The sequence below is a fragment of the Mesoplodon densirostris genome, chromosome 3, assembly GCF_025265405.1.
Source record: "Mesoplodon densirostris isolate mMesDen1 chromosome 3, mMesDen1 primary haplotype, whole genome shotgun sequence".
Taxonomy (NCBI): Eukaryota; Metazoa; Chordata; class Mammalia; order Artiodactyla; family Ziphiidae; genus Mesoplodon; species Mesoplodon densirostris.
In genome coordinates this window covers 753,040-820,905 of record NC_082663.1, presented here as the reverse complement: position 1 = coordinate 820,905, position 67,866 = coordinate 753,040, and the positions used below count along the sequence as shown (strand labels likewise).

The 67,866-nt window shown below is 63.4% G+C and overlaps 1 protein-coding gene across 2 annotated transcripts; it reads left to right on the top strand.

Moving 5' to 3' along the window:
* Positions 1 to 23,456: 23,456 nt before the first annotated feature.
* SLC12A7 (solute carrier family 12 member 7) lies at positions 23,457 to 64,162 on the top strand. 2 transcript variants are annotated; one of them, XM_060091565.1, is made up of 25 exons: positions 23,457 to 23,580; positions 38,082 to 38,176; positions 38,453 to 38,575; positions 41,200 to 41,346; positions 42,558 to 42,612; positions 43,586 to 43,716; positions 43,949 to 44,190; positions 44,817 to 45,028; positions 45,546 to 45,713; positions 47,234 to 47,332; positions 47,904 to 47,961; positions 48,272 to 48,446; positions 49,089 to 49,207; positions 49,453 to 49,551; positions 49,861 to 49,980; positions 50,766 to 50,870; positions 51,311 to 51,479; positions 56,144 to 56,339; positions 56,578 to 56,747; positions 57,090 to 57,221; positions 57,846 to 57,953; positions 59,025 to 59,203; positions 59,760 to 59,774; positions 62,803 to 62,936; positions 64,071 to 64,162. In XM_060091565.1, the coding sequence occupies exons 1-25, from the start codon at positions 23,457 to 23,459 to the stop codon at positions 64,160 to 64,162; spliced, it is 3,267 nt and encodes a 1,088-aa protein (XP_059947548.1). The 2 variants fall into 2 exon arrangements, with proteins under 2 accessions (XP_059947548.1, XP_059947547.1); XM_060091564.1 differs by lacking the exon at positions 59,760 to 59,774.
* Positions 64,163 to 67,866: the final 3,704 nt, after the last annotated feature.

Sequence of the window (67,866 nt, the reverse complement as noted above, 5' to 3'; positions counted from 1 at the left end):
GGGCGTCCCATCAGGCGCCTCCCCCCACCCCCCCCGGATGCCCGGGGTCTCTGCAGACTGGCCCCTGTTAGCTCCAGGGCTGCCCTCAGCAGGCGGCACAGAGCAGAGTCCCCCCTCCCTCTCCCGCTGGCGGTCCCCAACCACAGACAGGGCCGGCGGCCAGATATCCGGTCGAAGGAAGGGCGGGTGCTGGGCGCTGGGCACTCGGGGGCTCTTGGCCTCTGGGTCCTTTCTCGCAGCCTCAGCGGTTGTCGGTCCTCTGCCCAGCGATGGGGAGGCGCTGCTGCTCGCTCGGGGCGCAGTGAGCCTTCCTGCTCAGAATCGGCCTGGGGGGCTCCGGTCCCAGCTTCGTGCCCTGGAGGGGCCTGTGCGCCACACACGAGGTGAGACCCAGCAGGCGGGCGGTGCCCTGGGTTGACTTGTGTGCTGTGTCTTGACCTCGGGCAGGGAGCGTGCATGCATGCGTGCACACGTGTGTCTATGTGCTCCTGCGTCTCTGCGTGCACGAGTGTCCATGTGTGCACGTGTGTGTGTGGCGGCAAGGCCCCTGCGAGGGGCTCAGAGCCCACTGGTCCAGGCAGCCTTCCCCTCCCGCCATCCAGCCGCCCTCCGACCTCTGTGGGGCAGGCCGGTCCTTCCGGGCGGCCTCTGAGTGAGGCAGGTGTGTGGCGCCGGCCTCCCCGCCTCCCTGCATCGAGCTCAGGGAGCTGGCGGGGCCCTCGGGTGGGAGAGCGGGGCGGGACCCAAGAAGAGTTGGGGAGGTTCACGCTCACACGGCCCAGAGCATCTCTGGCTTTTGGGGAAGGGATGCTTGGGGTTCCACAGCTCCGTGGGCGGGCTCACCTCCGGGGCTGTGGGGACGGCCGCCCTCCAGGGGGGCTGCTGGGGGTGCTGGAGGCTCCTGGGGCAGGCGGGGCACACACCGGGCCTCCCTCGGGGGAACTGGCATCTCCTGATGCACAGGACCGTGCCCTCCTCGGCCCCTGCTGGCCTCCCCCAGCGCTCAGGACCCGGCACCCATGCTGCGGTGGGAACGGGTGGGTAAAGTCCGTTTTCTTCTCTGGTTGTCCAGCTGCGTTTGTCTGCTCTGAGCTCCACACACGCTGCCCGGAGAGTGGGGGCCACCAGGAGAGTGGGGGGTGTGTGGAGGGATGGGCCCCGTGGGGTGGCACCACATGGCCAGTGGTCCGGGGCGGGTCAGCGGGCAGCTCACTGCCAGGTTTTCTGGGCAGTAAGTTCAGCCTGGGGGAGGGGTGCAGAGAGAGAGACAGAGACAGACAGATGCAGACGGAGAAGGAGGGGGTTGGGGAGAAGCGGGGAGAGCACACTTTCTTCCTCCGTTAGGAAGGTCACCCGGGTTTGCAGCCTTGGGCCGCTCCGGCCCGGGGAGCGTGTAGGGACCGGTCAATCCAGGTCTGTGTGGGGTGGCCCCGTCCACCAGGAGGGTGGCCGGCCCCGCAGGGCCCAGAGACTGAGCAACGTGACTGTGGCCGAGTGTGGCTGGGGTGAGGCTCGGCCCCGAGGCCCTGGGACCACGACAGAGGCCGTGCCCAGCTCCCGGGTCTGCAGGGAGTGGCCATCATTCCAGGTGGTGACCACAGCCCTTGACCCCTGAGCGCTTCTGACTCGCCTCACGGGATGGGACTTGGGTCTCCGAGTTACAGCGGCTTCGACACAGTGAACGTTCGTGTCTCTCTCACTGCGCGGCACTGGAGGCCATGCTGGCATGCGTTCATTCATTCATTCCCGTGAGCCCCGTACCCCGGGCGGAGGTGCCCTACAGAACGTCTGTGCTGTCCCTACGGCGGCCACTGGCCACAGGTGCCCGTTGACCGCTTGCAATGCAGCCAGTGCAACCCAGGAGCTGGATTTAACTTTTTAAATTTTTAATTAATTTAAATTTAAGCTTAACTGACCACGTGTACTTAGCAGCTGCTGAGTCGGACAGTCCAGGAGCTGGGGACACAGCAAAGGAGAAAACAGAACCCCGGGACCTCGGGGCTTCCTTCCAGGAGATGACAGGTGGTGGACCAGGGGCAGCTGTGCTGTGACACCGTGACGACCGTGCTGCGGACCGGCTTGTGTCCCCAACATTCTTCTATCGGAGCCCTGACCCCCAGGACCTCAGAATGTGACTGTCTTTGGAGACGGGCCTTTAAACAGGCAGTTAAGGTAGATGAGGCCACTAGAGTGGCCCACGTCGCACCTGTCCCTACAAGAAGAAGAGCTCAGGACACAGACGCGCACAGAGGGACGACCACACGAGGACACAGGTGCTCGTTACGCGTGAGCGGGTCACAGCCTCCGTCCCCGTCAGGCGGGCCTGTATCGGCTCAGCCTCCTCGCCGACCCTGCCCTGAGCCCCCAGTCGGCCCCCCGCCCCCGCCGGCCCCCCCGCCCCCCGCCTCCCCCGGGCCAGGCTCCTGTTCTCGCTGCCTGGAAACCCGAGCGCTCCTCCCCGCTGGATTAGACTGAGCAGAGCAGGCGGTACCGTGCTCACGAGCAAAGCCCGTGCCAGGCACACTGGGCAGCCGCTGAGCCCTCGTCCCCTGTTACCAAAGGCCACCTCCGTGGGCGGGGCGGGAGGAGCCGTGAAGCCAGCAGGTGAGGCCAGCGGCCCACCTCCATCCCGCCCACCTCTGTCCGCCGGTCTGGGGTGTTAGAGAGCCGAGGGCACCAGACACAGATGTGCCCCATGTTCAGAGAGCGGTCAGCGTGTGCCCCTGGGACCTCAGGGGCCCCCGGGCCACAGCACAGGTGGAGCCGGCCACCGCCAGGCTGCCTGCACCGCACAGGCCACGGGTCCCCTACCTGGGTAGGGGCTGTGGGTCCTGAGCGCCTGGTGCTCCCCCGAGCAGATGGCACAAGGCGAGACCCCTGCCTCCCGTGGACAAGGTCCCTGTGGTGGCCTGCAGGGCGTGGGCACCTGCCCCACTGCACGCCCTCTGCGGGGTCCCGACCTTCAAATCCGCCTGGTCCTCGCCGCCCTGCAGGGTTTCGCCGTCCGATACGCGTAGTGCCTGCAGGTCCTCACGGCACCCCTGACGAGAGGAGTGTTGCCACGGGTCTGCTGAGGGTGGCTGCCTCAGGGCGCTCACCGCTGCAGGGAAGCCCCGATCACCTCGGTCTGAAACGCTGGGCTGGAGGTGTCTGTGCCCGCTGCCTGCGATGAATTGAGACGAGGATGTGCCAGGGGCCGCAGCGCGGCTGTGGCCAGAGGTCTTAGCTGCTCACTTCCCGGGCCTGGTGGCCGGAAGCGTGGGCATTCAGGGGGTCCTGGAAACGCGCTTTAAGGGCAGATTGTGAGGGCCTCAGAACGCGGGGGGCTGGGACGACGCGGGGGGCGCTCATGGATGCACGTAAGACGAGCAGACCTGCCGTGGGGGACTCAGGTCGTGGATGTGGAGTCTGGCTGCCCAGGGGTCCAGCGAGGCCTCTCCGCCCATCTGGGACCACGTGTCAGAGCAGCTTTGTCTGCTGGGCGGGCCAGGCCTCACTGTCCCAAGTCTCTGCTGGGCTGTGCCCCCCACGGTGGGGGGGCGGGGGCTCAGGGCACTCGCTGCCTTCTGCACTGCCCACCCTGCGTGCACGGCCCTCGGCCCCTGCTCTGGGCATGTGTGTGGGACCCGGTTCTGAGGCTATTAGTGGGCCGAATGGTGATCCCAAAAGATGTGTCCTTTGCCCTGACCCCTGGTTCCTGTGATGGAACTTTACTGGGAAAAGGGTGTTTGCAGATGTGATTAAGGGTCTGGAGATGAGGTCGTCCTGGGTTACCCGAGGGCCCTGAATCCAAGACACGTGTCCTTAAGAGACACAGAGGGGAAGAGACAGGCCCACAGAAGAGAGGCCACGTAAAGATGGAGGCAGAGGCTGGAGGGACGCGGCCACGAGCTCAGGACCAGCTGGAGCCTCAGAAGCTGGACGAGGCAGGAAGGACCCTCCCCCAGAGCCTCCGGAGGGAGCGGCCTGCAACACCTCACCATCAGACTTCCAGCCCCAGAGCGGGGAGCGGACGTTTCTGAGTGAAGCCGCCGGCTCATGGCTCCGGGTCACGGCAGCTGCAGGACCCGCACACGGGCTCTTGAGTGGTGCCGACGGGGGCACCCCGTCGTGGGTTTGCCTGAGGTGTCTCTGGAGCTCCCTGGGCCCTGGGGAGGGGTGGGTGCAGGGGGACCAGGCCCAATGCCTGCGCCCGCCTCGCCAGGCTGTCGAGGGCATCCCTGTCGTGTGGCATCGTCGTGGCCGCCATCCAGGGGTCTAGGTGTGCTGCTGCTCTGGGCACCTGGTTTGGCCTGGGGGCAGCCCACCGTCTGCATCTACAGAGCTGGACGGGGGGCCAGGGGGCAGCAGACCCCAGCCTGGACCCGCAGCCCGTCCTGGAGCGCCCACCCCGCAGCCCAGGAGCCCTGCACGTCCTCCCCGAGAACCACGGACCCGCCTTCCCTGGGGCTCACGGGGCTTCCTGAGGCGGCCCCGGTGTTACCCCAAAACTGGGTCCGCCTCCTGGTGGGTGTTGAGCCAAAAGGCACAGCCAAGCCAGAGAGCGGGAGAGGAAGGGTGTGTTAGTACCTGCGGCAAGTAAGGAGAGCACCCGGGATCTTCCCCAGAGTGGCGTCTCCCCAAAAAGCAAGACTGGGGACGTTCTAAGTGAACGGCACGTGCATATCCAGGAAGGGGCTTGAGCAGAGGAGAGATCAGCACAGAACTGGGGCGGGTGGACAGAGTCCGGGCTTTAGGTGACTGAAGTCGGGAGGGTCAGCATCATCATGCTGCCCTCCCGCTTGGGGGGGTGGGGCCTAGTTCCTGCGGCGCCGCTCAGAGCCTGGATCGGACTGCGGTGTAGGTCCCTCGAGGAGGAACTGGGGATGAACGGAACCGGCGCTCCTTGAACTCCTGTTTCTTGACTGCTCTGCCTTTGTTCCTACGTCCCCTCACTTCCCTGAAGATCACTGATTACCGAGACCTGTCCAAGGGCAAGCGCTGTGGCCAGGCTTCAGTGGCAAAGTGGCTTAGGCCAAAAAACGGCTTCTCTGAGGTCAAGGAAGCCGTGCCTGGTTCTCTGCCTTCAGGGACTCCCATACTGTCTGCTTTACACCAGGAGGAGGGGGCTGGACCCTGCTCCCAAGAGGCCCGGGAACCAGTGGGAGGGGATCGTCATGTCCTGGAGCCGGCGGGCTGGACAGTGAGATAGCGGGGCTGAGGGGTGACCCGAGGGGCTCACGGAGGCTGCGACCTGGCGCGTGGCGGAGCGCCACCCCCAACCGGTGCGCTTCAGCCTCCCCACCCCCAGTGCCACTCGGTGACCCGAAGCCTTCAACGCAGCCCTGCAGGAGGGACCCCCACCGACTCCCCGTGGCCAAAGCCCCTCCCACGCAGACCCTTGTTCAGACCCAGGGGCCCATCTCCGGCACCTCGGCCACGCGCCCCTCACGGTGTCCACGGGGACACGGCACTGAGCACAGGCCGCGAGCATTCTCGCATCAGCTGCTGGTTTGCGGGGACAGAGGTGTCCCCTCGAATTCAGCGGGGCCGCGTCCATCCCCGGGCCACCGGTGTCCTGTCACAGCGGTGACCGCGGGCTGCGTGAAGTTCGCTCACATTTGGCAACAGACTCACTTTGCCCGGAAGCTGGTCGTGACCCGGAACCTGGGGGGCGAGTGTCTCACCCGCCCGCCGCTGCGGCGGCACAGGGGCGGCTCCAGGGTGGCCAGTGATGAGGTCAGGAGCAGACGCGACAACGGTCCTGGGGATGCGGGCGGCGCTGCCCCAGGCTGAGGCCACCGCAGCGTCCTCGGGCGTGGAGCGCGTGCGTGAGAGGAGCTGGGTGAGGACCTGCAGGTGCCAGTGCCCAAGCGGGAGGTGGTGTCTGGGTGGGGCAGTGGGTGCCTGGTTCTCACTCACTTTTATTTGAAGGCAAAGGGTGCTCGTAGGGCTTGCTGATGGCAGTCTCACCACTTGTGGTGGTGCCGACTGGCGCCTCTCATGGGTGACACGATGTTCGTGGGCGAGCCCTCCCCACCGGAAGGCCCCCGAATCAGTGCAACCCACCGGGGGGAGCGGCCCCGCCGCAAGCAGCTTCCAGTCCTCGGAGGGGCCCTGCATTGTCCAGGTAAAGCCTGGTTGACCCCGGGGGGCACTTCACTGGCTTCAGAGGCTGGGAGGGTGTGGGGCCCGGCAGAGGCCACTGAAGGCCCAAGGGGGCCGGGCAGGACTGGGTGGCCCGAGCACAGGGGGTGAGAGTGGCAGGAGGACCTCGGACTGGCTGAGGCCCCAGAGCTGCCCAGCACTGTGGGGTTGCCCCATGGAGGACAGTGCCGTGGTTTCTCCTGGAGCGGCATCTGCCCGGGCTTCATAAGCTTCAACCTGGTGATTATCCCCAGCCTAAAGGCAGGTCGCGAAGTGGGGGTGGGAAATGTCCCTGGTCTCAGAAACGGGGCCAGGGGGATGGATTGCCTACCGTGTGCGAGGCCTGATCTGGCTGCCGGGGGCACAGCTCATGTCGGTGCCCGGCCGTCTCCCTGCTCCGTCCTGACTGTGGGTTCTGATGATGCTCTGGAGTGAGAAGGGGGGCCTCAGCTGCAAGGGCCACTTCCAGGAAGATGTGTCCTAGGCTGCCAAGTGCAAAGGCCCTGGGGCAGTGCCGGCTCCAGGATGGGGCTGTGGGTGTGACTGAAGACCTCCTGCTGAGCTTGCAGGGTGAGGGGGTGGCCCCGCCTATCACTTCTTTGGCAGAAAACCCCAGGCGGGTGACGGGGGAGAGCGTCCCAGCCGAGAGCGGCACAGGTGCCCTGCCAGGGCACGTGGCCCAGGGAGGCCGAGGGGGGCTAGAAGGGGGCGTCCCACAAGGTTGGTGAGGGGAGCACTGACCCTCTGTGGTTGGTCCTGAGCTGGGAGAAGACAATACTGACCGGTCCTGACCATCGGGGCCCATCGCTGCTGAGGCTGCGGTTTGGCTTCTGGGCTGGTGGCTGCAGAGGCCGTGGGCCAAGGAACCGTGGTCACCTGTGGCCTGGCTGCTGGGCACTCGGTGTCTCCGGGGCAGGTGACGGGGCTGCGTGCGGAGCGGGACTCGAACGTTTCGGTTGTTGGCACGGTTTTAGGTTTCCGAGGGGAACACGTGGCCCCAGCTGTGTGGGGTGGACAGCCCTGCAGTGGAGGCAGAGTGAGCTCAAGGGGGGACCCAGGGGAGATGGAACCTCGTGATGACCAAGGGAGAGTTGCCAGCCGGGTGGTGGGACTCGAGAGGCACTTAGTCCGGAGCAAAGTCCCTGCGGCTGCAGGCACCCGGGCGTGACTGGAAGGGTGAGGCCTGGGCCTGGGGACGCAGGTGTCGGCCTCCGCGGCAGACCCGCCATACAGCAAGCGAGGGAGCCAGGCCTGCCGGCAGCTCGGAGAATTCGCACCCCCACCCGTGAGCTGGCCAGGCGGCCCGTGTCGACCGCTTTCTCTTTCACTCTCTGGGCCTTGATCGCCTCTCTCCCAGGTTCCTGGCCTCCTTGCGATAGGAGGGTGCGATTCTGTTCCGAGGAAAAGTCCCCATGGATGCTGAGTCATGATTCACCCGCGGCGTAACCACCAGAGCAGCTCGGTCCCCAGACAGGCCCCTGGGAGGGCGTGAGGAGCTGCTTTCACCCGGCCAGGCGTGGTCACAGCCCCGGTCACAGCTGCGGGCACGGCTGCAGTCACGGCCACGGTCCTACAATCCCAGTCACACAGCCAGGCCCTCGGCGTCTCGCGGAGGCCTGCGGGTCTGGAGAGGGATTCTTCCTTTTCCCCCGCGGGTTGGCCAAGGTCGTGGAAACACACCCCAGACACAGATGCCCTTTGCCCTCGTCCTCCCTCCAGTCCTGGGGCTGGGCAGGGCAGGCACTGGAGGCCGTCCAGCCCTGCTGGTGCCCATTCTGTTGTCCAGACCCCGCTGTTCCTCTCTCCAGGCCTCCCTCCCGGCCGCCCCCGGCTCACCACTGCCCCAGGGGTCCCACACCTGCCCCAGGGGCACAGCCCCACACCCTGATGTCCAGCTGTGACGCTTGGCCTGCCTTCCCCACCCCCTCAAGGACCCACTCATCTCCTGGCCCTGGGCAGCAGTGCGTGTCCAGCAGGGGCCAGGAAGGACCCCCGCGGTGAGCGGGAGGCCAGGCCAGGCCAGTGCTCGCACTCCTGTCGAGCACATTCACGTTGCTGTGCAGCCAGCACCATCATCCTCTCCAGAACTTTCTCGTCTTCCTACACCGACACTGTGCGCCCGTTAAACACTGACTCCCCCGGCCCCTCCCCCTCCCCCGGCCCCACCGTCCTCCTCTGTCTCCAGGAATCTGCCTCCTCTGGGTCCCTTACGTGAGTGGGATCCTACAGGATCTGTCCTTTTGTGACCGGTGTATCTCACTGAGCGTCACGTCCTCAAGGTCCGTCCATGCTGGAAGCCTGGGTCGGGATTTCCTTCCTTTCTAAGGCTGGATAATGCTCCGCTGTGTGAATGGACCGCCTCGTGTTTACCCTTCATCTGCTGATGGACACTCGGGCGCCTCCACCTCTTGGCTATTGTGAATGTGCTGCTGTGAACACGGGGGGACGCACATCTCCTCGAGACCCTGCTTTCAGTTCTTTTGGATCGGTGCCCAGGAGTGGAATTGCTGGGCCACACGGTAGCTTTATGCTTCATTTTTGGAGGAAGCTCCGTTCCGTTTTCCACGGCGGCTGCACCACTTCATGTTCCCTCCGAGAGTGAACGAGGGCCCCCGTTTCTCAACATCCTCGCCTGTTAGTCTGTTTGCTCGATAATAGCCACCCTAACGGGTGCTGAGGTTTTCTCACACGCTGGGAACGTGTGCTGCCCCGGATCCGGGAGCTGGGGCCGCCTGGGGACCAGCGCTGTGTTCGCTCAGAGCAGCGGCACCGGCACTTTCGACTGGCTCTGGCGGGCTGTCCCGAGAACCGCCGCGGTGCCCGGCCGAGCCGCTCCGCCTGCTGCGCACGCGCACCTGAAGTGGGGGCGGGGGGAGCACTGCCTCCGCCTGCCTGTCACGGGGTCGCTGCCTCGTGGTCTGGACGTAGCTCGGCTCACCTGGGGTACCCGGGGAGGTGACTAGAGTGGCAGCCGAGCCCCCAGTCTCTGACTTCTTTGCGGAAGCCTGACGGTCCAGTCGGAAGCAAGAGCCTCTCCAGGAGGCCCTTCGAGCCTCCTGCCCGCCCCCGCTCTCTGGGGGATGCCACTGTGTAGACACGGGTCAGCGATGGCCCCCGGCGCGGCCAGGTCTGGTGCCGGGGCTTCCTGTCTGTGCTCTGTTCCCAGGAGGCACTTACCGGGAGGCCCCCCGACCCCCGGCCCCCAACCCCGGCTGCAAGGTCCCGTCCCTTATGAAAGAGATGAAGATACCTGGCCTGTGGGTTCCCCTGGGTGAGAGGAGCTCCGCCTCCCCCATGCCAGGCTGGGCCGTGTCCCCTCCCAGCCCCCTCCCCTGTCGCCCCTGGTGGCCCTCGTCCTCTGCCTCCCCCCGCCCCGGCGGCCTGGAAGCCCAGGGTTCTCCACCGGTGCCCGTCCAGGTGTGTCCGAGCCTGCAGGTTCAGGGACGGGCGGAAGCCTCTCCCCTTCCTCCTGCTGTCAATGCAAGGGCCCCGGGCAGAAGTCTGGGCAGGCTTCAGGGGGTGGGCGCCCCGAGCCGAGCCCCTCCCTCCCTCACTGCGGGCCAACCTCCGCTCTCCTGCCCCGTGAAATGTCCCCTGACGCCACAGAGGTCCCCAGGCCGGCGCTCACTGAGGGGGCACCTCCTCGCGGCCAGCCTCCCCCGGGGGCCCCGCGGGTCTCCTGGCGGGAGCAAGTGCCGTGGCCTCTGGAGGGTCCTGGAGCTGCCACAGCGGGCCACCCTGATGGGGCAGCAACAGGTCACTGGACTAGCCTCGTGTAGACCAAACAGGTGCAGTTTCCAGTGATCTTCACCCTACTTTCTGAACCACATCCAGAAATAAAGTCCTGGAGTTGACATCAAAGGCTTCCTGAGCTTTTGAACTTTCCTTTTCAGGGGAAAATAGCATCGGGTGCCCTGGACTGCCCTGGCGTGGACGTCCCTCCCACGTGGGCTGACCCCCGCCTGCAGGCTCGCGGCCCAGGAGTCGGGTGACAGGGCGCAGCACAGATTCCCAGCCTCTGACGACAGCCAGACGTCTTCTCCTTCTGAATCACCTGGTTTCGGGGCAGAGGAATAATGCAGCGCCGTGGAAGCGGGGCTGTCTGGCATCTGTGAATGTAATCCCAGCCGGGATCTTTTATTTCCTTCCAATTTAATCATGTCAGTTACACCCCACCAGAGTCAGGCTGTAACTTTCCCCTAAGACAATGACTCCTGGGTGCTCTCATGTTTATTCCGTGGCAGTTTCGGAGGCCCTGGCCTGGCCCTGGATCGAGGCCAGTGGCATTTGGGGTGGAGGCGGCCAATGCCGGCTGGGCACCTGGAGGCCACCCCCTCCCCACCGCTGGGGACCCTGGAGGTGAATCCATAATGTCTTCTTACTATCCGTATCAAATTCCTAAAACTACTGCAACAAATGATCCAAACTGGTAGCTTAAAGCAATACAAATGTGCCCTCGCACAGTCTGGAAGCTACGAGTCCTAAATCAAGGTGTGCGCTCCCTCCAGAGGCTCTGGGAGGACCTTTCCTGCCTGGTCCAGCTCCCAGGGCTCCAGGTGTCTCTGGCTTGTGGCTGCATCTCTCTGCCCTCTGCCTCTGTTGACGCTTGACCTCCTGCCCTGTATCTCTCCTCTGGTGTCTTCAAATCTCTCTTACAGCCACCAATTGTGCTGGATTAGGGCCACCCTAACCCCTACCACCTAACCTTAACTCACTTGCCTCTTCAATGACCCTATTCCCAATATGGCCAAGTTCACAGCTGTTGGGTATTAGGGCATCAGCGCACCTTTGGGGGACCCAGTTGGACCCACCACACTGCCTTTGTCATTTTCGCAGGCTCTGCCGTGCTGACCACTTTTTCTCACACGTTTTGCTAGGCTGTATTTTCATCATCATTTAATTCAAAATATTATCTGCCTTCAACTGTGGCTTCTTCTCCAGCACATGCGTTTCTTGGAATGAGTTGCTGAGCTGCAGGCACCTGGGGGTCCCCATTACTTCTCAGGCTGATTTCCTGTCTCTGGGGTCCAAGATGCGGCTGTGTTATTTCACTCTTTGAAATCAGTTGAGATTTGCTCTGTGGCGCAGACCATGATCCGTTTTGCTTACTGTTTTAGTGAATTTGGGGAGAGTGAGAGTCTGTGGTTGGTGGGTGCGTGTTCTGGAATCTGTCAGTTAGGTCCGTCTTTTTACCTGCGTGGTTCAAATCTTTATCTCTACAGCTTTGGGAGTTTTCCTGGTCCACTTGCCCTATCGTTAGAGAGGCACCTCAGGCTCTCTGTCGGAGTGAAGTGTCTCCTCCTTTCCTCTGTCACCCTGCCGTGTGGGGCTCTGTCACGAGTGCAGGGGTCGGGGCCCCCCTCTCACTGTGTCTCCCTCCACCGCCTTCTTTGGTGTCAAGTATGTATTCTTTACTCTTGTGTTGTCTGCCGTTAGCTGGTTGGTCACACGTCCTCCTGTTCTCGGTGGTGCTGCCCTCTGCTTGTTCAGGGAAATTAGCACTTTCCACACAGCCCAGGACCCCAGGACTCCCCCCACCTCGTGGGTGCCATTCTTGTGTTTAACCCACCGACGTATTTAAGGTTTTGCGCGTTTAAACACTTACCCCATAGCCGCTGCCGGCTTCTGCAGTCCACGTTCTGGCCCATTTCCCTATGTTCTTATGCTTCGGTTATTCTGTGTTTCTGTGCTTCTGTTGAGAACCTTATTCTAGCTGCCTTCAGCTTGGGAAGAACTCTCTGAGGTTTTGCTTGTCTGGAGATGTCTTTATTTTTGCCTTCCTTTTTTCAAATTGAAGTATAGTTGATTTACAATGTTGTGTTAGTTTCAGGTGTACAGCTCACCCACATGTGAACACACACACACACACATACGTATTTTCTTTTTCAGATTCTTTTCCCTTGTAGGTTATTACAAAATACTGAGTATAGTTCCCTGTGCTGTACAGTAGGTCCTTGTCATTTATCTATTTGATATGTAGTAGTGAGTACATGTTCAATCCCAAACTCCTAATTTATCCCTCCCTCACTTCCCCTTTGGTAACCGTAAGTTTGTTTTCTATGTCTGGGGGTCTGTTTCTGCTTTGTAAGTAAGTTCATTTGTATCTTTTTTTTAAGATTCCACATATAAGCAATAGCATATGGTATTTTTCTTTCTCTGACTTCAGTTAGTATGACAATCTCTAGGTCCATCCATGTTGCTGCAGATGGCATTATTTCACTCTTTTTTATGGCTGAGTAGTATTCCATTGTGTATACGTGCCACATCTCCTTTATCCACTCCTCTGTCGACAGACACTTAGGCTGCTTCCATGTCCTGGCCACTGTAATTAGTGCTGCAGGGAACATTGGGGAGCAGACATCTTTCTTTTTCAACTACCACATTTGCTGGCGTGGGCACCTGGTGGGCAGCCGCTTTCCTTGGGCACCTTAAACACTCTTCCTGTCCCCTCTGGCCTTGTCCCTCTCTGACTGCCTCCCAAGCTGAAGTTGCACGTCTTTCCTGGTTTTGCTTTTTTTGATGTGCATCCCCACTCTCCTCGGGAGCCAAGTGTAGCAGTTAGACGGTCTCATCCCTGATTTTACTTTTCCTCTGTGCTCAGCACTCCTTTGTGTCACAGAGTTTGGCCCCTGGACTTTGTCTCTGGGAGGATCGGGCTCTTGCCTTGGGCACAGATTGACTTGGCAGATTCTGAGTGACCTTGGCCTTCAGTGGCAATCAGAGCTTATTTTGAAAATGTATTTTTAACTCATTGCCCTGAGAAAATAGAAATTAGTGGCTTGCAGTATTTACACACAAAAAGCTGTTCTCTGTAAGTGCAGGATGTAAGTTACTCTTACTAGCACAGCCCTCTCTGCTCTCCCGTGATTCAGGCCAAGTATTTAAGGTTTCAGTGAGGTGAACTGAGAGATAGTATCTAACTCAGAAACGGTTAATCAAACTTACTTGCTTTCTCCATGACCTGGCTACTGTAAATAGAGCTGCAATGAACACTGTGGTACATGACTCTTTTTGAATTATGGTTTTCTCAGGGTATATGCCCAGTAGTGAGATTGCTGGGTCGTATGGTAGTTCTATTTTTACTTTTTAAGGAACCTCCTTACTGTTCTCCATAGTGGTTGTATCAATTTACATTCCCACCAACAGTGCAAGAGGGTTCCCTTTTCTCCACACCCTCTCCAGCATTTGTTGTTTGTAGATTTTTTGACGATGGCCATTCTGACCGGTGTGAGGTGATACCTCATTGTAGTTTTGATTTGCATTTCTGTAATAATTAGTGATGTTGAGCATCTTTTCATGTGCCTCTTGACCGTCTGTATGTCTTCTTTGGTGAAATGTCTATTTAGGTCTTCTGCCCATTTTTTAACTGGATTGTTTGTTTTTTTGGTATTGAGCTCCATGAGCTGTTTGTATATTTTGGAGATTAATCCTTTGTCTGTTGTTTCACTTGCAAATATTTTCTCCCATTCTGAGGGTTGTCTTTTTATCTTGTTTATGGTTTCCTTTGCTGTCCATCAGCAGATGAATGGATAAAGAAGATGCGGCACATATATACAATGGAGTATTACTCAGCCATAAAAAGAAACGAAATTGAGTTATTTGTAGTGAGGTGGATGGACCTAGAGTCTGTCATACAGAGTGAAGTAAGTCAGAAAGAGAAAAACAAATACTGTATGCTAACACATATATATGGAATCTAAAAGAAAAAAAAGTGGACTGATGAACCTAGTTGCAGGGCAGGAATAAACAGGTAGACATAGACAATGGACTTGAAGACAGGGGGTGGGAGGGAAAGCAGGGGCAAAGTGAGAGTGGCATGGACATATATACACAACCGAATGTAAAATAGATAGCTAGTGGGAAGCAGCCGCATAGCACAGGGAGATCAGCTCGGTGCTCTGTGACCACCTAGAGGGGTGGGATAGGGAGGGTGGGAAGGAGACGCAAGAGGGAGGGGATATGGGGACATGTGTATGCATATGGCTGATTCGCTTTGTTGTGCAACAGAAACTAACACAGTGTTGTGAAGCAATTATACTCCAACAAAGATCTATTTTTTTTTAAAAAAGGACATACTTCCCTTCTCTCTCTCTCTTCATGGAGCAGAAGAAAGCCAAGAAAAGGAGGTGGGTTTGGTTCAGCTTGCCAAGCAGATTTGAAGTTTCAAGCCTGGGGTGGCGGCTCAGCCTGCTTGGGAAACGTTTGGCAGAATCGGCTGCCCCCAGGTCTGTGTGTCCGCGGCCCCCAGACACGCACACGTGCATCCCTCAGAGGCTCGTGTGCGGCGGTCTCAGCCCAGAGCCATGCGGGGCCCCAGCCTGTGGGCGGCAGGTCCTCTCCCTGGGCCTCAGGACCGTTGGTGTGACCTTGGGACAGGTCCCGGTCACTTTATCTGTGCTGTGGGTAATAATAGGATAGAAATCGCTGCCCTGGGCGCTGGAGGGTGACCCGCTTATCTCTGGGCTTCAGCAGCTGTTTAATTTAAAAGATTGTAAAGTATTTTTGTCTCAGTGAGTCTGGCACATGCCACCAAATGTAGCAGGTCCAGGGAAGCATACAGCAGAGGGTCAGCGCCTTCCCCTCCAGCCGTGGAGATGCCGCCTGTCTCCTCCCACCTGTCTCCTCCCGGGGCCGGGGGGTGGGGTGTGTGTGTGTGCATACGTGTGCACCTCTGTGTGATTCCTGACACAAAGGGGAACCTAGTTCAGATGCTCGTGATTCTTACTTAGATCCATAACCTGGACAGTGTCCCCCACCACTCTATACAGGGGAAAGCATGTACTAAAGCAAATAGTCAAGAGGTGGAAGCAACCCAGGTGTCCGTCGATGGATGATGGACAAACACAATGTGGTCCATTCAGACCACGGACTATGATTCACCCTTCAAAGGAAGGACCTTCTGACACAAGCTGCAATGGGAAGGACCTTGAGGACTCTGCTGAGCTGGTCGGGAAGGGACGGGCACCGTGCATGTCCCCTGTATAAGGACAGGAGGAATGAGGTCCATAGAGACGGAGACCAGGGTGACGGGTCCCTGGGGCCGGGGAGGGGGCGGGGAGTTAGGGTTTAATGAGTTTCGGTTTTACAAGATGAAAAAGTCCCAGAGATGGAGGCGGTGGTGGCCGCACATCCACGTGGTGAAAAGTTAAACTGAGGCCCAGAGCTCACGTGAGCGAGCACGGATCCGAATCTGGCAGTGTTTGTGGGGGCCCCCCCGCTAGGAATGGGGGGCTTTTGTGGAGACGGCAGGGCGACTTGATGGGCCTCCGCCTGGGTGTGGCCTCCTTGGGGAGCCCCCGCTCTATGATGGTGGCTCTGCGTGACGGGGCCTCTCGCGCTTCCTGCTCTGACTCTGGCTGGGCTTCTGTTGGACGTTTAGGCCACCAAGGCACCAGAGTGACCGCACGTAGTGGCCTCCTTGATTTATTATGGTGGCCAGCGTGAGTGTTCTGATGCCACTGGGCTGCTCACTCAATTACAGCTAAAATGGTTAACTTTATGTTATGGGTATTTTACCACAATTAAACAACATTCATTTTTTTAAAAAGGGAAAGAAAAGCTGAAAGGAGTAGACGGTTTGATGCGTTTCTGAGCCTGCTGTTAAAGGCAGGCCTGGCAGCACCCGTGGCCTGGGCCACAGCCCGAGGTCCCCGCTGACCTAAGGTGACACTCGGTGGGTTTGAGGCTGTGCCCCAAAACCTCAGCTGGCCCTCGCCAGGCCTGCGAGGGGGTCAGAGGTGGACACTGTGTCTGCCCGGTGACGGACTCCAGGCTGAGCCAGTGACCCAGCGGCCACCCCCCATGGGGGCTCGGGGAGAGGGGCAGCGACGTGGCTGCTGGTCCCGAGAGACAGAGTAGGGACGCTGGGACCAGAGGGGCCAGGACAGCGCAGCCCCACCCAGGCCACAGGGCTGCAGTGCCCAACGCCCAGCCTTCCTGAGACCCCTCGAGAGCTTGCAGGAGTGGGGTGCAAGGCGGTGGCCCAGCCCAGGACTACCGTGGGGACCCAGAGGGTGTCCCCCGCTGAGCTCAGTGAGCCCAGAAAGGGTGGGAAATAGCGGAGGCTGAGGCTGGGGCTGGGGAGGCAGGGGTCTCACCTCTGAGAGAGCACCTGGCCTGCTTCCTGGCCCACCAGGCAGGCCAGTCCCCTGAGGAGGCTTAGAGGCCCTACTCAGCTGCCCCCGGGTTGGGAGTCTGGGGCACAGACCCCCAGGTGACCAGCGAGATGCCTCGAGTAGATGCTGGCCAGAGGAAGGCAGACGTCCTCCCAGCCCCGGCGTCTTCCGTTTTCCCCATCCACGCAGCACCCAGCACTGCCGGCGGCCTCCTGTCCAGCCCCCATGCCACAGCCCGTCTGGGGAGATGCCTGCAGTCTGCTCCCCTTGGGCCTGGGGCCCAAGCTGGCACCACAGGGCCCCCCCACGCCGCTGCCCCCTCCATCCGCCTGCTGGCCGGGGCCTCCTTCCCCCATGCCCACTCCTCGTGCCCTGTGCTTGGTCCACCTCCGTCCTCCAGCCTGGGGACTCGCCTCCCAGACCAGATGGACCTGCTGGTCCACACTGTGTGTCTAGCCTCAGCTGCAGTGCTGGGGGATGGAGCGTTGAGCTGATGAAGGAACTGGTCAGTGAAGGAGCCCACGCTTCCCCCAAAGCCTTGTGACCCCTACCCTCTCACGGCCCCCGTCAGGGACACCACTGCCCCGGCCCCACCCAGGCTGCGTGTGCACGTAGCTGTCCTTCCCTAGGAGAGCTTGCACTGGCTCCCGAGGACACCCGTGGATGTGGGCCAGGCGAGGTCCCGACGACAGCGGGCTCACGTCCAGGAAAGGCACAGCCCCATCCCAGCCCCCATAGGCTGTGTGACATCTAGCAAGTCACACAGCCTCTCTGGGCCCCACAGAACGGGTGTCTTTATTGTGCCCGCGGCCGGTTGTCTTTTTCTTTCTCCATGATTAGTTGAGTTCACCCGCACGAAGAGTCAGAGCAGTCCCTGACTCAGGGAGCACCAGGGACAAGCCCTGCGGGGGGCCTGGGGGCCCTTGGGGCCTGGACGCCTGCCTCCACCCTCCCCAGGAGGCTGTGAGCTACCTGAGGGGAACAGGCGCTGTGTTCTGACTGTTTTGGTGAACTCGGCACCCGCCCCCATCAGGGCCTCCTGCCGGCTGGGCTAAGCAGACCGTTGTCTGGGGACCGAGGCACCTCTGATGGGGGTGTGCCAGCCAGACGGGGCTCCGATGCCGGGCAGACGGCTTTGTGATTGAACAGGTGTTTGCTGGCTGCTCTTTCCTCGTTGACAGAAGGTCGGGACAGAAGCTGCCAGGAAGATGAGGGATGCGGACCTGCCGTGGTTCAGGGGTGCGGTGACAGCCCTCCAGGAGGGTGGCAGCCGCGTTCTTCCCTGCGAGTTGCAGACGGGGCTGGATGCCGCGGGTCAGTTTGAGCCTGACTCTGACTCAGAACACGCCTCGGAGCCCTTCTGTCTTTCTCCTGTGAGGGATGCACTCACCGTTCTGTGCCCTGAGCATTCTGTGCCCAGGGATGCCCGCGCAGCCCCATCCAGGTCAGAGCGGGGCCTGGTCTGCACTCCAGGTGCGCCTGCCTGCCTGGGAGCTGCCGTTCTGGCGCTTGGCCGTGCGCTGGTCGTCCGGCCCTGGAGCGCCTGGTGGGCAGGGCGGTGCAGCCTCCTCTCGTCCCATGGCCGCGCGCATCCCACCCGATGCACACGCCCTCCCGTTTGCCTGTCGCTGTTGATGGGCATGTGCGTTGTTCACAGCCGGGCCGACCCAGTGGTGCTGCTGGGACCGTCTTGGGTGTCCCTGGTGCACACACTTTGCCGGGTGGTGACGGAGCCCATGTTACATGCGCGGCGTGTCAGGAAGTCCCCATGGCCTGCCCTGGCCCGCAGTGGGCCTTGCTGCAGTGGTGGGTGGACCCCGTCCCTGGAGGAGCTGCCTCACCTCCACTGTGGAGTCCACGCCCCCCCTTCTTTTCTCAGTGGTCCTTATACAGTCCGGGCCGGCCTGGGTCGGTAACACAGCTGGCAGCTGCCTTGGGCTCTGGGACCCACTTTACTGCCCCTGATGGCGTCTTTGAGGAGCCGTGGCTGATGCTACTGAAGACCACTTAGTTTCCTTTCATGGAGTGTTCCAGGCCACGAGGGAGTCCCCAGCCATCACTTCTGTGTACTTCTGTGTTTTGCAGCCCTGACTTCAGGCTGTGTTCCTGCAGGCCTCAGGCCTCCCCGATGGCCTCACGGGATGGCCAAACTAGGGCCCGCCCCACAGTGTGCCCTGGGAGCCTGCCAGGTGGCCAGGTTCACTGCAGCCCCAGAGAGACCCACGGCAGTCTGAAGGGTGAAAGGGGAGCCTGGCCACCACATCAGCAGAAAGGTCCCAAGTCGACACCAGTGCCACGTAGTGGAACCTGACGGCTTTTAGTGGGACCGCAAGGCTGGGAGCCACCTGTACGTGTGCCAGGCTGAGGTGGACAGGAGTTTGGAGGGAAGACAGAGCAGCAAAGGGGAGCCATCGGGCCTGAAGGCAGGTCAGAAGCACTAGGGCTTGACGCTGGATGCTGCTATCCCCCCAGCCCCTGCCCCGTCCTGGCACAGGAAGCCAGGGCCAGCCATGCTGCCCATCCTGGACCTCCCTGGGGAAGTCCAGAGTGGGTGGCTGTGTCCCTGCCCTGCACCCTGAGATGTGGCCTCCTGGGGAAGGGTGGGAGGACCCCTGCCGGCGCCCTGAGCCATCTCGGGCCTGGGGGTGTGTGGCAGGGGAGCCCAGGGGGCTGTGGGCTGGCACAGAGATGGCAGGGTGGGTGAGACATGCGGCCTGGACCCCTGATGCCCTGAGAGTCCCGGCTGTTCCTGAGGCTGGGACTGGCTGCCGGGGCCCTGGCGCACTTGACCATGGGTGAGACGGGCAGCGTGATAGCTGTATGTGGACAGGAGCGGACGGGAGACGGTTTCACATGCGCGCATTGCCCAGCAGAGGCATGCGTCTGCTCCCAGAGTTTCCATGGAGCTGACGGTCCTCGGGGGTTCTGGGGAGCACTGTGGGGTGCTGGCGAGGGCCCTGGGCGTCTGGGCTCCGGCTGTGGCCCCCAGGACAGGGCTGGGGAAGGGGGCGGTGGTGACCATGGGTCTGGCCTTTGCGTCCCGGATCCCAGTTGCTTGAAGAACGCTGTGTTGACAGTGGTGCTTCCTTCAGCGTCACTGGTGAGACTTCCAATGTCCTGCGAATCAGAGAACGAATTCTTTAAGCTCGCCTAGAGCGTCTTCGCCTCCAGCATGTATGTTCTCAGGTGAGGAGGAGCCTTTGTACTTCCCCAGGTTGAATTTTCACACACCAGACTTTGGTTTCACAAAAATGGGTCAGGGCCCTCCTTGCTGGACCAGCTATAAAATGCAGCTCCACCCTGTTCCGGACCGTCCACCAGGCGGAAAGGTCTGGCAACGGGGAGCCACCACTTCCTTGAGAATTAAAACAATAGGGGCTCTGATCACCGAGGCTGGGGGGTTCCCGGGAGCCGGGCCTGCCTCTCTCCCTGCCCCCCCACAACTGATCGGACCCCGACTCTCTTCCCTGTAAACCAGGCCGAGGCTCGCCAGCTGCCCAGGCGCACCGGGAAGAACCCCCAGAAATGGTCGGCGTCTTTGGGGTTTCAGCTCAGTTCATTCTGAGTGCGGTTGTCTGGGGTCAGCCTGTAGCCGGCGACTCACCCAAGCCCTCTCTGGCCTGTCCTGGGCCATGTCCCACCTCCTCCCAGACCCACTCTCACTTTGCTGGTGGGAAGACCCCAGTCTCCAGCAGGAGACTCCCCGAGACCAGTCATGCCCAGAGCAGCCTTCTTTGGCCCTGGTTGGTGACTGAGCTTGTCCGGTTGTCTGAACATTGCACGGGGTGACTGTCGAAAGTCCTGCTGGGCCTGGCCGGTCCGCTCGCCGTTTTGCTTAGCTGGGCTGCTTTCCTTCCCTGCGGTTTTTGGAAAGCTCTTTGCAAAATCCTCAGGTTACAGGGAAAGCTTTCTCAGGGTGGGGGCTTCTCTCTTTTGTCAAGGGGCTCTGGGTCCTTCTGGTGGAACTCGGGCAAAACCAGCTTCCCCGGGCTGTGCCCCCCACCCCACCCCATCCCTCCATCCCCTACCCCACCCCCATCCCCCTACCCCACCCCATCCCCATCCCCCAACACCTACCCCACCCCTATCCCTCCCATCCCCCCACCCCCATCCCCCATCCCCCTACCCCACCCCATCCCTATCCCCCTACCCCACCCCACCCTCCTACCCCACCCCATCCCCCATCCCCCAACACCTACCCCACCCCCTACCCCACCCATCCCCCCACCCCATCCCCCCATCCCCGTACCTCACCCCCATGAGGCCCCGAACAGCCTATTGGGGTCTCCCAGAGGGTGGGCCTTATGACTGGATCCCTGCCCTCTAGTGCTCAGGCCCTGAGCTTTCTGACCTGTGTGTTCTTTTCATGTCACTTCCTTTCCTCCGCCCAGCAAGGTCTCTGGGGCGGGGGGTGTGTGCTGGTGGGGGTCCCACCTGCACATCTTCAGATGCCACCCAACAGGGACTTTTCGGGGAGGTGCTGCCCGCTCCTGTGTGCTCACCCCGATCCCGCAGGCGGAGGGGCAGGGTAGGCGGGCCTGGGGCATCCTGGCACCAAGAGTGGGCCACCCAGCCACCAGGCACATGACATCCTGAGCTGGGGACAGGCCGAGCGGGGCCAGCTGGTGGCAGGAGGATAGGAGGGTGTGGAGACCGAGTTTCAAGATATGGCTGTGCGTCACTTAAAAGCAAGGAACTTCTGTTTGTTTGTTTTAATCGAAGTCTAGTTGATTTACAAACTTGTGTGAACTTCAGGTGTACAGCAAGGTGATTCAGTTACACATACCTATATTTTTTTTCAGATTCTTTTGAGTATACTTCCTTGTGCTATACAGTAGGTCCTTGTCGTTTATCTATTTTACGTGTAGTGAAACAAGGAACTTTATTTACCTAGAATTATAAAATTATTTTATTTTGAAAAATTCCAAACCTACAGAAAAGCGCAAGAATGGTGCGAGGACACGCACTCGCCCGGGTGATGTCCTTGACATCTGCCCTTGCCGTCCCACCCACCCCTTCAGCCCTTTCACCTGCTGAGGGCTGGGTTTCGTTTGCTTCTCAGGTGACAGTGACGTGATTCATTCATTGTTCTGCAGAACCCAGGGCCACTTAGGTCCTGGGCAGGCGGCCTGGCCGCAGGGCTTCTGCGTGGGTGGGCCTTGGGTCAGCACAGCTGGAGCCCGGGGTGGGGGTCCTGGACTTGGGGCCACAGAGCGGGTCACCGTGGGGAGCTGGATGCAGGGTCGCCTACAAAGGCTTCTGCAAGCTCAGTACTGACCACCACCCCAAGTTACTGTCACCTCTGGGGGCCAGTGAGCCCCGAGGGCAGGGGGGCTGCCAGCCTCCCCACAGACCGGGGGTCTCAGCTCCGTCCAGCTGTGCTGGTGACCACGGGAGCTCATCAGCAAGTCCAGCCCCTTCATTTTACAGATGAGGAGACTGAGGCCAGAGGCCAAGGGTCGTCGGCAGGGGTTGGGGGGGCATCTTCTTTCCTGTGCAGAGCCTGTGTTTGGTCCTCCGACTTTGCCGCCCAAGGTTCAGCTGCAGACTCATCTTTCCAGGCTGGGACATGCTGTCCGGGAGGGTGTGCAGGGGCCGGGGTCGCGTGCGCAGAGGGCCCCAGGTCCAGGGAAGAGGCCACAGCCCACCTCTGCGCCACCACATGGGGGGCAGACATGGGGTCCTTGTGGGCGACGTCAGGGAGAGGATCTGTGCTCCGCCCACCCCCTTCAGCGCCACATCTGTTGCCGTGTTGCCGGGTGGCACCCCCATCTTCCCCTCGGAGCTGGTCCCTCCCCGGAAGGACGTCTGGAAGTGCTCCTGTCCTTTGGGGGCGGCCCTTACCCACCTTCCACGCTGCCGGCCTGGATAGCCGCCGACAGCACCCAGCACCATCGCAGCCCTGATCTCGAACCTCTGACGCTGCTGCTCCTTCCACGGGCCTGCAGATCTGCCCTCGGTGCAAGGTGGGCCGTGACCGTGGCCCAGGCCAAGGGCACCCCTGCCTCAGGAGGCTGCTGCTGCTGCTGGGTGGGGCTGTTGACAGGGGAGCATTTCTGCCAGGAACCCGGGACAGAGGTGGGAGCCTGGGCCACCCTGCCTGCTTCTCGGGTTTTGGTTTTCTGTGGTTTGGTTGTTGATGAGAACACAGTGCAGGGGAATGCAGATCCCCGTGATCCCTGCCCAGAGACACGCATGGGCCTCCCCTGCCTTCAGGCCCATAGACACTCACATGCACTTTCAAACAGGATCAGAGCGTCTGATTATTCTGCTACAGTAGGTCGTGACCATTTTTGCCCACACCACCTATATTTCTGCCTTATTTTTGTAAAACTGTTTTGGGGTGATTCATTGCACCTAAATGCTACAACTTTTTGGACTAATTTCTCTTTGATGGACATTTGGACACAGATTTCCTGTGTCTTTAAGAAACTACCAGGTGATGGCAGGTTACAAGGCAGGGGGCATCCTGGTGAGTGCCTGGCTTGGGTCTGGAGTCCCACCTTGTGCCTTCCCTGCTCTAGCCTGCAAGCTTCCCTTCCCGGGGCCTCCCCAGACAGAACCTCGTGGGGTGGGGGCAGGGGAGGTCTCCCCCGAGCCAGCAGGGATGGGCTTGGGGTCCCCGGTGGGCGGGGTCCTGTCGCAGAGCCCTGGTGACTTGTGGCTTCGCGGTTGTGTCCGTTGTGGACCCGGCGCCCTGCTAACCGTGGCTCCCTTCAGCTGGAAGCGCTTCCCTAAACGAAGCGCCCGGTGAGCCTCAGTCAGGCAAGGGGGAGGGGAGGGGAGACCAGATCTCGGCCGGGGTGGACAGTCCCACTCTCGGGGTGAGGGGGACAGTGAGGGCGGAGGGGGGTACAGTTGCGGGCAGGGGGATGGCCATGCGGGCGGGGGCAAGGGGGACAGACCGGCAGAGGCCTGCTTGGGGCAGCGGGGGAGCAGGCTGTGCTGGAACCGAAAGTCAGCCGCTGGGGGCGGGGCGGCACTGGGGGTCGGGGGCGCGGGCAGCGCCCGGGCGCAGGCTGGGGGCGGGTCCTCAGCGGAAGGAGCCCCGCCCCCGCCCACGGAGCGCAAACTTTTCCAGGGCTCGCGGGGAAGCCAGGTGCGGTCACGTGGGGCGGGGCGGGGCGGGGGCGGACCGCGCTGACCCCGCCCCTGCGCCCTAGTCCGGCCTCGTCGGCGGGAGCGAGCGGAGTGGCCGGGGCGCCAAGGCGAGCCATGCCCACCAACTTCACCGTGGTGCCTGTGGAGGCGCGGGCGGACGGCGGCCAGGATGAGGGTCCCGAGCAGACCGAGGCGCCGGGCCCCCCCGAGGGCGGTGAGCCCAACTGCCCGAGCCCGGGTGAGCGCGGCCGCACCTGCCCGCGGGACAAAGGCGGAGGCCGGGCTGCGCGGGGCTGGCGGCCGGTGGGAAGGAGAGGGGAGGGGAGGGAGGGGAGGGAGGAGGGGGCGGCCCTGGAGGGAGGGGGTGGAGGTGGGAGGAGGGGGAGGGGAGGGGAGGGAGGCCGCGGCGGAAGGGGTGGCATGGGTGGCAGGGAGGAGAGGGCGACCCGGGCCCGGGACGTTGCCCGAGGAAGGGGTATGGGGCTGCTCTCCGCTCCCCCTCCCCCTGATTCCCGGCCCGCGCCTTCCTCTCACTCCTCACTAGTTTCCACCCTTTCCCTGCTTCTGTGGTTCCCGTCTCACCGCCCCCCACTCCTGCCTGCCGAGCCCCCTCTCCAGGCTTAGTGGTGGAGGCGCTGGGCGAGGGCTTCAGGGGCGGTGGGCCCTCCTCTGCTGCGCCCCCATGCCCCCCCCCCGCCCCGGGGGCCTAGGAAGCACCTTTCTCCCACTCGGGGTGGGCCCCTGGGGAGGTGTGAGACGCCCTGGGTAGCTATGGAGACCGAGGAGGGGCTCTTCCTCCGAGAGTTCCCAGGCCCCCCAGGCCCGGTGACCCGGTGGGGTCCCCACCCGTGGTAAGGCTCCTCGGGGCAGGAGCGCCTGGCTGCTTCCGTCCCAGCCACCTCTGCTTTGCTCGTCTCTGCTCTTGGGCGGTGGGGCAAAGGGCCGCCAGTCAGATAAGCCCGGCTGCCCCGGGACAGGCCCGCACTCTGTGGGGTCTTTAGCAGGAAGGACTGCAGGTCCCCGCCGGGGCGGGGGAGGGGAGCTGTACTCAGGCTGAGGGTCCTTGCCCACTTCGCTCTGGAATCTGGAGGTTTCTGGCACTTTCACTTTCTCTTGGTGCGGGGGCATCACCAGGCCTGTTCCTCCATCATCTGGGCTCCAGGCCCGGGCTTCTCTGCAGCTGATAGGTTGGTCACCCTGAGTCTGCTGCTTCATCTGGGGCTCAGCGCCCCTCTAGAAATGGAGGGTCACTCTGCAGCGTTGGGGAAGAGGTGTCCTGCTCCAGGCAGGAAAAGGGGCGAGGTCAGTGGAGGCCACAGGTCCTGGGGCCTGGCAGGAGAGGCCGGGCACCCCCTGGGGGCAGCACGCCGTCCTAGTGGGCAGGGGCGGGTCGGCATGGTCCCGCCCGTCCCTCGGGTGCCCGCCGGCTTTCCTCTGCACGTGGGTGTGGGTGTGGGAGTGGGCACGGCTGCCGACGCCTCGGAGGCCGAAACCAGGCCGGACTTGAAGGCAGAGTCCGTAAGCCCAGCCTTTCTCTCACTGTGGCTCCGACTAGCGCATCCCGGTGTGGCCTTTCTGGGTGAGCGGCGTTTCACCGGCCACCAGGAGCCATCGTGTCCTCGGTGACCCTCGGCCCTCCCGGGTGTGTGGCCCCCTGCCTGCTGGCTCCTTCTCGGTGGCTCTCTGTAAGCTCGGTGCCCCTGGGCCTCCGCTCAGGGCCGCCAGGAGGGCCGTGGTGTCGCCTGCCCGGCTGGCCTCGAGCCCCCAGCCCGCCCTCAGTCCAAGGCTCTTGCCTTCTCAGCCCTCATCTCACTTCATTCCCTCTCCCGGCTCGTCTAGAACCCCCTTTGCCTGTGTGCTCTCAGAGGCAGGAGCACCGGCAGGTGCTAAGTGTGGGCGTCCTGCATGCTTTTGAACAAACCCTTTAGGGTCTGAGCTGCACCTGTGACACTTAGAGGAGCGGGCGCAGAACTTCAACCTGGGAATCCTGTGTTCTTCACTCGTCCTCGTGTTCCCTTAGAGAGACAGCCGCAGAAGGCCTTGGGGAACTGGCCGGAGCCCCCTATGGGGTCCCAGGCAGGCGTGCTGTTGCCTTTCGGGGTCTGCTCAGCTGGGTTCTGAGTTTTAACGCAAGCCGTCAGACCAGTCGGTGCCCAGAGAGGCCCTGTGACAGGCCTGTGTCGCCAGCGTGACAAGGGGAGCCTGGGAAGCAGCCTCACGCTCTGCTCGTTGGTGGGACAGTCCTGCGGGAGCCGGAACCGCTGGATGGAGCCCCTTTGAAGACGCGCGTGCGGGGCCCTTACCCTGTGGTGCAGCTTGTGGCCACACCTGCTCATCGCAGAGTCACTGAAGTTCCTTCCTGAGTCCATGGCCGGCCTTTGAACCTCCAGGGAGGCTCCTGGCTTTCTGGGTGGGCCTCCCGGTGGTGCTGGTGAAGCAGGTTTGGGGATACCCTCCCGAGGTGTACCTGGGGCTGTCGTGGAAATAGGGAGCGTGGGACGCCAGGTCGAGGGTGGGAGGGAGGTGAGGAGGGGCCAGCGCTCACGTCTGCAGGCCCACCTGGCTGACCCAGAGCTTGGTGGGACCAACCTTGGTTGTGCCCGGCCTGAGGCTGAGGGCCTCGTCGGTGAGCCTGTGACACGGGGCGGCCGCCTGGGCTGCCTTTGGTCCCTGTGTCCAGGCTGGGCCTGCCGGGGAGCCCTGTCGTCAGCCTGTGAAGCCGGGGCCCGTTTCCTGGCCGTCGGAGGCTCTGGGCCTTCATCAGAGTGCGGTGGCCGATACCAAGTGTTGACCTTGAACTGCCCCTGCTATTTTGACCTTGGTTGTGTCCGGTCTGCAGGCCCACAGTTGGTGCTTTAGAGCCGGGAAGGTGGCCTGCAGGCGGTGAGGTGGGGGGGTCCACGTGCACCCCCAGAGGGGTGGCCCCGACCCCACTGCCCCCCACCGCAGGGCCCGTGGGCTGGGCCATGGAGGGCCACTGTTCCTGCCCATCTCCTGCCCGTTCCTCCCTGGGAGCTGCCCGCAGCTCTGCTGGGGCTTCCTCTTCCTTTCTTGTTGTTCCTCTTTTTGGATTTCTTTCCCGTGATTTCATGCTCTGCCGCTCAGGTCCTGTGGGTCACCCGGGGGTCTTCTCTTGCCCCTGTGAAGGGGACCCGCGCCCCCAGCCACTGACCCAGGCAACTCTGGGAGCATCACCTTTGTCCTGCGGGGCTCATGGGTCACGGGGAGCAGGCTGTGTGCCGATGCGTGTGCCCTCTGCCCTCGAGGGTCTGCTGCCGCTTGGGTGGCCAGAGCGCAAAGCCGAGGCCCTGGGCGCTGGGACGTGAGTGCCGCCGGAGAGTGGGCCCAAGACAAAGCCTTGAGGTTCCGTGCTGCCGGGCCGAGGCCGTGGAGCATTGCTCCGCCACCGGGTCCAGGAAGGAAGGGATGCGTCATGCTGGTGCGGGGGACGTCTGAGCAGGAAGCACAGGCAGCGCAGGCTGTCCGAAGGGCCGACCCCTGAAAATGGTTGAACCTCATCCACCGAGGGAAGAGTGGATGGTTCCGTGTGTCTCCCAGTCCCCCGGGGCCCCAGGGCGAGAAGGGGTCCCCCATTCTCCAACAGCGCACAGGGCATCACCAACCAGCGGGCTCTGCCAAGTGCTGGAGCAGCAGGGAATTCCACTGCCCCCCAGCCCCCAAGAGGCGCCGGGCAGAGAGGCAGTTACCACGCCCCAGGACGCTCGGCGCAGTGGCCCCTCCACACGCAAGCCCTGCTGGCCTCTGGGGCTCTCTCCTTGCCTAACAGCCCAGACAAGCTCACGGCTCCACTCTGCCAGGGGCCGCCCAGGACACACACACCAGGCAGTCCTAGCGCCACCCCCAGATGCACGTGCACACACACACGCAGGCACACACATACGCACACGTGGCAGGACAGCCCCACCGCAGCTGGCTCCTTGCCGCCCTTCCATGGAATCCCCCTGGGCCAGCTCAGCGCCCCATGGCGTCAGACCCTGACTCATTGCCCCGAGGTGCCTGTCTCAGGCCGGGCTCACCCCGTCCCATCCCGGGGGCTGCATATCTGGGGACAGGCTGCTGCTGGTCCTTGTCACCATCAGACAGGCTGAATCCCGCCGGTCCCCTCGTGCGGCCAGGCCCACCAGGGGACCGGGACAGCCTCAGGCCCGAGTGCCCACGTCACTGGAGGTGGCTACACGAGCAGGGGGTTTGTCTGCAGGGCCAGCCACTCCGCGCTTGAGGCCACAGCCACCTTATGAACGGAGGCAGGTGGGTTCACCTGGGCAGAGCAGCTCCCAGTGACACGGGGCCCCCACTGCACAGAGAGCCTGCAGCTCAGAGGCCCCCCCTGGCCAGACAGTCACACGGCCAAGGCATCAGAACCAGAACGGCCCCGTAGCCCATGGTCTGCGTGCAGACCCCATTATTTTCAAATAATTGATCCCACGTGTCCCCTGCTTGGAGGTGGGCAGTGGGCTTACTCTCCGCTTGGTGGGGGGGGATTCTCGCGGGGCTGTTGGAGGAGGGGCCTGCCTAGAGAGGGTGAGGGGCCTTGTGTGTGCCCAGAGCCGGTCAGGGCCAAGGTCACCCACGGTCTTGATTTACTGCAGCTCAGGGCATCACAGATCGAGCAGGGGGCGGCCGGGATGGCCAGAGGCGTCTGCCAGGTCGGACCCAGTAGGCGAGGGGGCAGTCCTCACCTCCCTGCCCCCGGGGGACCCGGCTGGGGAGGGAGGCCTCTGCTCAGCAGGCCTGTGGCCACGGTCCTGAGCAGACCTGAGCAGCTCCTGGCACCTGACTGGGTTGGCCTGGGCTCCTGCCCTGGCCGATGGGTGGCCTTGGGCCGGGGGTTCCTTCCCAGGGCCAGTATCCTCGGGGCACAGCAGCGGGACTGTGGTCGTGCTCGGGGCGGACATTGGAGGCACAGGCGGATGGGAAGACGGTGCCGCTGGCTGGTCTCTGTGGGTCTCCCGTTCCCCCCTGAAGGGCTGCACATTGCCGGGCACGTGAGGCTGGAGGGCAGAGGCTGCTGTTTGGCGTGAGTGTCAACCGTCGTGCGCGCAGCCAGGTGCTTTTTGGGGGTGTCCCTCTCGTAGTCCCTTTGCAGCAGCGCTGCTTGCGGGGAGCAGGCGTCTGCAAGCGGCTCTGGGAGTGTGAGGCCGGCCAGGGTGACGGTCTGAGGCCGTCCAGGCTCCAGCGGGTGGCTGCCGTGGGCTCCCTTCTGGGGGACCCTGGGGCAGTGCCGCCCGGCACAGAGGGCAGAGCACGAAGGGTTACACCTTTCTTTTATGAGAAAGAGGGAACTCCCTCCTCAGGGCAGAGGTCTGGTCTGCGCAGATAAGCCTGCAGCTTCAGCAGGACCAGCCGAAGAATGAGGCTCCCTGGCCCCCCGATCCATGGCCGCTCCTCCGTCTGTGGCCCCTGGCACCGTGTCGACCCTGGAGCCCCGTGCCGGGAGCGCTGGTGAGGGGCCGCGTCCAGGTGCCCCTGTGGCTGGGGGGTGGGGGTTTGCAGGGCTGTGCTCCTGGCCGGGAAGGGGGTGAAGTGTGGGTGCCAGGTCTTGCCTGGGGCCTGTGCGTCTGTGTGGCCTCTGCCCGCGCTCTGGCCGGGCTCGGTGGCAAGGCCCTGGGGCCCTGGGCTGGGTTTGTTTCCTCTTTCTTTCCGAGTACACAATGGGGAGGAGGTGGAGGTTCTGTTTCTGAGCTTCCCGAGGCCTGGGTGGGCCCTGTGACCTGCTGTGAGCTCCCTGTGCTCGGGTTGCTCTCGGCCAGAATCCGTGGCATGTGCCTGTGGCGCTGGGGTCTCTGCTGGGTGTTGGGCTCCTGGGCCTGCGTTTGCTGCTCGCAGCCAGAACTGCTTTCCGTCTAACCAGCCTGCAGCCGCCCCGCAGCTGAGCCTGTCTGGGCGTCCGCGTGGTCAGCATGTGCCTGTGGCCTGGCGCCGTCTGCGAGGCGGGGGCACCCCACGAGTCCACGTGAGCGGGACGTCCCCCCAGGGCGATGGGGAGGCCTCATGCGGGCCCCGCGTCGACCCAGGGGTTCTCCTGCCTGTCTCCCTCTCCTGGAGCCGGCCTGTCCCAGAGGTGGCCGTGTCCTGCCCCGCCTGGTCACAGCGCCCACGGGTCAGGCCTGGGTTCTCAGGGAGGCTCTCGGGACGGTCACCGGGGAGGGATCCTGTGGAGCCGAAATCAGAGGAGAGACGCGCCACATGGTTCTTGGGTTTCCTCTTCCCGCTGATGGAGGGTCTTGACCACAGCCAGGCAGGAGCCTGAGTCGGTAACGGGAGCCGCCTCTGGGGGCTGGTGGGGCTCCCGGCTGCCCACCTCCCGCCTTTGCCCCGGCTGGGCCGGCCCTGTCGTCCTGAGCCCTTCCCCCGACCCCCAGGCTGGGATCACAACGGCCAGTTCCCGAGGAGGGAGAGGTCGGGTCGGCAGCAGACACCTAGGGCTGGCGGGGAGCCGGGTCCCTGAGTCCACCGTAGGCCCACGCTGCCCAGGAGGGAGCGCATCCAGCCTGGTAGGGCGGGAAGTCCCTGGAACACTTACTGTTCTGGAGAAGCAGCTCACAGAGCTGTGCTCCCCAGCTGTGCCCCGTGTGCCTGCACACGTGTGTTAACGTGCGTGGCTGGCTGGTTCCTCTGTGTTCGTGCCTCTTAGTAGCCGAGAATCCCGGTACTTTCCTCGTTGTCTCGACTGTGCGCGTGTCGGGTTTAAGGAGAAGGTGCCAGAGCTGGTGTCTTTGGCCCGACTGCTGGGCTGAGGCCCTTGGTTGGAACAGCGAACGCCGGGGCGGTGGCCGTGACCTTGGTCCGGGTTGAAGGGAGGCTGTGTCCCTCCAGTGCCCGGAGCCTTCCTGAGTCCTTGTCTGTGAGCACCCCTGTCCTTGGTGTCGCCCAGGAGAACCCTCACCTCGGGCTGCGGGGTGGTGGGGGCAGCTTAGCGGGGCAGGGGGCACATCTGGGCCAGGTAGGCTCTTTCCCCTGGGCTGCGCTGCCGGCTTCTGGTTCCGGCTTGGACCTGGTGTTGGCGGGGGTGGGGGTGGTGCTGGTGGTAGGGTGCTCCCAGAAGTGAGGGCTGTGTCGTTTCAGGAAGGCCTCGCCGAGGTGCTGTGATCCGGCCCTGCCCACCTCTCCAAGCGGACCCCCGCCACGCCCCGCCAGGTGCGGGGTTCCAGATGCCAGGCGCACGTGCACAGCACTCTCGGGTAGGGCGGAGCCAGCCTGCTGCCACCCGCATGCCCTGGTCCGTGGGCCTGGACGGTGCTGCTTCTGGCCCCAGGCAGCGGGGTCTGTGCTTGGTGGGGGCAGCTGGGGGCCAGGCGCACAGGGTCACCTGGCGAGGCCCTTGGGAAGTAGCATCTCTGGGCGTCTGGGCCTCCAGCTGGCAAGGTGCCCCCGCAGGCCACGCCTGAGGGTCGGGCAAGGGCCCATGGAGGTCCGAGGGGCAGGGGCGCATCCACCTCCTGCCCTCTCGGCTCTCGCCTGTGGGCAGGCGCTTCTCGCTCCAGAGGCCTGGGTGGGAGGGCCAGGCAGCCCTCCGGGAGAGGACGTTGGGAGGTGCCCCAGCAAGGGGCCGCGTCCAGCTGGCCAGGCTGTGGGTGGTGCCTGCCCTGTCAGTGTTTCCCGTGTTTTCGCCAGAGAACGGGTTTCTGTTTTAGCCAGAAACTTGCTGTGAAAGCACGGGAGCTCTCGGCCTCAAGCATTTCCTTTTTTTCTGGCTTGAATGCAGAACGGTTTCTTCTCAGGCTGTGCCCCTCGGGGAGTCCACTGGCCCAGGAGGTGGCCAGGCCGCTGGATTTCAGATCCAGCATCGATCCTGGCTGCAAAGCACGGAGGGCAGGGGACAAGGACCAGAGGGCATTAGTTAACCCTGAGGGTCGTGGAACCTAAAAACTCCGTTGCAGTGCTGAACCACTTGGAAGAAGATCCAGCCTCGGGGGCCGGCCAGTTGGACGCACTGTTAGGTTGGCAGGTGGGACTGTTCTGCTGGAGTTGGCCCCGCGGCCCCAGGGGAGGACTGCAGGCTGCCCACTGCCCGTGCCTCGGTGCAGGCCCGGCCCCGCTGACCCTCGGGAACGCCTCTGGCTCTGAGCCTCAGAGGTCCCTCTCTGCTCCTTGTCCGCAGAGGTTGCAGTGGGGCTGGCGGAGGCTGTGACCAGAGACGGAGGACGCTGCGCTCGGGACCCTCAGCGGGGATGGGGCTCTGACCCGGTGTCCACAGCAGACCACTGGGTCTGGGCCTACTGGCCTCCGCTTTGCCCCTGAGCGGGCGCCCCCGTCCCGCCTGCCTCTCTGGCCTGGGCCGTCCCCTCCCGCCCCGAAGGCCCTGCCTTGTTCTCTTGATGCTGAGGACGCACGCTCCTCTCCTGGCGGCTTCCTGGTCCCGCCCCCTCGTTCAGAGCACCGGCTCCTACGGTGTCCCTGGTGACCACCACGTTTATTCAGGTCCGGGTTAAGTTTGCATTTCATGGAGCCAGAAACCAGGCATCCAAATGGATGTGGGTGAAGCAGATCGACGACGGGTGGGAAGAGCAGAGGCCGCCTCGGCGGGGGGCCGTGTGTCTCCGAGGGCCGGGTGCGCAGGCTGGTAGAGGCAGCGGTGCTCTGAGCTGCGTCAGGCCTGCACCGGATGGGGAGGGTCCGCTTGGATGTGTGGCCGGCGCTTGTGGGCACGGGGGCTTCTCAGGACGCCCGTGGTGACACAAGACATACGGCGTCGTGCGAAGCTCACTGCTGCGTCCCCTCACGGGGAGGAGGAGGGATGCCCTGCCCACTTCGCCCCTTCCTGGCCACGGTTGCTCCCCGGGCCTTGGGCTCTCACTGCCAGGCACCCGCTGTCCCGCCCGTTTCTGGGGGGGCTCCTCGGTGGTCTTGGGCCGAGGCTGGCCTGTAGCTCTGGGTCCTGGGCCTGGTGTGGCCTGGGCTTGCTGGCCAGTCATCCTGGGAGCCCCGGGCAGGGTGCCTCCTGGGCCTCTGGGGGCGGTGGGCTTGGTGCGCCGTGTTCAAAAGGTGCTGCAGGTTACTGGAACTTTCTTTAGAACCTGGAGGGAGACCAGCAGGTGGGTGGACACTAAGGCCTGGCTGGGCCGCACTGGGAGTCACCCCTGAAGCACCAGCTTCCTCGGGCTCCTCGGGCCTGGCGAGCGCAGGGGGTGCCAGGAGCACTGGAGGGGGCTTTAAACAGGCCACTCCTAGGCTATGATGGTGTCTCAGAGCTTCCTAGTTTTTGTGATCTGGACAGTTCTGAGGGGTGCTGGCCAGGTGTGTTGCAGGTGCCCTCGACTGGCATCTGTCTGATGGTTTTCTCGCGGCTCGGCGGGGTGTGGGTTTAACGGGAGGCCCCGGAGGGAACGTGAATTCTCACCGGCATGCAAGGTGCCACCGTCACCGGGGCTCAGCACTAGAGTGTCCGTCAGGTCCTGCCGTGAAGCCCCTCTTTTCTGCCTCCCGTACTTCATCTGTGGAAAACGAGTCATCAGGTGCGGAAGCCCCTCCCCAGCCTTTGGGGCGAGGGGCTCCTGGCTTTGTGGCGCCTCCTCTCCAGCCATCTGTCCTCCCACTCAGCCTGCCGCAAACTGGGGTCGGGGGGACGGAGGGGTTGCTCGCGCTGCGGGGGGGCCAGTAAATATACATTTTAAAGGCTTGAAAAGGTTAGTTATGGCACATGGCCGCTGTGTCCTAGAAAAGCAAAACTCGGTTGTGAGCGCACGTCGGCAGTCCAGAGCTGGTGGTGCAGCCAGAGGCCAAGGGGCTGTAAACCGAGCGGCTGGCGCTCGGGCCATGTGGTGCCTGCCCGCAGCTCCCGGGGTGTTTGAACTCACCAGCTGTGAGTGCGGTGGGGGTCACCTGTCCCAGGCTCCGGACTCTGGCGGGCAGCTCTGCGCGCGGGCGCCCGCCCTCCGGATGCCGGTGTGTGTGGGGCGGTGCTGTGGGCATGTCCGTGTTCGTCAGCTGTTTCTGTGCGTCACTCCCAGTTCCCTCCTGTCCCCTCGGGCCACGGGCACCTTCGGCCCCGCTTTCCTGGTGCCGCGTCCACAGTGTGGCCGTTCTCGGGCGTCCTCAGCACACGGGCACCCCCGCCAGTTGGACGTGTCCCAGACACGGTGTCCCGTGGTGAGAAGTGTGATGAGAGTCTGAGCCTTGTTGGTTCCACGTGGGTTTACTGGCCGAAGGATCCTTGTTTTAAAACCGAATCAGCCCCCTTCCTCGGTGACGAGAGGGGTGAGTCACATGCAAGGTGGCTGGGCTCTGAGGGACCTCCCAACCTGGCAGGGCCTCCCCGCCCACAGCGCCCGCCCGGCTGGACACTAGGGGTCCGGGGGTCCCGGGCTTGCTGGGGGCTGTGACCTTGGACCGCATCAGGCTGTGATCTCTGCGCGGTGAGCCCCACCGGCGGCCCCTGCGGTGTGAAACGAGCAGGCTGAAAGCCCCGCCCGTGGGCAAGGCTGGGAGCCAGCTCTGGTGGTGGGGGGGGGTGTTAATCGCGTGGCCTCCAGGCCGTTTCTGTGACTACATATCCGATGGCCCAGCCCAGCCCGTCCGTTAGGGCAGGTGAACGAGGCCCCAAGCGCTCCTGCCCGGAGACAGCAGGTGTGGGTCCTGCCCTCCCGGCCGGCGTGGCCCAGGACACCTGACCGTCAGGGGGCCCCTCCCGCACGGCCCGGCAGCCACCGCTGTGCAGCGAGGGCGCCTGGTGACCTCCGGGCTGTGTGCCCGGCGGGGGCACCCCGGGGGACCCGCCCCAGGAGGATGGAGGCGGTGGGGCCGGTGAGGCGGGCCCTGCGCCCCCGGGATCCCCTCTGCTCGGGCTTGTCTTGGGTCCTCATTGTCGTGAACAAGCAGAGTCTGCAGCGGGCGCAAGCCCAGGTGAGCGAACTCCTCCCTGAAACGTAGGGGGAGGGGCTCAGCCAGAGGAGGACCCCTGCTCTTCAGAGCCACGACCGGGCCTGGCAGGGTCGTGCCGGGTGCCATCAGAGTCCCGGGGGAGGCGGGAGAGGTGTCCACCCAGAGCCTGAGGCCTTCAGAGCCCCTAGCGTGTGCCAAGGGCTCAGGCCCTGGGGTGGTTGTACCAGTTTCCTTTGTGAAGACTTGAGTTGTAACCTGCCCCTCCCTTGAAAAATAAAAACTGAGATTTGAGTGTTCTCCAGCGGTGAAGGCAATTAAGGGACTTTTAAGGCTCACCCGGCTAGCTTGTGACGGTTTTGCATTTTGGGGATGGGATCGCAGGTGTGTCCCTCAGGTAGAAGCGTTTGATTTTTTTTTTTTTTTTTTTTTCTTTTTGCGGTACACAGGCCTCTCACTGTCGTGGCCTCTCCCGTTGCGGAGCACAGGCTCCGGACGCGCAGGCTCAGCGGCCATGGCTCACGGGCCTAGCCGCTCCGCGGCTTGTGGGATCTTCCCGGACCGGGGCACGAACCCGCATCCCCTGCATCAGCAGGCGGATTCTCAACCACTGCGCCACCAGGGAAGCCCGAAGCCTTTGATTTTTAACCAAGAGTCCCAGCTCCAGCAGGTCGAGGAGAAGATGGCCGCCCAAGGCTCCCACGTGAGCCTCTTTCCGCTGGGTCCCCCAGCGCTTTGGAAAGCATGCCCGAGGGCTGCCTTCTCAGAAATGAAGGGAAACGTGTTCTCGTGGTTTACGATGGATCAGGAGACTCGCCGTTGGCCGTGATCTCTGGTGTGGGCGGTGCAGCCCCCAAACCAGGGGGGTCGGCGGGGGGAGGATTTACGGAGATGCTGGGGCGTGTGTTGCTGTTCCTCCTGTGCGTTTTGTGTGCGTTCCCCCATTCTCTGTGCTCGCTCTGTGTGTGAATTCTGGTTATAAGCAGCGAGATGGAAGACCAGAGCGTCACAGCCTGACAGCCCAGTCCTGGCTGTCCCCGGGCTTCCTGTGCACACATGCCCAGCACACGTGTCCCCATGGGGCGGGCCATCCTGGCCTTTGTGGGGCGTTCACGGCACCGTTTCCCACTCTCCGGTCTCCACGGTCGTCCTGTGTGTAAATAAGCCACTAACGTCCACCTGCCTCGAATCAGTTGGTCCTGGTGGTCTCCCTGGGCCCCCTCGCCCAGGCACTTCTCGCGCATTCTGCTCCTTTCCAACGCTCTGCTCGGGGCCACCCCCAGCCCTCCTCACGGCGGATGGGCAGCTGTCTAGCTCCTGTTTGAGGTCATGGTCTCACTTTCCCAGCCACCGGGAGCATCAGATGCTCCAAGAAGGATGTTGCTTCTGTGGATTGAACGTGGTTGCAGGTGCCTATCCGCCCCGTGCCTGGTGGGCATTCAGACAGACCCTCTGGAGCCCCCTGGACCAGGCTGTGCTTCCTGGCGGGGGCGGCAGGGGCACCTGGGCCTGAGCTGAGTGGAGGCCCTGTCCACGGTGGCCACCTCTCCCTGGACGAGAAACATGAGACCTGGGAGCCACGAATTTGTCTGGCCTGCGTGGCTGAAGCCTGTTGACCGGGACAGAGCCGGCCTGCGTGTCCTCCAGAGTCTGCTCTGCAGAGAGCTCTTTGCAGCTTCCGTTTACACCAGAAACCCAGTCGGAAACGCTTGTCTCTCGTTACCAGAAACAGGATTGTTACCACCAGAAAAATACAGTTATTACTACCAGGAAGAGGCTGCTGAGCAGGAACCCGCTTGAAGCAGGAAGGAGGGAGAGAGGCGGGGGCTCTCCTGCAGACACCTGCAGGGCGGGGGGAGGGCGCTCAGGAGTGATTTCTTGTTTAATTGAATGTGGTTGCATTTTTTAAGCTTTGTTTTGACCCAACTTCAGAACGTTGACTTCAGAAAACTTTCAAGGGCACAGGATCACGTGCCATCTGCCTGAGCGTTGGTCCCACCTGCCTTACGCCTCCCCCCGCCCCCTTTTCACACGTTCCTTCCTGATTTGCTGAGAACAGGCAGCAGGTGCGATGCCCTTTGTGTGTTTCCTAAAACAAGCACGTTTTCTCTCATGATACCTGTAGTACGGTCACCAAAGTCAGGACGTTTTCATTGACTGAAGTCTTCCTCAGATTTCACCGTCAGCCCAGTAACGTCCTTTATGGAAAGAATCAGGCTGCTTCCATCTTCTTCCTCTTTCCAGAACATTCCAGAGCCGGCCCGTGTCCTCCGAGGCCTCTGAAGAGGGCCGGTCGCTCCTTTGGTTTGCTTCAAGCCCCTCGAGCTGGAATCCGGGGACCCAGGCAGTCATGTCCTCTCCTGGGTGTCGGTCAGCCTGCGACCCTCGTGTTCACCTTGACCCTTGGTTCGGTGGGTGGTCGGCTCTTCCTGGCACTGCCCCTGCCCCATGGTGCTGAGCAGGTGGCTCGTGGGGCCATGGTGGCGGGGCTGTCCTTGCCCCGTCCCCTCCAGGTGTCGCCCCTGGTCCCGGCATCTGCTGGTGGTTCCTGCACCAAGCGGTTCCCCGGCCACTGGCTTCCTCGGGCCTTCTGCTGCCCCCGAGCTGGTCATTGGGGCTCGGCAGTGAGGGGCACAGGGTCCGTCCTGCAGGAGGGCAGGGCTCTGCCTGCCCTGTGGCCTCCGCGGGCTGGACCCTGGGAACCTTCCGGGGAGGGGTCTGGGAGGCCTTGGTGGATGGGCGTGGGTCTGTGGATTTCGGGGGGACTGGACAGCTGAGTGGGGGGTGAGGGGCGATGCCTGGACCCCAGTGGCTCCCGAATCTGTGTCCGTTGCGAGGGGCCGGCCCGTGAGTTCACGGGGGATGGACTGTGGGCTCCCCTTTCCTGTGCGTCTGGGCTTTGGTTTCCTTCTGGGGACTTGGGGGATTCCATCAGAAGGTCGGGTGTCACCCCTGACGGGACCTGGTGAGCAGGTGATTCCCCGCTAACGTCATGCTCCAGGTTGGCCCAGGGCCCCTGGGGGCCTGAGGAAAGCCAGTTGGGAGCGCCTTTTCCTGGTGTCCTCACTCGGTCCTTCTGAAACAGGGTCACGTCACACGTGGAAGGCCTGTGGGCGGGGCTGATGTGCAGGTGGGCCCAGGTAGGGGTGCCGGTGTCTCCGAGCTCACCCCATGTCCCTGCTGGCGGCTTCTGGGATGGCATTGCTCCTGATCTGGTGGGATGGGGCAGGGCTGGGAATCAGAGCAATGCCATCGAGGTATTTCTCTCTGCTTTGAATTGGGAGCACGTGGTAAGGCTCACGTTTCAGGATCTGGGAGGAGCTCCCAGGGTGAGTCGGGGCTGACCCTTCGCTCCTCTGCGGCCTGGCCACGCCGAGGGCCTTGATACACTCTAGCTGGGGACGGCGGGTCAGGGCTTCCTGACAGAAACAGCCGTGGAAACAGCAGGGCCGCGGTGGGCCCCCTGCCAGCCGTGCACCTACGTGTGGGCTCCGTGACACTCCCCGTGGGGACTGTGCTCTGAGCTAATGGGGTCACCAGTGAGGCCGCCGTGGTCCACCAGGATTGGGGGAATTGGAAACCTGAAGCTGCTGTCAGAACAAAGCAGCGAACCTCTGTGCCACCTGGTACAAGTGCCGATCCCCACCCCGTCCCCACCGTGGACAGTCACGGGCCAGCCTGTCTGGATCTGCTGGTCTTGAGCTGTTTGTCCTGCGGGACCCAAAAGGGCCGGGGTGGGACTTGAGGTTCCTGGACCCAGCGCCACCTTTGGCGTTCTCTCTGCCTTGTCCCTCGCCCCCTGACAGGTAACTTAGAAGAGTCCGGGGCATGTAGAGAAGCGCCTGGCGGGGCCCCTCCTCCTTTAATTCCTTTCACATCTGACCGAGCCCTTCCCCACAGGAGATGGAAACCCCGGGGAGAACAGCCCGTTCATCGGCAGCGTGGAGGTGGACGGAGAGAACGCCTTCGAGAGGAAGAGCATGGCGCTCTTCGAGGTAGGCGACCACCCCCTGCTGTCCCCTTGAGAGCGGGGGCGGCAGTGCCCGCGGGAGAAGACCCCAGCCCAACGGTGCCCTGGGGTCTGGGCAGAGGCCTCGGGGAGCCCCGTGGAGGGGCTGGGTCTGGGCTGTCCGGGGAGCCCTGGGGCCCTGAGCCCTGACCGTGGACCCGCTGGGCACGTAGAGCGGGAGCCCTGCTGGGAGGTCGGTCTGGTCGGTCTGGGGCATCTCGGGCCGGGGGGGTCACTAACTCCACGTCTCGGCCTCAAATAGGAGGAGATGGACAGCAACCCCATGGTGTCCTCGCTACTCAACAAGCTGGCCAACTACACCAACCTGAGCCAGGGCGTGGTAGAACACGAGGAGGCCGAGGACAGCCGGCGGCGCCAGGCCAAGGTGCTCCAGCCCCGCCCTGCCCCGCACCGGGGCCTCCCCGCCCCCACCGGACCCCCTGGACCCCCCTCCCCCGACTTGGTTTCTCCGTTTCGGGACTTGTCCCGCTGCCGCCTTCCTGGGAGCCTTACTTCTGAGGGTTGACCTCTGAGAGCCTCTCCTAAGTTGCGCCCAGCTCTCGGAGGATTCTGTGCAGAGACCTTGGGGAGGTCCCGTAAGCCCGGCCTGCTGAGCTGCACACAGCGTGTAGGGCAGGTCCAGAGGGCGGGCAGCTCCCGGCCCCGTCCCCAGGGGACCCGGGAGCCGGTGCCAGAGGCTGACGCAGGCCGCCCGTGACCCTCAGCACAACCGTTGTGTGGCCAGGTGGGCGGGTTTGGCGGGATGACCCGGCCGCCCCACCCCCGGGCATGGGTCCGTGGGAGCGGCCCTTGTCCCCCTGACCAAGGGGCACAGAGATGGGGGGTCGGTCCCCCAAAAGTGCCTTCTCCAGGGTCTGGGCACCTCTAGTATCTTGGGCCTCGTAACTGGCCAGGTGGATCCTTCAAAGCTGCCTTTTATGGGAGTGCCGGGGGCCCCGTCACGGCCTTTCAGGATGACTCAGGGTCATCTCGCCGCTGCACGGGGACAGGGGCTGGGCCTGAGGCTGGCCCCGCGCCCGTGAGACTGGAGGGTTTGCTTCTGGTGTTTCACGGTCCTTGAGGCCAAAGGCAGGGCCGGAGCCGCTCTCGGCTTGTGTTGCCCTCAGCCTTCTCCACCGTCCTGCGCCCGGGGCCAGGAACTGCCACAAACAGGGCACGGGTCCGCGGGGAGGCGGGCTGCCCCGGACGCTGGCGCTCAGGGCCCAGGCGTGAAAAGCCAGCTGCTGGGTGCTGTCCAGGCCCAGGCTGAGTCTGCCCAAGGCTTCTGACCCACCTCCACGCTCCCCGGGCGCCCCCTTGGGTTACTTCCCTGGGGTCCCTGCTCCATGCCAGCCCCACGCCAGCTCTCTTGGCGCGGGCGTTCCTGTGTGTTGACCTCCCATTCTCACCCTGAGAAGCCCCCCGGCTTCCTTTGAGGGGGATCCGCCTTTCAGCCCAGCGAGCGGGCTGGGCCACGTCTCCGCAGCCTCCACAGGACGCCTCGTTTCAGGCAGCCTGGCCCCTTTCACAGGAAATGTTTTCAGAGCAGATCTTTCCAGCTTTTTTTCCTTTTATTCATCTAAGCTTAAGCAGCTTCCCCCATTAAACGTCCTCTTGTCTTTTTAGCCAGGCGTCCCCAGATCCCGACCGCGTCGCCTGACGCAGCTGTCATGCTGGCCGGCGGGCAGGACGGGCTGGCCCCGGCCTTGTTCCTGAGCTTTCCTCTGGGCAGGTTTGCTCGGCTGTAGTCTGTCTGGGGTTACGGAAGACGTTTCTGTCAGACACCCTCCTGCAGTTACCCAACGGCGGGGCGGCCCTCTCCCAGGCCGCATCTGGTCGGCCGCGCTGCGGGGCCTTCGGGAAGGGAGTGACTCACAGGTGGCACGGCCTCTCTGAACTCTCGCTGGGTCCCCTCCCCTCGCTGGTCACTTCCTCCAGGTGGGTCAAGACACGGCAGATTTCTCTCTGCACATGGTGCTTCTGCACCCCGTGTAGCTTAGGGAACGGTGGCCGGTCCCTAACCTTCCTTCCGGCCTCCCATTTCCCCTCACCGCGTGGTCTCCTGGGGACCTGGCCTGCAGTCGCTTCGGACAGAGCCCAGATCAGCTTGCTCCTCAGCTTTTCTCTAACTTCCCCACCTTCCTGCTGTGCCCCTGATGGAGGAGGGGGCCGAGCCCTTCTCCCCTCTCTGCCCCGGGGCAGTGACGTGGCTTTGCCCCTGCCCCCCTACTCCTGGGCAGTGAGGGTGTTGCCAGAATCTTGGCCTCTGTACACCAGGGCTGAATAGAAATACGGAGGCGGAGTTTTGGAGGAAAGAGAAAGAATAGCTTTATTTCTTTGCCAGGCGAAGCGGGGACACAGCGGGCTAGCGCCTCAGAACCCGTGCCCACCCTGCAGGGGGTAGTCTTATAGTGGTCAGGGAGCAGGGCGCGGTCAGCTCGTGGACAGCTCTCGGATTGGTTGGCATCAAGGTGAAGTTTCAAGCATCATCAACCTTCTGGTTTCAGCCGGTCTGGGGTCTGTGTGCTTGTGGCCAGCAGGTTCCATCTGGTGGGTGTCTGCTTCCTGCAGAAGCAACTTAGGAAGGTGCGTCAGGCCTTTATCTATATGTTTCAGGGAACTGGGAGTTCGTGATTCCGAGATGCGGCAGAACTGTAGGCTGAATTACTGCCGGTTCCCCGGGCCAGCAGCTCTTCTCTGTTTCTGTTGATACGTCTTCACGTTTCCCAATCATTCACTCTTGAGTCAGCATTTTACTTGCGAAGACAGGGACTCAGGGCCTTGTACACAGTTTCAAGGGGTCCTACTCTGGGTTCTCTCCAAGCCCTGGCCTCGCTTCAGCTGTTTTCCACGTAGCTGAAGCTGTGGCCTTTGCTGGTCTTCCTTTGTCTTCCTGTCCCCTGACCTCTTCACGGTCTCTGGGGCCCACGGTGTGGCCGCGGCTCCCGGCGGGGCAGGGGGCCCTGGGGGAGGCGCTGCCGGCCCTGGAACCTGCCCCCTCCCTTCCAGAGCCCCCGCATGGGCACCTTCATCGGCGTCTACCTGCCCTGCCTGCAGAACATCCTGGGGGTCATCCTCTTCCTGCGCCTGACCTGGATCGTGGGGGCAGCCGGCGTCCTGGAGTCCTTTCTCATCGTGTCCGTGTGCTGCACCTGCGTGAGTGGGGCGGGGGCAGCTGGACGTCGGGACTCTCCGGGGTCCCCAGCCCCAAGGGCGCCCCTCACCTGCGCTGGCTGCCGACGGGCCAGGGGCAGTCTCGTGGGCCCGCCTCCGCAAAGCCAGGGGTCAGCGTCCCCTGGTGGCCACCACTCACGGCCATCCCGTCCTGCATTTAGACCAGGTCCCCTGCCCACTGGTGACAAGTTCAGCCCTGCACCCGGCTCACCAGGCCCTCTTCCACGTGGCCTCCGCACCCATGTCCCCATCTGCCTTGGCGGCCCAGGAGCCTTTCCTTGCGACAGCTTGTTGTGCCTAGCTCAGCCCCTAAGCGGCCCTCAGCACCTGCCCCCCGCCTCCCTCCTCCCCTTTCTCCGTTGCTGTTACGAGGAGGGTGATTCAGCTGCTCTGAGCCCCCCAAGTGCCATCTACCTGAAAGAATCAAACGATGCAGATGAGCCAGAGTCCCCTCGACCCCAGTCTGCTGCCCTGCCTGACCCCAGCTGCGGCCCCGGGCCGCCTCTGTGTCCACGGCCTTCCTGGCCCTGTGGGGTCGTGCTTGAAGGTCTTGCCTGAAGCTTCTTGCTGTTCTGCCTGCACTGCTTTCCCTTAATGAGCCTGGAAGTATCTTTGGAGTAATCACCCCGCCTCTCCCCAATAAAAACTGATGAAAAGCAGGATACAGAGCAGGGCCTTTGTTAAGCTAGAAACGTCCCTGGCAGGAACCAGTCAGGTGGGCACTGAGGCTGCAAGCTTCCCGGGGGCTATTTCTTCTGGTCCTTGGGTTGTGAAGTAACTGCGCCCCAACCCACAGGTGTGGCCGCTTTCCTGGGCAGCGGGTGAGAAGGCCTGCACTGGACAGGCTCTGCAGTCCCCCAGCCCCGCGGGGTGGGTGGCCTGGGGGGCACCTAGGTGGGGGCCTACAGGGGGGTCCCCCTGCATCCCATCAGGAAGTGGGCGCCCACTGGAAGCAGGAGGCGGTCCTGAGTCGGGTGTTTCCTGGGGGGCTCACAGGAGCTCAGCTTTGGGGGTTAAGTGGGAGAGAACAGGGTTGCGGTCCTGAGCGTTCTGGCGCCTGGTTACTCAGCAGCCCTCTGAGGTCAGGAGCCGGGAGTCGGCAGGTGGGCGCTGCCCCAGGCCTGGTGCCGTCCACCTCCCGGGGTGGCTCTTACAAATACTCTTTCTTCTAAAAGGCCCCCGTCTTTCTGCAGACGATGCTGACCGCAATCTCCATGAGTGCAATCGCGACCAATGGCGTGGTCCCAGGTAAGGGTGCCGCGGAGAGCTGGGAATGGCGGGGAGTGACCAAGCGGGCTCTGCTGTGGACAGTGGCACACGTGCCATTTCATGTGACGTTCACCCTTCACCCCGGGCAGCTTCAGGGGCGGCAGAAGGCGGGTCCCAGCGCGGACACGCCCTCACCCGCCCACAGGATGGATCTCCACATCTGGAGGGGTGGACATCCCTGTGGTGCGGCCAGGCCCTTCCCTTCCAGAGGCCCCGTCGGCAGTGACCCTGCCGTCGGGCAGTGGAACTCAGGCGGCTCCCGGCCCCCACCTGCACGTGATGCTCCCCCCTGGCGTGCCCCCCCCACCGAGGGCACAGTGGGGCTTTTCTAAGGCCAGGGTGGGGTGCCCCCCTGTGGCTCGTCTCCAGTGCCTGCCCGTGCACGTGGAGTCCCTGAGAAATTGGGGTTCTCCTCGGGGAATCTACGTAAACGCCTCCAGGGATTTTCTTGTCGCGTTTACGCCATCCCCTGCTTGTTCTTCAGGAGGGGGCTGCACCCTGAGATGTCCTCCAGTGCCCAGTGTCCCGCATGGTCCCTGGTCAGTGTCCGAGGGGGGTCTCAGCCGACAGACAGGACGACCAGGGACGGGCTGGCGAGGCCGTGGGTGTCACTGTATCCGTAGGTGTGACACACTAAGGATGACTAAAGAGCTCTAGGCTTTTTAAATCTCGGGCGAAAGTTGAGTCGAGGTTTCGGGTGTGACGTCAGCCGCAGGCTTCCTATGGGCACGGCCGTCGGGGTCCAGGCTCCTGACTGTGGCCCGACCTCCTTTAGTCACAGCTTCCAAAGACGGCCGCCAGCAGGGGGAGGGCGCCTGTGGACGCAGGCGCGTGTCCCCACCCTTGCAGCCAGGCTCCCCGTTCCGTGGACGAGGCCGTCTGCCCCGGGAGGTCTGTGTGCGCGGTCGGCGGCAGGTCCGTGACCGCCGCTTCCCGTTTGGCGTGTTTGCAGCGGGCGGCTCCTACTACATGATATCGCGGTCTCTGGGGCCGGAGTTCGGGGGGGCCGTGGGCCTCTGCTTCTACCTGGGCACCACGTTTGCGGGGGCCATGTACATTTTGGGAACCATTGAAATTTTTTTGGTAAGTGCTATGTTTCGGGCGGGTTCCCTTGTCCGGGCCGCAGACGCGCGCCCTGAGGGTCCGTCCCAGAGGCGTCTGCTGGCGTGGAGGCTCACGGGGAAGGGGGATCCCAGTGCCGCACCCCCTCAGAGAGGGCCCTTTGGGAGGGGCAGGGGCGCGCCTGGCCCCGCGCTCCCGTGTGGTCATATTGGGGAGGGGTGGGTGGCCCTCCTTGACCTCCCTTTCCCTGCAGACCTACATCTCCCCCAGCGCGGCCATCGTGCAGGCTGAGGGGCCGGGCGGCGAGGCCACAGCCATGCTGCACAACATGCGCCTGTACGGGACCTGCACACTGGCCCTCATGGCCATGGTGGTCTTCGTGGGTGTCAAGTACGTCAACAAGCTGGCCCTGGTGTTCCTGGCCTGCGTCGTGCTGTCCATCCTTGCCATCTACGCCGGCGTCGTCAAGACCGCCTTCGACCCGCCTGACATCCCGTGAGTCCTCCGCCCGGCTCTGGGCCGGCTTCCTGGCCCAGTCTGTGGCCCGGGCCTTAACCGCTGACCACGTTGGCTGGGCTGGGCATGGCGCCCTGTGTCCGCAGACGTCCCCACTGTGGCCGGGTCGAGGGCGAGCAGCTCGCGGTGCTCTCGTGGCCGTGCTGTCTGCGAGGACAGGACAGGCCTGGTGACACCAGCAGCGCCGAGCTCCTCCCGGCTGTGGCCCTGTCCTCGTGGAGGCCCCTGAGCAGGGTCTTCTCTTGTCCCCTTTCGGGTGAGGATGCCACGCGGAAGGGGGTAGCTCCGGGTCACAGAGCGAGCGCGCAAGCCCCCGTGCCGCCCCACCGGTCTGGGCCAGGAGGAGCCTGGGTGGGCGGCCGCTATGCACACGTGGACACGCCACGCGGGCCGTTCACTCCGCGTCAGGCGCCCCAGAGCAGAGGGCGGCAGGACGGACCGGGGCCCGGTGCTGCCGGAACCCTGCTGAGGGCCGGTCCCTCACGCGAATGCTCTTGTCACCCTGAGTGGAGGGGGTCCGAAGCCCCTCACGAGGGACCTGCGAACTCCACTTGTTTACGGAGAAGAGCGGTGGCTGAGGCGTCTCACCACCTGCTCCTGCCCAGGATCTGTCTGCTGGGGAACCGCACGCTGTCCCGACGTAGCTTCGACGTCTGTGCCAAAGTCCACGCCGCCAACAATGGCTCAGCGACCACTGCGCTATGGGGCCTCTTCTGCAACGGATCCACGGCCGGCGTCTCCTGCGACCAGTACTTTGTCCAGAACAACCTCACGGAGATCCAGGGCATCCCCGGTGTGGTTAGCGGCGTCTTCCTGGGTGAGCGTCTGGCGGGTCTCTTCCGGGGCCGGGCCGTCTGAGCTCAGTCCCTTGGGTCCTGTGCTTCTGCCCAGCCTGTGGCCACATCACCCTATCCCCAGCTGCTGGCCCATTGGGGTCCCTCTAGGCTGATTCTCCCCAGAGGCGTAGACGCCAGGTGAATCGTGCAGGCAGCAGGTCAGGGCTTCAGAGTTGATCCTTTATCTTTAGAATTGCAAAGCAGCAGGCACGGGGGATTAGGATGTTGATAAGGGAAATAATTAACGGGTGGGGTCCCTCAGGCAGCTCCTCCGGGGTAGATTGTTGTACAAGTTAAGTTTTTTCATCAAACTTGACTCAAGGACCAAAATCTTTCATTCAGAGATTAGGAGAGAATAGTTTTCTTAGAGGGCAATTTCTCCCAGTCAGTCGGCCTTGTCCTGGTGTGAAGTTGGAGTCTGGGGTGGGGATGGGTCACCCGATGACGGAGCCCTGATGGCAGGTGTGGAGTCTCATGACCCGCCCGTTCCCCCCACAGATAACCTGTGGAGTGCGTACGCGGACAAGGGGGTGTTTGTGGAGAAGAAGGGCGTGCCCTCAGTGCCCACGCTGGAGGAGGGTGGAGCCGGCGGGCTGCCCTATGTGCTGACTGACATCACGACCTACTTCACCATGCTGGTCGGCATCTACTTCCCCTCCGTGACCGGTGAGGCCTCGGTGCTCCCGGCGGGTCAGGGCCCCCTCAGCTCTTCTAACACGCCCACCCCCGCCCCCTCTTTCCTTTCCTTTTGGCTTAAAGATGAGCTTAAGGGTCTCCGTCTTCCACATGTCTGAGCAGGGGGCTCAGGAGCTTTTGGTGTCAAGGAGTTGTCCGTGTTCTTGTGAGAGGCCCAGGTTATTCGGAGTGGCCCTGCGACCTTGGCCCTTAGCAGTGGGCCCGAGGGCCGTCAGAGGGCGGGAACTGCAGCGTCCTTGTCCTTATAAGAGAGTCTGGTGACCTCCCGGAGGGCCCCGGTGCACAGTCCCCCCCACACACACACTGGTCCGCATGCTCACACACACACCCGTGGGCGCACACCTGCTCCTGGGTGCTCCTCAGCCTGGCCCAGCACAGCGGAGCCCCGGCCCCCCAGGCTGGTGCTGGGCAACCGAGGGGCCCGGAGCCATCCTCGCGCCTGTCCTCCCTGCTCCTGGCCCCCACTCAGGCCTGTCCCCACGCTCCGGGAGGCTGGCTTGCCAGGGGCTGCTCGCCCTGCTCCGAACTTCACCTCTGCCTTCCCCGAGGCCCGGAGCTGGGGCAGGTGGCCTCCCTGCGAAGGCGGGGTCACGGTGCCACCTGGACAGGCGTAGGGGTGTGTGGATCTGGCCCCTGGGGGGGTCTTTCTCCTGTACTCCTGTTCCCCCCCCCCACCCGCTGTCAGTGATCAGGGCGGGGAGACCTCCTCTGTGGATGTGGGTCTTTGCACGCCCTGTGGCATGCCCACGGGCTCTGTGCTGGCGCGTCCGGCCACGCCTGTGATAGGATCACAGGTGTTGAACGAACCTGGGATAGGATCACGAACGAACCTGCCACCACCTGGATTTTCTTTGATCCCAGTAGGAATCACTTACACTTACGTGCCAAGTGGAGTGACCAGTGCGGGGTGGGGGGCGGCGGCAGCGGGGGCGGTGGCCAGTCACCGCGTGGGAAGGAGGAGGGTTGAGGCCAGCGGGGAGTCTGTGCTGCGGCTGAGCTACGCTCTGACCCAGGCCTGGCCCCAGAAGTGAGTCAGCATTTGGCCTCACTCTCCAGGGAGTTTCTCACTCCCGGCCACGGGGATCAGCAGAGATCAGAGTGGGGATGAGGTCGGAGCCGGATGCACGCGGAGGCCAGGTCTGGTTTTGACGTCTGTGGCCAGCGTCTGGGATGAGCCGTTCCCTGGTCTCCACCGTGACTTAGTTCACAGCTGGGCTGGCTGTCCCCATGGAGAGCGTGGGGGACATACGGGCACCTGCCCACGTGTCCTGCAGCAGCCTACCCAAGATGTGAAGAGAGGTCAAGCCTGGCTCTGTGAGGCCCGGCATGCAGGCTGGGGGTCTCTCCTTCGCGTCGTGAGGAAGTCCCAGGCCCGTTCTGACTCTGCCCCAGATGGGCCAGGGTGGGCGGGCAGCCGGGCGGGCGGGGGGTGGCATCTCCTAGGTGCCGTCAGCGCCTGTGACCCATCACTTCTCCCTCCATCTCCGTAGGCATCATGGCGGGCTCTAACCGGTCCGGGGACCTCAAGGATGCCCAGAAGTCCATCCCCACTGGAACCATTCTGGCCATCGTGACCACGTCTTTCATTTGTATCTTTCGGGGGATCGAGCGTGGGGGCCAGGTGCTGAGGGTCGGCCGGCTCTGTGCCCTTCTCCGCTCACCGCCGGGCCCTCTGTGCCTCCGGGCGGGCCTCCCTGCTTCCGGCAGTCCTGGCCACACACCCGTGCTCAGAGGGGGCTGGGCTGGCGTTGGCCTGACTTAGGAAAATAAACACAGACTCCTGGACGCCAGCCTGGGTTGATGGTAGAACGTGGCTTTGTCCGAGAACTGCGTGTGGTACCCACACTGTGACGTGTGTCACGTTACTAACGTGTAGCCACGCGTGTGCTCACATCACAGTCTTGTCAGGGGGGCTCACTGGCTTAGAGATGCTAGTGGAGCCTTTCTCCCTGAGCTCACCCCTTTCCCAGCCGGCGAGGTCTCTAGCCCGGTGCCTGTGGTGGTCACCCTGCAGGCCAGGCCTGTCGTGACTGACCTGAGGTCCCCACAGAGCAAGGCCACGGCACGGGGCCCAGGGCAGGGCGGGCAGGGTGTGGGGTCGGTCCAGGGCTGGCTTCAGCTACTGCATCATGCCTGCTGCGTCCTTGACCCAAGCCGCAGACCTTTCCTGCATTGTGCTGTTTGGGGCTTGCATTGAAGGCGTGATCTTACGAGATAAGTACGTTTCATTTATGGCTTCTGGGAACTCGTGGGGTCAGGGCTGGTTTTCTCGAAGGTGATTTTAGCTTTGGGATTGAGAACCCCAGGATTTCTAGCTTTGTGTGTAGCAGGTGGCCCTGTGGCCCACGTGTTGGGGTCTGACCTGTGCGTCCGTCTCCTGCTCAAGCCTGGAGCTGGGGGCCCGCACAGTGACCTCAGGTCCTGGTAGAGCTGGGGTGCAGGGGCTCCCGGGAGAGGCCGTTCCCACTCAGCAGGTGGGAGAAGGTTTCTGTCTTCAGCTCGCGTCTGAAAGCTCGCCGCCCCTCCAGGTTCGGGGAGGCCCTGCAGGGGAACCTCGTCATTGGCATGCTGGCCTGGCCGTCCCCCTGGGTCATCGTCATTGGCTCCTTCTTCTCCACCTGTGGGGCCGGCCTGCAGAGCCTGACGGGGGCCCCACGCCTGCTGCAGGCCATCGCCCGGGACGGCATCATCCCTTTCCTTCAGGTGAGCCCGCTGCTGAGAGCCGGGAACCCCCCCACCCTGGAAGGAGCGCGTCCGGAGGGGCCAGAGATCCTGCCCCGAGGCGTGATCTTTACGGTTGAAGACGGTGGGACCCACGTCCCCGCCTCCAGACTGGCAGCCCACCCCGAGGCCTGCGTTTCTTGTCCCACCCTGTGTCTGCCACGTGTTCTGAATTTCCCTTCTCAGGCCTGCTGCGCAGGAGGAAGGCTGCTGGGAAAGCCTCCCAAGCCCTGCCCTCCCGCAGGGCTGTGCTCGAGGACCCAGGGCCTGCAGCAGGGCCCGCACAGGATCCTCCCAGCGGGCGTGTGCTGTGGGGAGAGCCCCGTCCAGTGCTCGAGGGTGTCGCCTCCTTGCCTGCGCTCGATGAGGGTGTCTGGGGTCTGATGGTACCTGGGCCACCGTCTGCCCTCTGGGTGTCGGGTTTTCCTCCTGGACGTGGCTGGGTGAGGTCCAGGCCGTGTCGTGAGAAGTCCGTCTCTGTTTCTGCCGCAACTCTGAGACCTCTTTTGGGTTGGACCCGACTAGCTCGGCTTCTCGCCTGAGCAGGAGCTTTTTTTCCTGCGTCCTACCCCCGCCGCGGCCAACCCCCCATGGCCCCCAGCCCACCTGCCTTTCTCCTGGCAGGTGTTTGGCCACGGGAAGGCCAACGGGGAGCCCACGTGGGCCCTGCTGCTCACGGCCCTCATCTGCGAGACGGGCATCCTCATCGCCTCTCTGGACAGCGTGGCCCCCATCCTCTCCATGTGAGTGGCCGCTGGCCCCGTTGGCAGCCACCCTGGGGACATGAGACCCCTGCTCAGGGGACAGCAGACGGGAGGGCATAGTGCAGAGTAGGGGGTCAGGCGGTGGGTGACGGGGCAGGTGGACCCCACGGGAGGGGACCGCGATGTGGGCAGGGGGGCTCCGGGGGAGGTGGCGGCGGCTCAGGCAGCTCGGCGGGACCCTGCGGGACCTGGCCCGCCCCTCACGCCGCTGTTCGTGTCCCCAGGTTTTTCCTCATGTGCTACATGTTCGTGAACCTTGCCTGCGCCCTGCAGACCCTGTTGCGCACGCCCAACTGGCGCCCGCGCTTCAAGTATTACCACTGGTGAGAGGCCGTGGGGAACCCGGTCCCCTCCCTTCTCTGGGGCACGTGGTGTGTCTTGGGGGCCACCGGGGTCCCTGGCTCTCCTTCGTGGGACCAGCCCGGTCTCCGAGCCCGGTCTCCTGTAGGCGCCTCGGGGCCGTTTCAGCCCTTGGGATGGTCTGGGTGGAGGAGCCGGTCACAGCATCCTTGCTGTGCTCTTGACGAAACCAAAACAAGGGTTTCTGCTGGGGTCCGAGGCAGCTGCTCAGGTGCCCATCTGGGGGTGCGGGTGGTGAGGCGTGTGCCCCCTCTGAGCTGCCTGCCCCCCAGGACCCTGTCCTTCCTGGGCATGAGCCTGTGCTTCGCGCTCATGTTCATCTGCTCCTGGTACTACGCCCTCTGCGCCATGCTCATTGCCGGCTGCATCTACAAGTACATCGAGTACCGTGGGTGAGCTGCCACTGGCCCCTCTGCCGGGGTGGGTGCTCAGGGACCTCGGGCAGCGGGGGGGTCAGAGCCCGTGCTTCCTGCGGGGGCTGCGTGGGTTCTGCCTGTGACCTCCTGACCGGGGGATGACCGCGTTTGCTCCTTCGAATTGACTCCACGTTTGTTACGACGTTTCATTAGGTTTGTCTATGTGTATCTATGTGTAAGTATAACGTACGTTTTTAGCAGTGCTTAACGGTAGCACTGATGTGCAGTGGATTTTCAGAAATAGACGTTTCTGAAAGGTACACCGTAAAAAACCGAAAGGGTGGGCAGGTTAAGTGCATCTCACAGCCCCTGGCCCATCACTGGGGCATTTCCCCTGGACCCCCTGGACCCCTCCAGGGGCCGAGGCCCTGGGGAGATGGGACCTGGGGTGGGCTTCTCAGGGCACGGGGTGTGGGAGGACCTCCAGGGACACTGCCTGAAGTCCCCTCCCAGCTCCTCCAGGGTGGCTTGGAAGGAGGGTCTGGGGGCCGTGACCACTCCTGCTGGTGAGCCGGGCCACGGCCCGTGAGTCAGAGTCCCCACCCCAGCGCCCTCTCCTTCCTCGATGGCCCCGACTCTGAGACCCTCCGTGGATGCCAATGCCGCCGCCACCCTCCCCGTGCCACCAGGTGCCCCTCCCCATGTCCTGCTGCTTCGTTCTGGGAAGCCCCCTCCTCTGGCACGGAAGCGCCGAGAGGCCCTGAGCGGCCACCTGGGTGCGCTGTGGGCGGGGCCTCACCACCGCCCCCCCACCCCCGCAGGGCCGAGAAGGAGTGGGGTGACGGCATCCGGGGGCTGTCGCTGAACGCCGCCCGCTACGCCCTGCTGCACGTGGAGCACGGCCCCCTCCACACCAAGAACTGGAGGTGAGTGTCCTCACGCCCTCTGACCCCACGGACGCTTGTTCCTAAAAGCAGGCTGCAGGGAGAAGACGGTACCCACCCCCCCGCCAGGAGACGGTTGTCAAGGAAGCTGTTAGCACCTTTGTCCCTTACGTCAGCCTGGGCTGGTCAGCTCGGGTCTCAGCGCCCGCTGGTCATGCATCGGGGGTGGAGGGGGACAAGGGAGGCGAGCTGACGCATTCGGGGGCCTGCCGTGGGTGGAGGGCGTTGACAGTCTTCTCGCCTCTGGGAGGAGGGTGGGGAGGCTGCCCTCGCAGACCCCGAGTTTTACCTGCACTGAAAGCCCGCTGCCCAGCAGGGAGCCTTGGGCATGTGGCCCGGGAGGGGTCTCACGCAGCTCCCCTGGGGTGAGAGCGGTGGCGACTTGCCGTGGTAACAGCTCCCTGCCCCCCGCTGCCCGGCAGGCCGCAGGTGCTGGTGATGGTGAACCTGGACGCCGAGCAGCAGGTGAAGCACCCCCGCCTGCTGTCCTTCACCTCGCAGCTCAAGGCCGGCAAGGGCCTGACCATCGTGGGCTCCGTGCTAGAGGGCACCTTCCTGGACAAGCATGTGGAGGCCCGGCGGGCCGAGGAGGTGGGCCAGGCGCCAGGGAGGGGGCGAAGGGGCCGCACCGGGTCCAAGCCGCTGTGTTTCCAGCTGTGCGCCCGGCCGCAGCCCTGGGTGCTGTGCTGCGTCCTGTCTCAAATTGGACGGCAGGTTCTGAGTTTGAAACGAGCAGGAGGGAGACCTGCGCAGGAGGGTCTGACGTGCGTGGCCCCAAGACCTCAGACGGCGGGTGGGGCTCGGGGCTGTTGAGGGCAGCCGCGGGGCAGGTCTCGCGATAGGCGGGCCCAGCACCCGTCACGTCTGCTCCCACGTTTGGGGCCTGGGCTGCCGGGTCTGCCTGTCCAGAGGCTCCACGGACCAGAGAGGGGACAGCGGGTCAAGGGCACCCAGGCCAGGCCTCCGTCATCCTGACTCAGTGCTCAGCTGGTACCACCGCGACCTCTGATCTCGGTCTGGGGCAGCCCCAGTGCCTGAGCTTCAAAGCCCATCTCATGGGCAATTTCAAACGTGTAGAAACAGTAGATGGTACCACATGGCCATCCCAGCGTGGCCCACGTCCTGTCCCCTTGCCTGCCCGCCCCACCCCGGGAGTGTCGACACCGATCCACCGCTCACTGTCTTTTCACCCCAGACCCCGCGTGTCTGTCTCTGAAACAGGAGGCGGTTCTCACAGCAGCCCCACCACGCCCGTCCACAGGCCGCGTCCGGCCTGCCTGCTCACCACCCCGGCTGTTGGGCTCAGGCGGCTTCCCGTCCGGCTGGGGCGTCTGAGTCTTGCTCTTGGGTGGGTGCTTCGTCAGCCGTTCCCACGTCAGGGTTGCCCGCTGTGCCCTGCTGTCCAGGAGTCTGTAAACCGGGCTGCACCCAGAGGTCTCTGGAGCACGTGGGGGAGGCCCAGCTGCTTGGAGGGGGTCATGGCCTGTGTAGCCCGAGGCATCGACATCCCCTTCCTTGGTTGGCTGGACAGCCGGCCCCCGGGGACCCGCCCTGGCAGCACGCGGCTCTGGTGCAGCTTGTTCAGGGGACGTAGTGTGTCCTCCTCCTCATCTTTCCAGAGGCACCAGCCGTCCTCTCAGCATTGTCGTGACCCAGGGCTTTAATGGGGTAGTTGTTGGTGTTGGCTGGGGGTGTAGACGCCGGGGTTGTGGCTGCGATCCCAGGTGTAGATGCCGGGGTTGTGGCTGCGATCCCAGGTGTAGATGCCAGGGTTGTGGCTGCGATCCCAGGTGTAGACGCCGGGGTTGTGGCCGTGATCCTGGCTGTAGACGCTGGGGTCATGGCTGTGACCTGCGTGTAGATGCCAGGGTTTTGGTCATGGGTGTAGGTGCCAGGGTTTTGGTTGTGAGCCATGGGTGTAGACGCCAGGGTTGTGGCCATGATCCTGGGTTTAGACACTGGGGTTGTGGCTGTGGTCCCGGGTATAGATGCCGGGGTCGTGGCCGTGATCCTGGGTGTAGACGTGGTGTGTCATCCTCGCTGGTGGGACAGTCTCCTTGTGCTGGTGCCGTGGCCTTCTCGACAGCTCCCTGCGTCGGTGTGAAGAAGCTCCAGACCCGTGTCCGAGGGTGGGAAGGTCCCAGCTGTCACGTGTGACATTGCCCAGGCGCTGACAGAGCATCTTCCCTCTCTTACACTCGCAGGTCCTTCTGTTCTCCCAGCGTCTCTGGGGATGGGCAGGGGGCACAGTGGGGCGGGGAGGGGGGCTCCAGCACTGAGTAGGGGGCTCAGTGGCTCCGGGCCCCTGCCCGAAATGGCACCGACTCGGCTGGATTCACAGCCCTCTTTCCAGACAAGAACATCATAACCTGATATGTGTCCTTTTGGACTTTCTCCTGTTGTTTTTTTTTAAACAGATGATCCTGCAGAAATACCATTTAACACACTTATTTTGCTTTGAACTGTTGCTTTTCCAGTTGGCTGGGTGCTTGTTTTGTTTATGACGGCTGCACAGTGTTTGTTTCACGGATGTGCTCTGAGTTTTATTCCGTGAAATTGCTGTCCTGGGGATGGAGGTGGTTCCCATTGCTTTGGTGTCAGGAAGTGTGGTGTAAGCACCACTTAGGTGTGTCGCAGTCCATGGGGGATCGCTCTTAGGATGGATTCTTGCAGTTAGAGCCTCCCTCCCTGGTGCCGTGCCCCCGAGGCTCCGAGCCAAGTTCCAGTTCTGGTCTGCCTGGTAGTTTACGTAAAGGCTGGTCCATGTGGCCGGGAACAGGGGGACCTCAGGCCCCTCTCCGCCGTCTCTTCCTGGGAGGGCTGTGTCCCATTGCTGCCATGGGAAAAGGAAGGCGCAGGTGGGTTTCGCCCCAGTTGTCCGGCATGGATGCAGCTCAGAGCCAAGTGTGTTCCCGAGGGGAGGGGCTGGCATCTGAGGGGCTGGGTGGAGGCACTCACGGGGTCTCAGAGGGTGAGGACCCCAGGGATGCTGCGGTCGGGTGCAGCCAGTTTTGCTGTGCAGCCCACAGCATCTCACCCGCTGGAGGGTCACTGGGCACCCACCCGGTTTTGTAGGTCGAAGGCTGGGCAGTGCACTTGGACCTGCCTCGATTGTTTCAGCGTGTGTCCCGCCCGCGGAAGCAGAGGCCTCGTGAGGGAAGGGCCCTATAGGTTCCTGCTGGGTTAGGGGGACTGAGCGGCTCACGTCAGGTGGCTCAGCAGCTGAGACGTGCTGGCCGGGACGTGGGAAAGGCTGTGCTCTGCCCTCCCCTTCCCGGGTGCGTGAACGAGGCTGGTCTTCTCCGGGGCAGGGAAGGGCTCACACGTTGTCTTCGAGGTCCCACAGGGACCTGGTCCCCAGGGCTCCAGGAGCTGGGTGTGGAGGTAGTGCCTGAGGCCCCAGATGTACCGCTGGGCTGTCCCTCGAAGTTCCCGCGAGACCAGGGTAGCAGGGGCCCTGACACCTCACCGGGCAGCGGAGTGGGCTTTCCAGCAGTGTGATAGAAGAACCACAGAACCCCGCTGTGTCTCCTTGAAGCTGTAGCATCAGGTCAGCATTTCCACCAGTGACCTGAGAAGCTGTTGGTCTCAAAGCTGGAACATGTGGCCTTTAAGCCCCTTGAGCGACCGTGTCCTGATGGGGCCGAGCCCCTGGCCTCTGGTCTCCAGGAAGCGTGGGTCCAGGGATCCCTGAACTGCACTGCGGCTGCACCAAGGCAGCCCTGGGTCACATCCAGGCACCTGTTTGGACTCTTCCTTCTTCAGCCAGCAGCCCTCCGACGTGGTGGCTCAAGTCCGGGTGGTCGAGGGTCGACGTGGCTCCAACCTTTCATAAGAGGTCCTGGGGCATCCGTCCCAAGTACCAGCAACAGGGGCTTAGAACAACCAAGATTCACTGTGTCTCCGCTCTGAGGCCAAAAGTCACACATCGAGGTGCCCCAGGGCCAAGCTCCCTCCTGAGCTCCAGGGGAGGGTCCTTCCTGCCTCGTCCAGCTCCTGGGGCTCCAGGTGTCCCTGGGCTCCTGGCCACGTCCCTTCAGTCTCCACCTCTGTCTTTACGTGGCTTCTCTGTGTCTGTCTTCTCTCCTGTCCCTGACATTGGATTTGGGGCCACCTGGATAATCCAGAATGGTTTCACGTCAAGACCCTTAACTTAATTACATCAGCACAGACTTTTTTCCAATAAGGCCACATTCACAGGTTCTCAGGATTAGGAGGTGGGTGTATCTTTTGGGGGCCACCATCAATTAACCCACTGTGGTCTGTCCTCTGGCCCCCAAAATGCACACCTGCCTGATGTGCAAAGTACGTTTATCTCATCACTGCATCCTCCCAAGTCTCAGCCCCTTACAATGTCAACTAAGTGCAGAATCTCGTCTAAGAACCAGCAGTTCAGAGGTCCCAAATCTCGTCTTCTAAGTCACCTGACTCAGGTGTGGGTGAGATTCCGAGTGGAGTCCATCCTGGGGCAGAATCCCTCTGCCCACAGCCTGTGCGACTTGGAGATGAGCAGTCCGCGTTCCAAAGTGCACTGCGGGACCTGCACGGGGGACACATCCCAGTCGGGGAGGCGCAGATTGGGGGAGCCGGGGGGTTTGGACTCCAGCAGGGCAGTTCATTTGGTGTCCGGCCGGCAGTGCTTCGCTGTGGCTTGAGGCCCCACCCCCAAGCCAGGCCACCAAGGGCCAGTCGGCGTGGCCGGCAGAGGACCCACCGCCCAGGTGGTGCTACGTCAGCAGAAGGCCTGCTGTGGCCACGGTGTGCCGGGCTGTGCTGTGACATGGAGCTGCCCCGGTCGGGTGCCTGGCATGTGGCTGAGGGAGTAGCACTGCACCCGCCGGGCACTTCGCTCCCTCACCACCGCCTTCTAGGACGAGCTATTTGGTTTGATGCTTCCTGACCAAGGTTCCCACAAGCCAGGAGTGAGGGCCAGGGTGTCCATGTGCAACAGGGGGTGGTCTGTGACCCCACAGGTCCCAGTGTGCCCGCAGTGGTGACCTTCACCCCCACTCTCCTGTGGGCACGCACATGTGCGAGTACTCGTGCTCATGTGCACACGCAGGCGGCGCCCGAGAGCACCGGGCCCTGGCCTCGACTCCAGGTACCAAGGGGTGCCCACTGAGCCTCTGGCCTCCACGCGTGAGGCTGTGAGTCCATGTGGGGCCCGCCCGGCCCCTTGTGGTAGGCGGGTGTGCGCTGGCACCTGCTGCCCCAGCCCGCCCCTCACCCCAACCCCGACCCACCTGTGTCCGCAGAACGTCCGGGCCCTGATGGGCGCCGAGAAGGCCAAGGGCTTCTGCCAGCTGGTGGTGTCGTCCAACCTTCGGGACGGCATGTCCCACCTGATCCAGTCGGCTGGCCTGGGGGGCATGAAGCACAACACGGTGCTCATGGCCTGGCCCGAGGCCTGGAAGCGGGAGGACAGTCCTTTCTCGTGGAAGAACTTTGTTGGTGGGTTGGGCCGTTTGGAAGCCTTTTGACGGGAGCCCCTTCCCCTCGTCTTGCCCCCATTTGGCGGTTCCCGGGGGCACCCCAGCTGGGCCACAGAGCAATGGGGGGCAAGGGCCGTGCCCCGCGAGGGGCTTCGTGGGGACCCCGGGCTCCCCCGCCCCCATCCTGCTAGTAAGTCCAGGCTGCTTGGTTCTGCTGTGTGGGCCTGTGACCCCGTGACCTGCCCGCCTCTCCACAGACACTGTCCGTGACACCACAGCAGCGCAGCAGGCCCTGCTGGTGGCCAAGAACGTGGATCTGTTTCCACAAAACCAGGAGCGCTTCAGCGACGGGCACATCGACGTGTGGTGGATCGTGCACGACGGGGGTCTGCTTATGCTGTTGCCTTTCCTGCTGCGGCAGCACAAGGTGCGGGCGGGGTCACGCAGGGGGCGGGGTCATGGGGGTCACGGGGGAGGGGGTCACACGGGGGAGGGGGGCCACACGGGGAGCGGGGCCATCGGGAGGGGGTCACATGGGGGAGGGGGGTCACACGGGGGAGCGGGGCCATCGGGAGGGGGTCACACGGGGGAGGGGGTTCACACGGGGGAGGGGGGTCACACGGGGGAGGGGGGCCACACGGGGAGCGGGGCCATGGGGAAGGGGTCACACGGGGGAGGGGGGTCACATGGGGGAGCGGGGCCATGGGGAGGGGGTCACACGGGGGAGGGAGTGGACAGCGGGCAGGAATGACTCCCCCCTGCCCCCCAGGTGTGGAGGAGGTGCCAGATGCGCATCTTCACGGTGGCCCAGGTGCACGACAACAGCATCCAGATGAAGAAGGACTTGCAGACCTTCCTGTACCACCTCCGGATCAGCGCCGAGGTGGAGGTGGTGGAGATGGTGAGCGCGGGCAGCGGGCGGACGCAGCTCTCATCTGCAGGGTCCCCACGGCCCTTACAGCCCAGGGCCGGCCTGCTTGGGCCGTCCACGACATCTTCTCTGTCCTCTGGCTGTGACGGCGTCTCGGGTTCCTTCCTTCCTTTTCCGTGACCTCGACAGCGTCGAGGAGGGTTAGGCGACTTGTAGTGAGCCCTTCAGTTTAGGTTTGCCTGATGCTTTTCTCGTGGCTGGACTGGGTCGTGGGCTCATGGTAGGAGGACCTGGCTAGACCGAGTGTGACCATGGGACTGGCCGCCTCCTGGGGAATCTGACCTCCAGGGCCAGCGGGAGGGTTACGGTCGGTCCTGTGGGGCGCGTGTGGGCCAGCCTGTGTCCGGAGCCCACGGTTGTGGTGCCTCCTCGTGGGTGTCTCGTGTGTCAGTGAATGTGGGTCCTGGGGCAGGTGGAGAGCGTTCAGTCATGACCTGCACACTCACACGTAGGGGTGGGGATGCCGGGGCCGGGGCTGTGAGCCACAGAGGGCGGACCGGGGGCCCCCAGGCCCACAGCACGCTCGCTGGGGGATGGGGGGTGAGTAGTGATCAGCCTGTGCTAGTTTCTGCTTCCGTGCTTCGGAACCTGTAGGTCGAGAACGACATCTCAGCCTTCACCTACGAGCGGACGCTGGTGATGGAGCAGAGGTCGCAGATGCTGAAGCAGATGCAGCTGTCCAAGACGGAGCAGGAGCGGGAGGTGCATGGGGGCCACGCGGGGGCGCTGCTGGGCCCCGGGGCAGCGTGCGGTGTGTCCACCGGTCCTGGGCCCCGTGGGACTGTCAGGACAGGGTCCTTGAGGCCTCCTCGAGCTTCTGTCCCCACACCTGGTTCTGTGAACAGCCAGTGGCGCGGCTTCTGCCCTCACCTCCCCTCGCCACGTGGCTCGAGGTCGTGCCCTCACAGGCCTCCGGGGTCAGGGCCCGCGTCTGCCCGGCCGTCCTGCTCATGCACGGCCCCGCCCCTCTTACATCACATCCCGACCGGCCACCTCCTCCTGTCCCTCCATCCTCAAACCAGCAGCCGCCAACTCATTACAGCCCTCCCAGCCTTGTCCCCAGCTCACGTGTCCCCGCGGCCCTGCACGGCCTGACCCTGTCCCTGCCTGAGTGACCTTCGCTCTCACCACACAGGCCGCGGTGGTTTCCTGGGGGCCCTGACCCCTCACCCCCACAGGCCTCCAGCTCCTTCTAGCTGTTGTCAGTGCCTTCTTTGCACACAGCTCCTCGGGCACCTTGTGTGACATGGGAGCTCCTTCCCCCTGCACCTCTCCTTCCTTGGGGTGAGGCGCTGACGGCCTCACCCCAAGGACGTGGGCTCCCTGACAGCCCCTCTGCTGTTGATGAGTGAGAGGGTGGGTGAATGGGTGAGGGGAAGGGTGGATGGACGGACGGATGGATGGAAGGACGAGCAAGCGAACGGATGGATGAGGAGGTCAAGGCAGAGCCTGTGTGTGCGGGGCTGTGTCCAGTGCAGAGACGTGCGTGTCAACATCTCCCGTCAACAAATCTGAAGGGGTCCTTTCTCAGGGGCTCTCAGAGCTGGGACAGGAGGAGACAGAAATGTAACGATGGGTTTGGCCTGGAAGCCCAGGAGGAGGGGCCTGGCCAGGCGGGGCTGGGAGGGCCGGTCCAGACGTCCCCAGGCCCCGCCGGCTGTGCTCTGTCCGGGGCCCGGGGCCGGCCGGCTCCTCTCCCCGTGCACGCGCCCTCCCCTGGGCTGGGTTCCTGCCGTCGCGGCGAGGCTGCTCACTGCCCTGCTGTCCCTCCAGGCTCAGCTAATCCACGACAGGAACACCATCTCCCACTCTGCCATGGCCGCCAGGACCCAGGCCCCGTCCACGCTGGACAAGGTGCAGATGACCTGGACGAAGGAGAAGCTGGTGGCCGAGAAGCACCGGAATAAGGACGCCAGCGTGTCCGGGTTCAAGGATCTCTTCAGCCTGAAGCCGTGAGTGTCCCCCTGCAGCAGCCCGCAGCCACGAGGGGCCCCTTTGTCTCCGTGAGGAGCGGCGGGCACATCCAGCCTCGGAGAGGGCGGGGCCGGCCCAGGGCCGCAGCCTCCTTCCAGCGCCAGTTAGCGGGGACGCGGGTGGTGGGTTGGCGGCGATGCCACCGTCCGTGTTGCTGGTGGGTGTCCCAGCACCTAGAGGTCAGGCCTGAACCCCCGCGGTGACCTCCAGGCTGCCCGTCAGGCCAGGGCCCATCCCCCTCCGTGGCTCCTGGCTGTGCTGTCGAGCTGAGGGCCCCCAGGGCTGGCCTGGGGAGGGGTCCCGAGTGGGAGACTAGGACAGTATCTCCCGGGTCTTCGGTGGCGGGGCAGAGCCCTGGAGCCCTGAGTCACCGGCAGGGCCTGGGGGGCCCGAGGGGGCCCGAGGGGTCAGTCTGCTGGAGGAGGACCACAGTCAGCTGAGAAAGGGCAGCCGGGGGTGAGCCCAGTAGTTGTTCGAGGTGTGTGTCGTGTTTCCTCTTAAAGTAACATGCTCTCTGTTTTCTCTTCCATGTAGAGAATGGGGAAACCTGTAAGTCACTCCCTTTACGCGGGACCTCGTAGACGTGTTTGCCTGGCATGCGCTGCACACACAGCCCCCGTGAACCACGTGTGCATGTCCGAGTGTGTGCACAGCCCTGTGTGTGTGCAGGGCCCCATGTGTGGGTGTGCCCGTGAGTACATGTGTGTGCACAGTCCCGTGTGTGCACAGAGCCCTGTGTGTGTGCACACCCCGGTGTGTGTGCATGGCCTTGTGCGTGCATGTGTCCGTGCATACGTGCTCAGCCCCATGTGTGGGTGTGCCCGTGTACATGTGTGTGCCAAGTTCTGTGTGTGTATGCACGTCCCAGTATGTGTGCTCAGCCAGGTGTGTACACGTGTCCGTGTATGTGTGCCTCGGCCGTGTGCACATGTCTGTGTGTGTGCGTGTTCATGTATACATGCCTGGGCCATGTGTATGTGTCCGGGTGTGTGTGCATGTCCTTATATATGCATCTGGCCCGTGTGTGCGTGTCCATGTATATGTGCCTGGGCCACGTGCGCATGTCTGTGTGCAGGTGGCACTCGCCCACTGTGGCTTTCAGTAATTTCCTGTTTAGTCTGCTCGCTCTGTTTGGAGCGGCTCAGGGCCCACACCCAAAATCCCTTCTCTGGGTAGCACGTGAGGACTGAGGCCGGAGGGAGGTTGGTCCCGAGTGGCTCTGCAGCAGAGCAGAGTGTGTGCTGTGCCCGTAGCTGGTAGTGATCGTTCACCCACATCCCTTGGGGCTGGGGGTTCGGACCTCATCTCAGCTCGTCCGGGACGGCGTTTCCTCCTGTCTGCCCAGCACCGGGTGCCTTTTTGCCCCGTAGGAAGCTGCCACCCTTAGTCTCGTGGGAAGGGATGTGGGTGAACCTCCGCGTGGCCGGCCCCAAAGGCTTAGGGCCGGGGCTCCAGGCCCCGCCCGGGGTTGCTGTCTGTCTGTGCATCTGTCCACCCCTTGTTCCCCCACGATTTTCGGACTGCTTTCCCTCCCATGGGAGCCCGGCCAGCGTGCTCCGTGGAGTCTCAGGACTTGGGGTGCACTTCCTGTTCCAGCCCCGAAACCCGAGTGCGTCACACACTGAAGGAGCAAAATGTGCAGATGAGTTGGGAAACGCTGGGCCGAGTACTGCGCTTCCTGCCGTGTTTTCACGACCTTGAAATGCCCTACGGGTAGAGCCTCCTAATTAAAAAGACAAAAACAAACCCGTGGACACAGGAGTGCGTGTCCCCCACCCAAAAGGTGCAGTGAGCCGTGGGCCCGTTCCCCGCGTGCGCCTGGCAGGGGTCAGCAGGGTGCGAGCGGCAGCCGGGACCTCACTCCCGTCTGGCTTCTCCTCGGGCAGGGCTGGAGGGGCTCCCGGAAGGCTGGAGGTCGGCCCACAGGTGGCATGTGCCCAAATGTCCCCACAGTGGGCGCCCTGTGGCGGGTTCGCTGGCCTCCGGGCGTGTGGGCGTCTCTCTCTGTTTCACCAGCCTCCTCCGTGTCTCCGTCAGGAGCCAAGGGTCTGGATTTCCAGCTTTGCCCCCATGGAGCCTTCCTCCGCCCCAGGCGGCCCCCGCCCCAGCCGCAGTTCCCAGCCTCAGAGGACCCCGTGTGGGAAGCCCTTCTCCAGGCTCAGCACACGGCCACGTGCTTCCATTTGGTGGCCTCGTGGCCGGTTGTGGAGGCAGTGCAGGTTTCTGTTAACTTCCTGGACACACGGGCTGCCCCGCCCCACGTCCACGCCTCTCTCGCCTCCACGGGGCCTGTCATCTCGGAGCTGCGGGCCTGTCCAGACCCAAACTCCTGATTTTAAGATTATAAGTGTTTTCAGACTGTTAACCCTGAGAGGCCCTTGAGTGTCACACACGCATTCCTGGGATCGCCTTGTCCCCAGACGCACTGGTAATTGTGGTCCATCCTGGTAACTGATTCACGGTTCTTGTAACGAAAGACCCTTGACTGCTGTGGACAGAGACCCAACCTGTAATTTTGCCAGATAAAATTGGAGAGAGGAAAGCAAGGGCTCCATCTCCGTTTCCCTCCTGGTAATTGGAGGCTGTAATTGGATTTATTTGGCTTAAGGGTTGTGTTCATCAAAGGTTGTGGCCCGGAACGCGTCCTGGGGGCCTGTCCCTGACCCCTTGTGTGGCGGCCTCTGTCTGTGTGTCTGCCCATCTGCCGACCCCTCGCATGTCCGAGGCATGGAGACCTTTGAGCTGTGTATCCTGTGTGCGGCCCCAGAGTTGGCGGAGGTGCTGGTGCAGTGAGGCAGGTCTTCCCAGCCAGGGGGTCTGCTCCCTGCTTCTTGGAACCCAGCTCAGTGGGGAGGGGGGAGGGCAGGCACGCAGGTGCCTGAGCACCTGGTGTCCGCAGTCTTGCTTCCCCGGGGATCCTCCCTTGGGGGCCACCGCCAGGCCTGGTTGCCCGGGACCCTTCGAGAACCACCGGTGCACAGTAGATGCTCCGCCCGCTTCAAGGAGTGTGGGGACTGGGCAGGCAGTGAGCATACGGGCACAGGGTCCGGGTCACCGAGGGCGGGGGCTCTCATCCTTCAACCGTTGGCGGGGTGGACACAGAGCCGGGGGTGGGCCTCATGGCGGACGCACTCTCAGCCGGCATCTCCGGCTCTGTTCCAGGACCTCGGGCCTCCAGAGCGGGTGGAGGGCTGCGCCCTTCCTCGCCCACCCTCTGTGCAGCCCCCTGGACCCCATCCTGCGTTGGAAGCAGCGAGGGGCGGCGTTTGGGGCAGGCTCAGCTGCAGGGCGGGGGTCTCAACGGGAGACACTCTGTGACCTAGAGGTGCACGCTGTGCCGTCGAAGGGGCTGCCCCCCTACACCCGAGGGGCAGTGCTTGGGGAGCAGAAGCTGCTGGTTCGCCCGGCTGTCAGCTTGGCCTCCGCATGCAATCGCCGTGCCGGGGGTTCTCCGGGTGGCGGGTCTGATCTGTTTCCACCCGCCCTTCCTGATGGAAGTGGAGCGGGCAGGGTGGGGCCTGAGCCCGGCACCCAGGACCCCGGCTGGAGGTGCCGAGAGACCGTCTTCCTCCCACAGGGACCAGTCCAACGTGCGGAGGATGCACACGGCCGTGAAGCTCAATGGCGTCGTCCTTGACAAGTCCCAGGATGCCCAGCTGGTCCTGCTCAACATGCCAGGCCCCCCCAGAAACCGGCAGGGGGATGAGAACTGTATCCTTTCCCGGGCGCCGCCCCCACGTCGGGGCACTACTGCCACGGCAGGACAACACCCCTCTCCTCTCCTGCTCAGCGGAGACGCCCGGGGCAGGGGTCGGGAGCCGCAGGGCCCTCGACGTCAGGTGGGGCGGCCAGCCCGGGTGGCCCGGACCGGAGCCGCTTTGCCACGGGCCGCCCTCAGGGCTGTGGGCAGGCAGACGCAGAGGCTGCGAGCGGGCGGCTCCTGCCGGCTGCCTGGGCCCCACGTGGCCGGCAGGGGGCCGGGAGCCAGCGGGCGAGTGTGCTCCTCCTTCCCACGTTTGAGCTGCTGGGGCCCCAGGGCAGCCGGGCGGGGGAGCCCCAGGAGTTGCCCCTGATTGCCTCAGGCATGAGCACCGGGGCCGAGGGGCAGTGTGGCCACGTGACTGAGGAGGGGGCCTTCCCGGGGCCTCCCCGAGGATCACAGTGGCCCCTAGATCAGGGTGGTAAGTGAGGGGCACGTGGGCTCAGACCGAACGCCTGGCCGGGGAGTCGCCGCATCACCGACCCTGACCCTTCCTGCTGCAGCGCCGGTTCTGGGTCCTCATCGGCGCTGGACTCTGAGCTCCCGCCTGGCCGGGTCCTTTCCTGCCCGTCTCTAGGATGTGGCAGAGCCGTGGCTCCACCCCCAAGCCCTTACCAGCACCAGGTACCCTGAAGCCCCCCGGCGGGTGGAGCCCTCGTGGGTCAGCCGCGAGGCACGAGGCTGTCATCCTGGCCTCGCGGTCACAGGTCGGTCCCCCGGGGGCAGGACGAGGTGGGAGGAGGCACGCAGCCTGGTGCCCGGGTTCTAAGCCTCAGGCTGAGCACACGCTTCAGGGGTCTGTGCCTCGTGGTGACCGGGACGCCCCTTGGGGATGGACAGGCCCCTCCTTGGTAGGGTCAGTGCCCTTCTTCCCTCACACTGGCCCCCTCCTCCCCTACCCCCCACCCCCACCCCAAGTGTCCTCCCCGAAGGCCCTGGATCCCGGCCTTCCCCGTCCCGTCCTCGCCTCCTTCTCCAGCCGAGGCCTAACTGGACGTGGGCTCTTGGGTGGTACAGGCGCTCCGTGCACCCTTTCAGCCATGCACCTGGCGGGGTTGGCTTTGTCCTTAACTCAGTGCCCCCAGACATGGAGTTCCTCGAGGTCCTGACTGAGGGGCTCAACAGGGTCCTCCTGGTTAGGGGCAGCGGCCGGGAGGTGGTCACCATCTACTCCTAACGTTCGGCCGCACCGGGGATGTGCCTGGCAGCTGTGCGGATGGCGCCGCAACGCTTGCTGACCGGCACCTGAATACCACCGGGGGCTCTCCTGTCCAGGCCAAGAGCCGGCACGTGACTCATGTTTTCCTCGCGGCCGAGGGGAGGCGCGAAGCCCTTGTGCCCCCCTTCACCCCCGCCCCGGAGAGGCTGGCCGTGACCTGGGACATGGCCGGCCGTCTCGTGGTGACAGAGGAGGTGGGAAGCCCCTTGGATTCTAGAAGCAATTTCCCCAGGTTGGATCTTTGGGCTGTCGTGCAGTTATGTTCACTCACACCCCTCACCAGGGTTCCTGCGAGAAGCCGCACAGACTGAGGTTGATCCTCGGCTGCTGAGGGCTCTGTGCAGGCTCCTCGGCGGCCCGGACTCAGGCCCCGGCTCCTCCCAGCTGCGTGTCCGCCTGCGTTTATGCTCCGGAAACCTGCAGGCAACGGCGGGGGAGCCTTCGGGGCTGGGAGCGCCACACACTTTAGCATCTGATGCGCGTCTGCCCCTGTGATCTGTTTCCACACCTCACGCTGGAGAAAGGGGACGAGGCTGCAGCTACGGGAGGGCCTGTGGCGTCAGCGGCCACGGCGCCCAGCTGTCAGCTGAGCCTGTGTGTCCCCTCCCACCGGCACTGACGGTGGTCCCAGCTGTGTTTAGGGCGCTGACAGGTGGTCCCAGCCACATTGAGAGCACTGACGGGTGGTCCCAGCAACATCGAGGGCACTGACACGATACCTTCCAATGATCCTGGACTGTTTGCACTTTACACGCTGATCACGTCCGTTGTATGTTGTCGCAGTAATGTGGGCCTCACTTTCCCGATGGCTTATTTATTTATTTAAACACCTGGGGGAGTTTGAGTGATAAAAGTTGACCATAAGGAGATACCTTCTGTGAAAGGGGCTCCAAACAGACCAGCCGTTGGCCTTCTCTGGCTTCCGTGGGCTCCCGAAGGAATCGGCCTGGTGCATGGATTTCAGGTCAGGCAGGGGCTAAGCACGTGCTTCCAGACGCTTCTGAGGGGTGGCTGGGTAGCGTTCGGCGGCCACAGCATGTGCCAAATGCCACAGCTGGGCTGGGGAATGGGGGGGTCTTGGTTCAGTGCTGAGTTAGGCAGTGAAACCCACCTCTGGCTTCCAGACCCCTCGCGCATCTGGCGAGGGGCCCGCCAGTCCCTCTCTTAAGTCACATGACCCCAGCTCAGGTGGAACGGAGGTGCCCGCGCCCTCCACCTACCTGCCTCCTGCTGTGTCTGTCTACACTGGGCATCCTTTCCATGCTGTCAACTGTGTAACCGTAACTGCAGCCATTTTAAAGTTGATTTCATGTTTTCCTTTTTTAGGTTCTTTGTATGATTTTGTTAGTAGAAGAATAAAGTTGTATAAAATCTGAGTATGTTGAAGAATCTCCCGAGACTCATTCAGAAATTAAACGTTTGGAGATGCTCCCCTCCCTCTCTTTTCTTGGAGGAGTTTATTTCAGGTCTCATCAGCCAAAGCACACTTGGATGGTGAAAGAATCATCACGTGAATTGGTTGAAAGAAGTAAAAACCAAAGCTGCTGTCAACAGGGAGCTGTCCCGTGTCCCCCCGTGGCTGGGTGTGCAGCACAGCAGTGAAATCCTGCTGTTGGCTGACATGACTCCACCTGTAATTTCTATCAGGGTGGAATCGGCAAAGAATCTGTGATGAGGGGCCCTTTGTTCTGACGTGGGCTCGTGGCGAGACAGCCCTTCCCGCCTGCGAGGATGTAGGCGTGACCAAAGGAAGACTGACGAGTGTTGCCCGAACGTAGGGAAACTGCTCGGGGGGCCAGTGCTGCAGCTCCTAAACGTGTTCAGCCAGGAGACCCAGCAGTTCCACTCCTGGACGTAAAAGCCAAGAGGAACGGATGCCCGAGCAGACGCGGAAGCGCCGGTTCCTAGCGCTCACAGCCACCCTGCTGTGCAGCAGCCCACGTGCCTGTCAGCTGATGCACGTGGACGGGCACAGTGCACGCGTTTGATGGTGTGTAACTCAGTCCTGAGACAGATGAAGTGCTGCCGCTGCAATACAGCTGAGCCTCGAGAACATTCTGCTGTGAGAAAGGTGCCACGCACGACCGTCATGTTCCGTTACATGTCCAGAGTGGTCAGAGCCAGAGACAGACCGGCTGACGGTGCAGTCACGGGCGGGGGTGGAGACTGGGAGCCCGTGGTGGGCACGGGGTCTCTGTTGAGGGCGAAGAGCAATGTTCTGAGGAGGTGAATGCTCAGCCTCCCCGGCTGCTGCCCCCGGTGGCTGCCTCCCCACCTCTGTGTTGGCAGCTGGGCCTCCCCGATTTCCCTGGCAACGTCCGACCCCTGCTCCCTCCCAGTGCCCCCCTTGTGCTGCCCCCTCACCGTGGACGCCAGCAGCGGCTCTAACCCCGGCCGCCCAGCTGTGTCTCCCACCTGCTGTTCGCCGAGTCTGTGGAGGCACCGAGCGGCTGAGGCCCTCACCACGGTGCACATGGACCCTCAGCCTGGAGCCGCCTGGGGTCGCCGTGGGGATGCAGCCCCGCCGGACTCGGCGCCAGGCGCTTTGGAGGGCAAAGAGGCAGCTGGGGGCGCGGGCTCGTCCCTGGTTGGCCCCCCCAGGGCAGCGACCCCCAGCCACCCCCAACCCTCACGGAGGCGCCGTGGGGGTACGCATGGTGGGAGCGTGTGGCTCACGGAGCCCGTGGGAGGCCCCGGGTCCCACTTCTCAGACGATGGCTAGTGGCGGGCACCGCCCTCCCCGTCCTTCCAGGCTCAGACTGGGCAGCGTCCACTCACTCATCCACCCACTCGCTCCCTAACTCACCCTCCGTGCTCGCTGGGCTCCCGTGAAGAGCCTGGTCCCAGGACAAGCTGTGGGTCCTCCAGGAGCAGACGGGAACGGAGCCCGTGGGCAGCAGGCACAGGCGAGGCCGGCCCAGCACGCGGGGTTGGGGCACGGGGCCAGGTGCCCCAAGTGCAGAGACATAAGTGACCACGTCACGTCTGTGCTCGGACACGAGGAGAGAGACTCCCGGGCTCGGGGGCCAGCAGGGGCCGCACGCACGAGCAGAGCGGCCGAGGGCACGGGCCCGGGAAGGGGGCGAGAGGGAGGCCGGCGTGCGGACGGGGGACCAGGAGGTGGGTGGCCAAGCGACAGCCCTGATCCGCCGAGGCCCAGAGGCCACGCCCACTAGTGTCACGAAGACCTTCGCTCACTCGTGCCAGGTTTCTCTGGCAACACACTCTCCGGGAGGGCCTTCTTAGGAAGTAAGACACAGGTTGGTCCAGTTTCGAGATCGTCCAGTAGCCAAATCTACACTTAAAAACAAATAAGTAACGAGGCTCTTTGTTTCTGTTACAGAAGGCATCTCTCTGCACTTGACCAGTCACCACGAAGCTTCCCTGGTGGACTCGGCACTGGGGCCTCCTCCCTGCCTCACCCCCGCCCGGGCCCAGCGGGCAGGAGCTGCCCCCAAAGCAGGCTGGACACAGCTCCGCTGACCCCGTCCACCTCTGTCTCACAGCCTTTCTTCCAGGAGGGCATCTGCCTCCCCTGACCCATGTGGTCCCGGGGCCCCGCCCCAGGTCAAGCCGCTGCATTCACGAGAGACAAGCTGTTCTCCACATGTGGACGTTTAATTTATGTGTCCACGGCCACACGACGCTCTGTGTGTGCTCGT

Bases quoted from the DNA above. Each gene is read 5' to 3' on its own strand.
- SLC12A7 (XM_060091565.1), top strand. From the start codon at position 23,457: ATGCCCACCAACTTCACCGTGGTGCCTGTGGAGGCGCGGGCGGACGGC. The intron at 38,177-38,452 runs GTAGGCGACCAC...GGCCTCAAATAG, and splicing joins AGAGCATGGCGCTCTTCGAG to GAGGAGATGGACAGCAACCC. The intron at 47,333-47,903 runs GTATCTTTCGGG...CCCAAGCCGCAG, and splicing joins CGTGACCACGTCTTTCATTT to ACCTTTCCTGCATTGTGCTG.